A 60,948-nucleotide genomic window follows, 5' to 3' on the forward strand; every position below is an offset into this window, starting at 1 on the left:
GGTGGATAATCATGCATAGGAGCTTTCGACTGTTAACTATGTTACATGTGGCTTCTAAGTTTTGAAGTCACTATCCAAAATTAATAACCATGATGAACAGTCTCTTAAGAGAACAAATACATGGAATATCTGGGAAGATGATATGGCTCACTGACCAGCTAAAAATGGACAGCAGTCATCCAATCCTTCCTCCTGTCTTCTTTTCTGCTGTCCTTTAAAATCTTTACTCTACTTCAAATCATAAATCAAAGTAAATATTCTGTGGCTTATAATTACAGGACAGAATTCAGCAATATAAATTAAAATTCATCAGTCTTGTTGACACATTTAAGAACTAAAATTATAATAACCAACCATCGATCTAATTTGTCTACAGGCAGCAGATCTAAAATCCACATTTAAGCATAACACCAACATAGTCTCTCACCAATTGCTAAAGCGCTGCATCTTCTTCTATTCTAACTGAGAAGATGGACCTAGGGTACCCCTCAAAATTTCTGCTTCATTTATTTTTTTAAAGCAGCAAACATGCCAAACAAGGTCGTGGTTAACTAGAGTAATAAAACTTAAAACTGTTCATGTAAAGAGAGATGCACAATAAGAATAATCTCTCAGCAATCAAAAGCTATACTAAAAAAATATCCTATAATATAAATATTAATACATCCCAGGAAATAAGGAAGGCCAAGAGGGTCAAACCTTTTGTTTGTCAGGAATCTTGTCGTCAAATAATTGGGCTGTTGGGTCATCATGTGGACTATTTTGCCCATGTTTCTCAGTTTTGGACCTTTCTAGATTTGGTCCTTCTGAGGAAGTCTCTGATTTTTCAGCATATTTTGTCCCTTTAGGCATTGTGCTTGCCCTAGGAAGATTTCTCTCGACTGAAACAACAGAAAGAGAATTTAGATGCTACATCACAGTATTAAAAATATATTTTCCACTTCTCAAGCTGTACAAAAGGAGCTACTATGCATTAGCAAATGTGGTGGTCTACATACTGCAGTATCATTCAACGGTAGCTCAGCATTTTTTAACAAATCAAAAGAGGAATAATCAAGATGTTGCAATTTGGCACCAAGAAGTAAGAAATTTACAAAGTGGCATTTCCATTTCTTCATCAGAAAATGAGTCCCCCTTGAACACAGAACCACTTTTTCTTGATATCGAACATAGTGCATGAAAGGAAACTTGCTATAGGACATTTATTTTCAACTTGGCATGGCAGTATTCAAAAAAACTTTCGACATACTTCACTTTAATTATAATTATGAAAATCAATCCTACCTCTTCTAGTCCTGTGTTTCCCAAATCTTGTTATTCGCTACAATAGGGTCGTTCTCGGACAATTCCCAGTTAGTTACGAGCCCTCTAATCGATACGGGAGACACCACCGCCGTAAATTACCTATCTATCCGGAACCGCTAGATTTCATTCCTCTTCCTAAATCACTCGTGACGCCTCAAAACCCATCAGAGTAACTGATACCAAACTCCGAAATCAGACCCTCGAACTAATTAGAACCTCCCGTTGTCACATCGGTTACATCAGAAACACCCGAGTATCAAAGAACGCAGCGACATAAACACGCCGGTGGAACTCCATGAAGAAATCAATCATTCAAACACCCCATCGGCATAGACAACAGTACGAAATCACGGGGCACCACAACCCGCGAATACGAACCCAACCAAGAAGAAGAAAGGGTCGCGAAAATTACCCGCGGGAGAGGAGGCGGATCCATCTTTGTCGCTCTCCCCCATGCTGTTGCTGTTCTCCGCCATTATTAAACGGCTCAAAATTGAGAAGCACCGGTGAGAGGAACGAAGAGGGAGTGGGGCATCGGGAATACGGTGCTCGCCAAGAAATAGTGAGAGCGAGTGGGAATCGGCGCTATGTAATGATGCCTTTAGCCTCCGAGTATAGCAATCACCAACCGCCACTTACGAATATGAAATATGGATTATCTAAATGGGAAAGCATCTCTTCAAGATTGGTGCACCCATTTCAAAAACGGACTTGGGTTTCTTAAACCGACGTGTCTATTTGCTGGGCCAGTCTATATCCTTCGATCGTTTCTTTTGATCTCAATCATCCGTCTGATGAAACAATGGACGGTTCTGATGGGCCTCTGAGAATTCGTGCTGTCTGAGGCACTCTTACTTGGAATTTGAGTTCGTCATTTAAAAAATAAAAAATAAAAAAACAATTCTATTAAAAGAAAACACATATTCAGATACTACAAAATTAAAGGACGGTATTCCTGAATCGAAAATTCCCTCAAACACAAGATCCTTCTATGAGTTCCAGACAAATGCAACATCAACAAAAAGGAAGACAAATGAATTATCAATAAAAAGGAAGACAAATGCAGTATTGTGCTTTATAGCAGAAGGTCAAATAATAATAATATTATTAAAACTATTCGATTCGGAAATTTTACCTTTCCCCGGAAGTGAGGATTTTATCATAATTAAATGATTTGACAAGAACATCAGTCATCATTTGGTTAGGTTGGGGACATTGACTCCAATCAATGATTGTTCTAAATCAAGGTTCGTCTTATCGTATCGTACCGACGTTTCGACTCAGGCTCGATACGATACAGTACCGGTGTACCAAACGGTACATCAGGGTATACCAAGCGGTACACCATAATGTACCGAGTAATTTTATATTTTTTCATACTGTAACACTGTTACAGTATATCATTGTTGCACTGTAGTTGCGCTACAGTATAATACTGTAGCACTGTAGTGGTACCGGGCGATCCGCGTACCGGTAATCTATTGGACCGATAAGTACCGCCCGTATCGAGCGGTACATTTCGGTATGACAGATCTTGTTCTAAACACATATTGATTTTAAATATTATCATATTATTTGACAAAACAAGCTGATATGTCATTATGATTGGAGACTTGTTGACGATCAGTATCAATAATGTAATGGATAAATATGTTTTGTATCTCCTATTCCTAATCAGTCAGTAAAAGTATTTGGTATTTCTATATCCTCTTTCAATCCAAGATATCTTGGCTTTATTCTACCAAAGGAAAAGAGGTATTGTTGGTGGTTGAAAGCTTCCACCCTATTGTCTTGGATTTGAGTTTGTGGTTAGGTGCATGTTTCTTACTTACCTTGTGCTTGATAAAGTGATTGCAATAGGTCCGAGTCAGTCAAGTCAACCAACTGTAAACTACCTTAAGCCGGGAATTGAGCTTTTCGCTTGGCCACCTAAAACGAAAAATACATGGCCTTCCTCTCTACTATAAAAGCCCAGAGGTCACCTCCTCGACAATCACTTTGCCAACGCTATTTACTAGTAAGCCAACCTCCATTATACCATTTATCAAACTCATACATCAAATTGAGAATTTTCAGCAACCATTTTCCATGCTAAACTGGCAAATATGCACTGAAATAAAAGATGGCGAGCAAACTCATCGCAATAAAAGATTGTCAGCAACTCGAGTTCGGGTTTCGAGGAGGTAAGATCTATGAGACGACCTTTCTTTATCATTCTCAAGAGATGATTATAGCTTTGGATTCATCGTCTCTTCTGAAAACGGTATAAAATTTGTATGAATTGAAGGTTCTTCTCTCCATCAGAACAATAGGGCCGATTGCTTGTCTGGGCTCTGCTGGTTGGTATCGTAATCCTACTTGATGATCCCTTTCTGCATGTATTCCTTTTGTCCACGACATTTATAATAATAAACTTTGCAGGGAAAGATGATACGTGGGGATTTTGTCTCGGGTTGATGAAACTGATGGATACTGATGCGGTCTGCACCTGTTTAGGCCGTGACCTCGGGGCGGTACGGCTCGGTTCAGGGGTCCGAATGCTGAGGATCACAGGTAGAGCTTCTTGACATCTTTGGGGAAGCGCTCGCAGCAACCCGATCGGGGCGTGGTCTTCGGAGATGACTAGTTCCAGCGTCCCGGTAACGCGGTCGCCGTGTACCTGCACAAAGGTCGGATCGTATCTTCGGCCCGACCCCTCCGACGGTCTAATTAGCGGACGAGAAGAGGATTTCTGTGTGTAGAACTTGTGCTGTTGTCCCCCCCCCCCCTATTACCTTTAGGGCTCTGGACTATTTATAGTTTGGGTCTGATACTACCTGATGTTCCTGCCTGTCAGAGCAGGGTCGTGCCTCTGGCTGGATTTGACATCGCCATTAGGGTCGCGTGGCGGACCATCCTGTCGCCTTCTGCGTTTGGGTGAACGTGCAGGGTATGGGCGATGGAGCCGCTGGCTGAGAGGGGGTGACGTTGGCGACGTCGGGTCAGCGTTAATGGCCGTTCACTCGGGCAGGGTGTGGGCCACGCGCGGATGGCATCGTGGCATGTCTCCCTGAGGGGGGTCACTTCGATTGTCCAACCATGGGATGGCTGGCATCACAGTCCGTGTCCCCGTTGACTCTATGGTGACCCCCCTATCACTTCCCCCCCCCCAGGCGGAGGCGTGTTGCATCGATTTTTTAGAGTTCAGTGGATGGATGGCGTCCTTGTGTAATGTTTGACTCAAACGAGCGACTCGTAATGACTGGATCGTCGAGTCGCAAGTCGGGGACTGAACTGGAGCAACTTGTAATGACTGGATCGACGAGTTGCGAGTCGGGGACTGAACTGGAGCGACTCGTAATGACTGGATCGACGAGTTGCAAGTCGGAAACTGAACTGGAGCGACTCGTAATGACTGGATCGCCGAGCCGCAAGTCGGGAAATGAACTGGAGCGGCTCAGGATATGCTTTGAACCGACGAGTCGCAAGTCGGAGGCCGAACTAGAGCGACTCGTAATATGACTGGATCGACGAGTCGCAAGTCGGGAACTGAACTAGAGCGACTCGCCATGACTGGATCGCCGAGCCGCAAGTCGGGAAATGAACTGGAGCGGCTCGGGATATGCTTTGAACAGACGAGTCGCAAGTCGGAGGCCGAACTGGAGTGACTCGTAATATGACTGGATCGACGAGTCGCAAGTCGGGAACTGAACTGAAGCGACTCGCCATGACTGGATCGCCGAGCCGCAAGTCGGGAAATGAACTGGAGTGGCTCGGGATATGCTTTGAACCGACGAGTCGCAAGTCGGAGGCCGAACTGGAGCGACTCGTAATATGACTGGATCGACGAGTCGCAAGTCAGGAACCGAACTGGAGCGAATCGTAATATGACTGGATCGACGAGTCGCAAGTCGGGAACTGAACTGGAGCGACTCGCCATGACTGGGTCGCCGAGCCGCAAGTCGGGAAATGAACTGGAGCGGCTCGGGATATGCTTTGAACCGACGAGTCGCAAGTCGGAGGCCGAACTGGAGCGACTCGTAATATGACTGGATCGACGAGTCGCAAGTCGGGAACTGAACTGGAGCGACTCGTAATATGACTGGATCGACGAGTCGCAAGTCGGGAACTGAACTGAAGCAACTCGCCATGACTGGATCGCCGAGCCGCAAGTCGGGAAATGAACTGGAGCGGCTCGGGATATGCTTTGAACCGACGAGTCGCAAGTCGGAGGCCAAACTGGAGCGACTCGTAATATGACTGGATCAACGAGTCGCAAGTCGGGAACTGAATTGGAGCGACTCGCCATGACTGGATCGCCGAGCCGCAAGTCGGGAAATGAACTGGAGCGGCTCGGGATATGCTTTGAACCGACGAGTCGCAAGTTGCCTCGCGTTGGCGCTGTGCCTTGGACGCAGGCCTTTCTTGTACCTGGGAGTCACTGCTTTGCTATCTTCCAAAGGCAAGAATGCAGGCGCCGTAAGTTGTGGCGGTGGGGTGTGCGACGCTGCACGCCACGTTGTCACGACCTTAGCTGGTTTTGCCTAAGGCGTGCGGCACCCTCGCGCGTCCGTCCGCAAAGGTCAGCCTCCCCGAAGCCTCCCATTGTCCCTTAGGACCAACAAAAGAGAGAACGGGTTAAAAGAACGCCTCAATCGGGATCCACAAGCAAACATGTCCGAAAAACACTTCATAGACAATGCAAATTACAAACAGACTTTACAAGCTCTGAATAGTTGCACAACAAAGGGTAAAATGGTCCATTACAGACCGAAAAGCTCTCGAACGTGTCCACATGACACAACCTTTATTTACAAGCCTAAAGAGGCCACCAACCCAACTAAAATGGGACTTATAAGCCTTCGGCCGCCCCTCTACCTGCTATACAAGGCATGAACATGCCAAAAGACAACGGACAGACATAAGCATTACATCCAACATCTTGTTTAGAAGTTTGTCCGTTACATTCTCCCCCACTTATCCCTTCGACGTCCTCGTCGAAGCCTTTGTGAACACTGCAACTCTTCGCCTTTGCTGAGTCTTCAATCTTCCGCTCCAGCTGCAATGCGCCTCCTGGCTCCCAGCTGCTCTACGCTGCTGTTTTTGAGTAGTCGACCCTTTTATCCGCCATGCTGCTACAACTCACCAATGACTCTGACTCTGTTGGGGGGTTTGGCTGAGTTGTGTTGATCCTTGTCGATTCTTGCGGATCCACCAAATGAAGGAAAAGACCATCTTTTCTGCGCCAGTCTCTCAAAATTTCCACATGCTGCTTGAACTGGGTGGATGCTTGTTGGAGCTTTAACGAGCATCGCCTCGCAACCTTCTGAAGTTTTGGGTCCTTCCTCCACAAAATTTGCTCATTGACTCTTCTTTCAGTTAGTTGTCACATCCAAGTAGGTTCGCATCACTTCCGCTTTCGATTGGCATTTCGTTGGGAAATGAAGCGGACGATCTACTCTCAGTAGCACTGATCACCGTTGGTGAGGATTTGACAACTATTGTCTTCCATTATCTTCGAAGGGTCTTTGAACTTGTGCAGAGCTCCTCTGCTGGATAGATAAGAGAACTGGGGTACTCGGTTTCGCCCATTCTCTTAAGGATTGAGAAGGCAAAGGTTACTTGATTTCGCCCGCCTCCTCGAGGTCGTACTTCACGCATCGAGCTGGTTACTGGCCTTCGCCTGCTCTTTGCTCACACTTCTGAAGCACTTGAAGTGTTTGCACTCCTTGCGTTGAGTTGGCTACTGTGATTCACCTTCTCAATGCCATTGAACTTCTGGAATGCAAGAAGTTTTCACCCCAACTTGGAGTAATTCTCTGATAGATGAGGTCGCCTCTGGGATTGTACCGTCTTCTCCATCAACCCTGCCGCCTACTCCACTGAGTAGCAAAGGTACAGCACCACGTACTGCCTGCTTCGTTCCTTGGTCGTGCACTCTTGCATGACCCGAAGTCCTTCACTTACGGCTATCTTGATGAGAAACTTGTTGACACCGGTCTTACGAAGTTTCTTGGCCTCTGCCCTTCAGCCTTGTCTCGGTACTTGGAGATTGCCTCTGCATGCTCCACCTCCTCGGCCCCTTTCACGACCAAGCGCTCTCCCTCCATGAGAGCAAGGGATCAATGACTTGCACGGAAGTCCCGCCTCTGCGGTACCATGGCGCTGGCATGCCCATGGCCCTACTATCCGTCGCCTCGCCTCTGTATCCCTTTTCTTCACAATCAGTAGAGATGTCTCCGTGGCACTCCTCTGAGTCCACCTCCATTCTAACTGATGCTTGATTTTTGGGTAGCTAAGTCCCTCTGGACTCGTCGTCGCTTCCTCGCCCCTTTCGACCCCCTGCTTCAACACCTCTGTGTTCTCCAAGCAGTCTGTTTGGTCGATGGAAAGACAGACTGCAACTCCCATGCATGGCCTCTGCCATCACGTTGTAGAGTTTGCACTGATTCTGTTCTCCTTAGCTTCCTTGGTAGCAACGTTCGCTTAATCGACCTTGTCCTCTGACTTGTCGGGCTCCCTTAAGCGAATATGAGCTCTGGAGCAGTCCAACTCTCCAGCTGCTTCGATCATAACTCTGTATGATCAAGTCCCTCCCATGGAACTCACTGGTACTTGCATTCGAACTTTTCCCTTGGTGGAACACAGCCCCCATATGCTGATGACCAAGGCTTTCATCCGATGCAAAATTCGATGCACGCCCGGAAGACCCGCCTCTGCGGTACCATGGCCTTCACTCCTTGAATCCATAGCCCTTCTTGCCGTCGTGTTGTTCACCGAAGTGGAGCTTCCAGTAGCTCCCGATCATACCTCCATATGATCTCATCCCTCACGGGACAATGTCGTGTGCGTCGCATTGCCACAAACTGTTCCACCACGATCCGCTGCACCATGTCGCCTCCTGGTGACATCTCTATTGCATTCTGATCCTTGTGGAATAAACTCGAATTGTGAACCCTCCATGTGTGGCCTCTACCAATACATCGCAGGGTCCCTTCCACCTTCGAATTTGTTCGCTCCTTTGGCAATCGACCTTCATCCACCCACTCTTGGGTCACACCTAGATGAAGCACCGCTCTAGGACAGTCCGTCGCCTAGTAGCTCCCGAAGTCCACCGACTCCACTGTAGTTTGTGCACCATTGTCTGGATCCTGGGCCTCTGCCCCTACCAGCACAATCCCCGCTGCGCACTGCTTCCTTCATAGCAACTCAAATGGCAACACTGTGGCATATTCTTCAAGAGTACCCGCCTCTGCGTCCTCTTGCCCCGTGCTAAGGCCTTCTGAACCCAACTTCGCCTCCGCAAGTTGAGTCGCCTTAGTTCCTCCATCAAATGCTCTTCCGAGTTAAGGTGCATGTGCCGCGAAGCTCCCTTCGTCTTTGGCACCATGCAAGATGAGTCCGCTCCGTCAGGATGAAGGACCCATGGAACAACATGATCCTACCCTTGCCTCTGCAAGAGTTCATGTCTTTGACCTCTGTCTAAGGAAAGCACTGTGCTTCTGCTCCATGTTCCAACTTCTCTGTTGGCTCCCTTCATGCGGCTTGGGTACTTCGCCAAGTTACACCCAAGTTGCTCCGCTCCTCGTTTTTGCATTAAGTCGATGGTGGCCCTCGCGCCCTCCATTCCACGGGTCAGCCCTCCCTTGAGTCCGATCTCCATATCGACTCTAAGTGTGCCTTCATTTAAGTTGCTTCAGGTTGCTCCCCCACTTGATCTCGCAATGCATCCACCAATGCATTCTCTCGAGCGAGATCAAGCGACAACTCCTCGCCGCTTGCTCGGTCCATCGAGCTTCGTGAAGTTGTTGTTTGTGAGGTACTCCTCCTCAACATGTGAAGTCCGTCTCACATGAGTCTCCCTCTGGAGTGCCGAGACTTATCCCTCCTGGATAACTGTCCCGTTGGAGCAACATCTCTCTTCGTTTCGGAGACCACCATCCCCTTGGACTACTCCGATCTGCTGAACAAACTGTGCATTGTTCTGCCTCCTGCAGACGCACTTGCTAGATTGCGCCTCCACGTCAATACAACCACCGCTGCACCCCTCAAGGCCTAGCAACATGCTGAACTCGTTGCACATTTCAGCCTCCTCCGGACGTATCCTTCGCCTGCCGAAGAGAAAGTTTCAATGCTCCATGGCGCCGAGTCTCGTTCGCCTTGGGATGGCCACGAACATTCCATCGTCCGCATACAAGCCCATGCATGAGTACCAAATTCTTCGAGTTAGCAATTCCCCTCACCTCTGTGAGCTTTGCATAACTCTTTTGGTCGTTGAGCAACTCATTCCACCTTGGATGGTCTCATTCTTGCCAAGCGCCTCGCTTGCCTAGAGCACCATCAAGTATGGTTGTCAACGTTGAGCCGTCGCTCAAACTCAGCCATCCCAACCTTTGTGCGCTCCAAATTCTTCCAAGCTTGCCTGTTCTCGTGGTGCCTCTTGCGCGAAGGGTTGGCCATTCCTCAAAATGCCAATGTTAGATGCCCGCTCCTCTGAGCGACTCTTTTCCCTACATCTCCATGCCCGTTTTCCCTCAAACGGTCGCGCGTGTGCTGACTGCCCTCAACGCAGCCCCGCTAGGTCCCCCACGTTTGCATGTCAAGTGTTTCTACGAGTGCTTGTCCCGCTCTGATACCATATGTCACGACCTTAGCTGGTTTTGCCTAAGGCGTGCGGCACCCTCGCGCGTCCGTCCGCAAAGGTCAGCCTCCCCGAAGCCTCCCATTGTCCCTTAGGACCAACAAAAGAGAGAACGGGTTAAAAGAACGCCTCAATCGGGATCCACAAGCAAACATGTCCGAAAAACACTTCATAGACAATGCAAATTACAAACAGACTTTACAAGCTCTGAATAGTTGCACAACAAAGGGTAAAATGGTCCATTACAGACCGAAAAGCTCTCGAACGTGTCCACATGACACAACCTTTATTTACAAGCCTAAAGAGGCCACCAACCCAACTAAAATGGGACTTATAAGCCTTCGGCCGCCCCTCTACCTGCTATACAAGGCATGAACATGCCAAAAGACAACGGACAGACATAAGCATTACATCCAACATCTTGTTTAGAAGTTTGTCCGTTACAACGTGGCGCTCCGAGGGGAGGTGGCGCGGCTCTCGGGGATCAGGTTCCCCTGGGCGGGATCTCCGAAATCGGTGAATGTGGGATTCTGAGGCGCCCTGCTGGCCTCGAGGGCCGCGATCTGCTCTTTCCTTCCTCGGGAAGCTCGACCGTCGTCCACGACTTATTATACATAAGCCTTCCCCAGAGGGGTTCCCCTGCCACTACTTGGTTGCCGTTATTCTGTCCAGCCGCTGCTGCTCCCTGTTCGCTCTGTCTCTCGACTCAGGCCTTTTCCCATCGTCTTGAGGTTATGATGTCTTCGTCTTCCTCCTCCTCCTCTCCTTCAACTTCTACCTCCTCTTCCGAGCGCCCCGGGGTTAGGCATTTGTCTCCGAGGAGCGTATCCCTAGAAGTGGGAGGGAGTTCTGCCCTGCTTGAGAAGTTCAAGCAATGGCATGACGTAGACTCGGTGGTGACGGAGGAGCTTCTGGGGGAGCTTCAGGCTCGCTACTAGATCCCGGAGGGTTATACCCTGTCCGCCCCCCGTCCGGGTCAGCGCCCGTATGACCAGTTTCCTCAGGGGTTTGGTTTGACGGCGGGCGCCCTTGAGGCGGGGTTACGGTTTTCACTCCATCCCATGATTGAGGACTGCCTCCGTAAGTGGGGTATATCGCCATCTCAGATGGCGCCAAATTTGTGGCGCTATTTAGTCGTCTTCCTTGGAGAGTGTCGGGCGGCCGAGATAGAATCGTCCAGGGATCTATTTCTGGTTTGCTTTCGACTGTGTCAGGGTCGGGGCGGCTATTACCTGGCCGCGCATAGCGGGTTCAAGATCGGCGGCGCTCCTTCCAACAATAAAGGTTGGAAGAGCCGCTTCTTCTTTGTCAGTTGCAGTCGGGGATGGGGCTTTAGCACTAGGTGGACCTCCCGCTCTATCGACAATGTCCTCCCGCTGCTTTCTGGCAGGGAGTCGGCGGATGTGGATCGTCTGAGGGGCATTCTGTCTTCTTCTCGGGCAATCGGGGAGATGACCGAGGAGTGGCTGGCCACTGCAGGGCTGAGCCCGGCTGCCGGGGGTATGGTTGTTCTTTATGCCGCGTATAGCTTTTTGTCTCGAGCCGCCTGACCAACCGGGCTTTCTTTTGCAGAAATGGTGGATCTTCAATCTGTGAAGAAAGCGTCTCAGGGCCGATCCAGGGTGGCCGTGCCTCGGGGTGGCGACGATTCGGGAGCCGTCTCGAAAAGGGGGGCGTCGGAGGGTGGCCCGGGCTCTCCGGACGTGAGGCGCCCGTCCAAGAAACTGAAGACCGTGTTCAGGAAGGTGTTCGCGAGGTTGGCTGCTCGTGAACGAAATCTTGCGGGAGGCGTTCCGCTGGGCGAGGCCTCGGGGGCTGCCAAAGGTAAGGAGGCGGCCGGGTCAACCGGAGGGGATCCTGCGCCAGGGGCTTCTTTGCGCCCGAAGTCGATGCGGGACTTGTGCTGCGTCGGTGGGTCGGCCAACGAGGAGTACCGGACTCCGGGCATGACATGCCTTCCTACTGGAGCGGCAGGAACTCCCTATGTTCCTCGGTGGTCCGCCCTTAAAGCGGACAGCCGTGTATGGGCCGATGGATCGATGGCCCAGGAGTTCATCCGGGGCGCGCTGCACCCGCTGTTGGCCAAGGAGCTTTACAGCCTGACCTCGGAGGCCTTGGCAGATCGGGCGGCCAAGTCTCTGGTCTGGGTAAGTACCGGCATCTCGCTCCCATTCAACGGCTATTTCCTGTGGATCTTGACGTTACATCTCGGTGCAGGGCCAACATTACGCCATGGCTCTGCTCGACCGGGCCCTTGACGCTAGGAAGATGATTGAGCGCCAATCGAGCGCCTTCACCGCGCTGCGCCTCGAGAAAGAAGAGCTGAGGCGGTCGTCCGGCCCGGAGGTTGTAGCAGCCGCCGAGCAGCGCGCCTCGGCTTTGGAGGAGGAGGTGAGGCACCTGAAGGCCAAGCTGGAGGAGAGTCAGGCTCGGGCCCGAACGCTGGATGATGAACTGCAGACGCTCTCGAACGACATCGAGTCCGCCCGATCTTCGGCCTGGGTGGCTGAGGAAGCCCTGAAGGAAGAGCAGCGAGCGCTGCCAGAGCGGCTGGAGAGAGCAGTCGTTGAGTACAAGGCCTCGGCGAGTTTTGAGCGTGGCCTGGTAAGGTCGGGGTGGGTGACGTATGAATTCGGATACCGGGTGGCCTGTGCTCGCGCCCGATCGACCCATCCGGAGTGGGAGCTGGAGCCGGACCCTTTTGCCGATCACCCTGCGGATGATGGCGTGGATATGCCGGGGAGCGTTCCCTTTGATGATGGGCCCGAGATGCCTCCTCCGAGTTGATTTGTATTTTACTTTTTGTTTTTGGCTGGGTCGGCCTTTGATCTCTGTATCGCCTACCCATTGCATGTACATATCTTTTATATTGGAGGTAGTTCGTTCTGACTATTGTCGCGTGAGTCCCTTATAATGCATGCCCTTGTTTGATCTTTCTTTATGGATAGAACTTCTTCAGGTTTGTTGCGTTCCAGGTTCTTGGTAAGTGGTTTTCTTCCATAGTTTCGAGTCGGTAGGTCCCTTCTCGGACCATGTCGTAGACCCTGTATGGGCCCTACCAGTTGGGTGCGAGCTTGCCTCCCGCCCGGGTCGGGTCGGTTACCTCTGCCTTGCGGAGGACGAGATCAATGATCTTGATTGGGCGGGGACGGACTCTTCGGTTGTACATTCGTGCCACGGCCTTTTTATAGGCCAGGGAGCGCAGGTGGGCCTCGATCCTCCTTTCCTCAAGGAGGTCTAAGTGCGCTCTCAGGCCTTCCTCAGAACCATCTTGTTTGTAACCCGAGGTGCGAAAAATTGGGAATACCATTTCGGGCGGGAGGACCGCTTCGGTCCCGAATGTAAGGCTGAACGGGGATTCGCCTGAAGCCGTCTTCGGGGTTGTCCGCATCGCCCATAGAACGCTCGGCAGCTCGTCTACCCAGGTTCCGTGCGTGCCCGAGACTCTCCTCCTGAGGCCCTATAGAATCGCCTGATTCATTACCTCGGCTTGCCCGTTGGTCTGGGGGCGCGCCACCGAGCTAAACTTCAGTTGTATTCCATACGACGAGCAGTATGCTTTAAACTTGGCGTTGTTGAACTGGACCCCATTGTCGGTGATAATGGCCCTCGAGATCCAGAACCGAGTGATGATGTTCTTCCACGTGAAGCTTTGAACTTGCTTCTCGGTGATGGAGGCCAAGGGTTCGGCTTCAACCCATTTTGTGAAATAATCAACCCCGACAATGAGGAAACGTCATTGCCCTGAAGCCGGAGGAAAGGGGCCGAGGAGATCGAGTCCCCACTGGGCGAAGGGCCAAGCGATTTCCATCGGGTTGAGAGGGACCGCCGGTTGATGCTGCAGTCTGGCGTGCTGTTGGCACGGTTGGCATTGTTGCACGTATGATGCGGCGTCTCGGCGCATCGTTGGCCAGTAGTATCCTTGTCGGAGGGCCTTGAAGGCCAAGGTCCGACCCCCGATATGCTCCCCGCAAATTCCCTCGTGAAGCTCGGCGAGGACAGTGTTGGCCTCGGGTGGTGCGAGGCAGAGCAAGAGGGGCTGTGAGAAACCTCTGCGGTACAGCTTCCCACCGACTACGCTATACCAGGCCTGTGTTCGCCTTAGTCGTCTTCCTGTCGTTGGGTTGTCCGGCTCTGTCCCATCTGTCTTGAAGCGGAGTATCTCCTCCATCCAGTTGGGCGGGGTTCGAGTCTCGACGACGCCGCAGGATGGTATGGTTGGCGCTGCTATGGGCTCGGTCATGGAGGTTTCTTCTAAACCCCGTGCGGAGGCTGCTTTCGCTAGGGCGTCGGCTGATGCGTTCTGGGCCTGGGGCACTTGCGTGATTGAGAACCGGCTGAAGAGGCGGGCGAGCCGCTGCGTTTCCGCCAGGTATGATGCCATTGTGGGGTCCCGGGTCTCGTAGCTCCCATTCACGTGTCCTGTCACCAGCTGAGAGTCGTTGAATACCTCGAGGTTGTCTACCTGCATCTCTAAGGCGAGGCGTAGGCCATGTAGTAGCGCCTCATACTCGGCTTCGTTGTTAGTGGCTGGGAATTGCAGTCGGATGGACCTCTCGTAGGTTTCTCCAATAGGGCTTCTAAGGACGAGGTCGATTCCGGCTGCGCCGGTGATGGCGGAGCCGTCGACGTGCAGGGTCCACGCGCGGTCGGTGTCCCTCCGTCCATCTGCACAATCCTCGGGCGTTAGTTCAGAGATGAAGTCGGCCAGTACCTGGGCTTTGATGGCGTTCCGAGGAGAGTATTGGATGTCGAACTCGCTGAGCTCGACCGACCACCGTAACATTCGGCCTGACACGTCGAACTTGGATAGGATTTTCTGCAGCGGCTGGTCAGTGATGACTTTGATTGTGTGGGACTGGAAGTATGGGCGCAGCTTTCGCGCTGTCTTTACCAACGCCAGAGCCAGCCTTTCGATAGGGGGGTATCGCGCCTCGGCTCCGGCGAGGACGTGGCTGACGTAATAGATAGGCTACTGCTTCGGCGGTGCTTCTTGGACCAATACCGAGCTGACTACTCGTGCTGACGCCGCTAGGTAAAGGCCCAGGGTTTCCCCTGGCTCAGGGGAAGCGAGTCGGGGCAGGCGGGTAAGGTACGTCTTTAGGTCTTCAAAAGCTTCCTCGCACTCGGGGGTCCAGGTGAAGTTGTTGACTTGTTGCAGGGCCTGGAAGAAGGGCAGGCATCTGTCGCCTGACCGGGATATGAATCTACTGAGCGTCGCCAGCTTCCCCATGAGGCACTGTACCTCTTTGACGGAGCGGGGTGAGTGCATCCGGGTTATGGCCCGTACCTTTTCCGGGTTGGCGTCTATTCCCCTCTGGTGGATGACGAAGCCGAGGAATCTTCCCGAGCTAACCCCGAAGATGCACTTTGCGGGGTTCAAACGCATATTGAATCGTCTGAGGGTCTGAAAGGTTTCCGCCAAGTCGGCCAAGTGCGCCTCCGCGGTTCTGCTCTTTACGATCATGTCGTCCACATATATTTCCATGTTCCTTCCAATTTGGCGTTTGAACAGCTTGTCGACCATCCTCTGCTGGTAGGTTGCCCCAGCGTTCTTTAGGACGAACGACATCACCTTGTAGCAATATATTCCTCTGTCGGTGATGAAGGCGGTATTCTCTTGGTCTTTTGGTGCCATGTGGATTTGGTTGTAGCTCGAGTATGCGTCCAAGAAGGTAAGGAGTTCGCAACCCGAGGTGGCGTCGACTAACTGATCTATCCTCGGGAGCGGGTAGTAGTCTTTGGGACACGCCTGGTTGAGATTGGTGTAGTCAACGCACATCCGCCAGCTTCCATTAGGCTTTTTAACAAGGACTACATTTGACAGCCACTGGGGGAACTTCACTTCGGAAATGAATCTGGCCTCTGTCAATCGGTCGACTTCTTCGCTGATCGCCTTCTGCCGGTCGGGGGTGAACCTCCGTGGCCTTTGCTTCACAGGCTTGGCCTCGGGATTGATGTTAAGCTGGTGTTCGGCTACCGTGCGATCGATCCCTGGCATTTCCTTGGGCGACCATGCGAATACATCAGTGTTTTCCTTCAGGAACTCGACGAGCTAGAGCTAGTTTTCTCTGGGTTGGGCCGCGCCGATTTTCACAGTCTGACCGGGCCGGTCTCCCTTTATCGGCTCCTCGGTAAGCTGCTCAGGGGGTTCAAGGTGCGTTGGTGTGGCAGCCTCTTCTCGAGGGTCTGGGATATGGAGGCATGCCCTCTTCGGGAGGGAGACCGCGGTGAGGTAGCACCTTCTCGACTCTCCTGGGTTGATTCGTGACTCTCCGACCCCTGCCGAGGTGGGAAACTTGATGGCTCGGTGGTAGGTTGAGACTACCGCTTTCAGCTTGTTGAGCGTTGGGCGTCCGAGGATGACGTTGTAGGCCGAGGGCAGGCTGACCACCATGAACGTAGTCATTATTGTCCTGGTCCTTGGTTCCTCCCCAATGGTGACAGGGAGTGTGGTGGTGCCAAGCGGGGAGATTGAGTCTCCGGTGAATCCCGCGAGGGCCGAGCTTATGGGAATGAGGTCCTCAGTGGGCAAGCCGAGCCTTTTGAAGGCGTCGAGGTACAAGACGTCGGCGGAGCTCCCAATGTCGACCATTACCCTCTTTACCCGAGCGTTGGCGATCTGGATGGAGATCACCAGAGCGTCGTCATGATGGGACCGTTCCCCCTCCTCGGCCCCAAAAGAGATTTCGGGTTCTAGCTCGGGTCGGGGGCGTTTCTCGACCGAGCTCCGGGCGTAGGATTTCCTTGAGCTTGAGCTGCTGTCGCCTGCCGCCGGTCCCCCGATGATGACATCGACCTGCCTTTCGACGGGCATCCGGGGACGCAGGGTTGCTTCTCGAGGTTCCTTGAGATAGCGGCCGAGGTACCCCCTTCTGATCAGCTCCTCAATCTGGTTCTGGAGGTCGTGGCAGTCCTCTGTGTCATGGCCATGGTCTCGGTGGAACCTGCAGTATTTCGACCGATTTTTGTAAGTAGCTCTCATGGGATTGGGGGGCCGCAAAAGACCTTTCTCCCTGATCTGGAGGAAGATCTCGGTACGAGGCGTGTTGAGTGGGAGGGGCGGAGGCCTCGGGAGCCGCTGCTCGGGATGGTCAACCCTCCGACGGGGTTGCGGGTCGACCGACGAGGTGGCGGCTCGGGATTGCTCGATCCACGGTTTCTTCCCGATCGCGTGTCTTCCTGCTGCCAATGCTTCGCTGGCAACGTATTGGTTGGCACGGTGGAGCATCTCAGGGACAGTGGCCGGCAGCTTCTCAATTAGTGACCAGAAGAACCTCGAGGGTTTCAGCCCCGTCAGGAACGCCTGCATGATCAAAGAAGGGTGAGTATCCGGATACCCGTGGATCTCCGCGGCGAAGCGTGTTACAAACTGTGTGAGCGTCTCCTCTTCGTGCTGCGTTATCGCCAGCAGGGCCGCTATGGGAGGCTGAGGTCGCGCGCTGGTAAGGAAGCTTTGTTCGAACTCCTTGGCGAACTGGTCGAAAGATGTGATTGAGGATTGGCGCAGCCGGCTAAACCATGCGCGTGCTGGTCCTCTGAAGGTGGTCGGGAATGTACGGCACATTAGTGCGTCAGACCTGCCGTAGAGGGCCATCTGAGTCCTGAACGCGGCGACATGCTCCGCTGGGTCGGAGCCGCCGTCGTACGTTTCTAGGGCCGACACCTTGAAGTTGAGGGGAACAGGTTTCTCTTGTATTTCCTGAACAAAAGGGGATCCACCCGAGGTGCCCTCATTTGATTCGTCCCGTGACTTCTGGAGCTCACGTCGGAATTCGTCCAGGCGGCGGTTGACTTGGGAGAATTGTACCTTAATGAAGTTGTCCGCCGAGTCGGATGATACGGAGTCAGGCTTAGGGCGACGTCACGCAACTCGGGAGGGTGCGGGAGAAACGCATGCGGGCGAACTCTCGTGGTGAACGGCCCCGTCTCGGGTTTCACCGGTTGCATCCTGTCCCGTGCTCGGCCTTTGTTGGGTTGGGTCGGTGGAGGCGTCTGTCAGTCGCCTGATTTCAGAAATAAGTGGGACAACGGTCTGCATTATCTCCGCTATTCCCTGTACTTGCTTAGCGAGGGCGAAAAACGCCTCGGGCGGTACGGCCGGGGGGCCAACCGCGGGTAATGGGGGTGGCATCCCTAAGTCGTTGAAAAGGCGCCAATAACGATCCGGCGTTGACGTCGGCATTTCTCTTTCTCCGTGGGCGACGGGTCCGACGGAGTCGGCATGAGGATCGCTCGACATTCGGGCCCTTCCTCTAGCGCCAATCTGATGCGGTCTGCACCTGTTTATGCCGTGACCTCGGGGCGGTACGACTCGGTTCAGGGGTCCGGATGTCGAGGATCACAGGTAGAGCTTCTTGACGTCTTTGGGGAAGCGCTCGCAGCAACCCGATCGGGGCGTGGTCTTCGGAGATGGTTAGTTGCAGCGTCCCGGTAACGCGGTCGTCGTGTACCTGCACAAAGGTCGGACCGTATCTTCGGCCCGACCCCTCCGACGATCTAATTAGCGGACGAGAAGAGGATTTCTGTGTGTAGAACTCGTGCTGTTGTCCCCCCCCCCCCCCCCCCCCCCCCCCTAATTACCTTTAGGGCTCTGGACTATTTATAGTTTGGGTTTGATACTACCTGATGTTCCTGCCTGTCAGAGCAGGGTCATGCCTCTGGCTGGATTTGACATCGCCATTAGGCTCGCGTGGCGGACCATCCTGTCGCAGGGTATGGGCGGCCTCGGTCGTCGCCTTCTGCGTTTGGGTGAACGTGCAGGGTATGGGCGACGGAGCCGCTGGCTGAGAGGGGGTGACGTTGGCGACGTCGGGTCAGCGTTAATGGTCGTTCACTCGGGCAGGGTGTGGGCCACGCGCGGATGGCATCGTGGCATGTCGCGTCGCCATTACTCCCTAAGGGGGGTCACTTCGATTGTCCAACCATGGGATGGCTGGCATCACAGTCCGTGTCCCCGTTGACTATATGGTGACCCCCCTATCAGATACGGTTTCAGAGAAAATGCCACATATCTCGAAGCTGTATACGCTGAAACTTCAAATTTACGTGGACGCTTTTGATTTTGATTTTGATTTCGAATTTGATGATCAGACAAGAAATAGCACGTACTATTGAATCCTATCGTAAGTATGCTATGTCTTTGAATCCTATCGTAAGAAATTCCTGTGAAATGCTTTGAAGAACCAATGCATTTTAATTTACTAGGAAAAGTGTAGATCTAAAGTCGTCATATTTCTAAGTTGAAATGAGCATCAATGACATTTTATGTAGTGCCAATCCGGATGAGGTGTCTCGTGTGTACTACGCTGACGGCCGCATTCATATAAGAAAGAATCGGATTGGCTTGTGCTTCGACGAGGGTTGCCGCCTACAGGCAACCGACATGGACCACCTCCACCGCTTGCATCCGCCTCTCGCCAGCTTCGCTGCCTCATGGTCTTTGCCTTGGCAACCTCAGGTATCTTCCCTCTTCTTCTCCTCCTCCTCCGACCTCTCGAAACTAGAGCTTGTAGCCATGATAGGTTGGAATGCATGGCAGGAAGCGGACGGAGTCGCGACGGCGGAGGAGCTGAAGCAAGCGCTCCTCCGGACGACCCTGGAGCTCGAGTCCACTCGCGCCACGGCCAAGGAGGAGCTCCGGAGGATGGAGTCCCGGGGCCTCCACCTCTCCCGCCTGCTCGAGGCCGCCACCCGAGAGCGCGACGAGGCCCGCCACGCCCTCCTCCTCCTCCTCCTTCACCACACCGACCGCGGTCAACCACTCCAGGAACCCAAGCCCATCCTCGGCCCCAACTTGGCTTTGGACGAGGGGACTGACGTCGCGGAGGCGGCGGCAGCGGCGGCGGCTGCTACTGCTGCCGCGGAGGACGTGGTTGAGAGAAGCAACCGGGCATCTTCGGCGGTGGCGGAGGTGGAGTTGGCGGCAGTGAGGAGGGCGCTGCCGGAAAAGGGGCGACTGGTGGAGGCGGGGCCGTTGCTGTTGTTGAGTCCCGTCCATATATGGCCTTGGACAATTTGGCCGATTGAGTCCAAATCAGCAAATGAAAGAAATAAAAAAGAGGAGAGAGAAGGTGAGGAAAATAGATCAGAATGCGCGTGTAGCGTGCGGCGGTGGCCAAACATTGTCAGTTTCGATCCAAATTTTATGTGGAGAATCCTTGCAACAAACTCTACAATCCTAACGGTGTTGATCTACAGTTTACCCTTTCTAAGGTACTTTCCTGCGATATCCACTTTGTAAGACCTAGAATTCTTTTTGAAGGAGATCCATCTATGTTTTGAAGATATGTTATTATTGAGCCAAGATCTATGTTCTTGATGTTATTATGATCCTCTTGTTATTCTAGAGAAGACCTACTGTAAACCTGTTATCAGTATTATTGATAGTGAAAGTTTGAGGTGGACTACGATCCCGTAGTTTTTTCCACATTGGGTTTTCCACGTTAAAAGATTTGGTCTCACTGTATGATTGATTTTTGCTCTGCTATTTATACTGTGCTGGTTAATATTTTCATTTGGATACCAAGTTAGTATTTGGATGAGGAACCCATTTTGATACACAAAGAGGGAAAAGAATATTCCGCTTTAACAGGTTTCTTCCCAATAAGTGGTATTAGAGCGTCAGGTTGTTTGGTGCTAGTTTTCTTGTGTGATTGAAATGGAACAATCAGATGGTATGATTAAATTGAACTCATCAAATTATTCCACTTAGAGGCGTCTGATGGAAGATTCGCTCTATTGCAAAGATTTATATAAGTCTATCAAGGTTAAAGATAAACCTTCTACTATGGACGATGAAGAATGAGAAGTTCAACATAGAAAAGCTATTGCCTATATTAGAAGATGGATGGATATAAACTTGCATGAGCATATTTCAGATGAAACCAGAGCTGATGTTGTTTGGCAAATGTTAGAAAACCTCTTTGCGAAAAAGATAGTGGGAAATAGAATTTATCTCCTCAGAAGGCTTGTAAATTTGAAGTATAAAGATTATAGTAACATTGTTGAGCACATAAGCCTATTTCAGAGTCTTGCAAACAAGTTGATTGCTATGAAAATGAATATAGATGATGAGATGCAGGGATTATTATTTCTTAGCTCTTTACCAGAAAGTTGGGAAACGTATGTGGTGACTATTTGTAACTCCACGCCAGAGGGGACTCTAACCATAGATATGGTTAAAGACAGTTTGTTAAATGAAGATGCCAGAAGGAAAGAACAGGGTGAATCTTCTTCTGGTGCATTTGTTATTGAAAAACAAGAAAGACGTGAAAGAAATCATAGCAGAAATCCATATTATTATAGAGGAAGATCCAAGTCTAGAAGAGATATCAAATGTTTTCATTGTAACAGGTCAGGTCACATGAAGAAAGAGTGTAGGTTTTGGAAGCGAGAACAGAATGAAATGAAGAAAAATGAGAAAGAGACCAATACAGTTGCTGCTGAAGGTAATATCACTATTGTTTGTGATGAAGGTTGTGTTAGCCTTGTAGCTCAGGACAGTAGCTGGGTAATTGACTCTGGTGCTTCATTTCATGTCACTTCTCATGGTGATTTCGTTAGATCTTACACTATTGGTGATTTTGGTAATGTTAGAATGGGAAACAATGGTACATCTAAGATTATGGGTATTGGAGATATTTGCTTGGAGACCAGTATTGGGAGCAAATTAATACTCAAAGATGTAAGACATGTTCCAGATATTTGTCTTAACTTGATATCTACAAGTAGACTTGATAAGAAGGGACTTCAAACTCTTGTTAGAAAGCAGTTCTTACCAGCGTTACAAGGTACATCTCTTAAATCTTGTGATCATTGCTTAGTTAGAAAAACACATAGAGTTGCATTTCATACATATCCATCATCTAGAAGATCTGATGTTATTGATTTAGTTTATACTGATGTTTGTACTATGCAAACTAGAACTCTTAGAGGTGCTCTTTATTTTGTTACTTTTATTGATGCCAATTCTAGAAAAGTGTGGGCTTTTGTTTTGAAATCTAAAGACCAGGTACTCGATGCTTTCAAGGAGTTTCATGTCAGTGTTGAAAGAGAAACTGACAGAAAACTAAAGTGTATTCGATCAGATAATGGTGGCAACTACAGGGGTCCTTTTGAGAATTATTGCAGGTTTCATGGTATCAGGCTTGAGAAAATAGTTCCTAAAACTCCTCAGCAGAACGGTGTGGCAGAAAGGATGAACAGAACCATTGAAGAAAGGATTAGGTGTATGCTTTCTCACGCTAAGTTACCGAAGTCATTTTGGGGGGAGGCTATGAGAACTACAGTTGACCTGATAAATCTTTCTCCATCAGTTCCTCTACAAGGTGATGTTCCAAAGAGAGTATGGAGAGGAAAAGATATATCTTATAATCATTTGAGAGTCTTTGGGTATAAAGCATTTGTTCATATTCCCAAAGATGAGAGGTCCAAGTTTGATAGTAAAGCAAAAGCATGTATCTTCTTAGGATATGGTCATGAAGAGTTTGTGTACAGATTATGGGATCCAGTGAACAAGAAGATTATTAGAAGTAGAGATGTTGTGTTTCTTGAAGACCAATTGTTTGATGATGGTGATAATGTTGAGAAGCCAGAAACCTCTGTTTATATTCCTTGGAGTTTGGGTCCAGTTCCTTCACTTGTAGTTCATGATGATCATGGGGGAGATGAACAAGAAGATTGTGGTGAGAATACTAGTGATGATACACCTACAGTTGATGATGCTGAACCAACTGAACAGGCACCTCCACCACCAATTGAGATTCCATTGAGAAGATCCACTAGAGAGCGACAACCCTCTACCAGATATCCTCCACATGAGTATGTTATACTTACTGACGAGAGAGAGCCAGAAACTTACCAAGAAGCTATTCTACATGAGAATAAGAGTGAGTGGGTTAAAGTCATGCAAGAAGAGATGAGATCCTTGCTTGAGAACCATACCTATGACTTGGTAAGATTGCCTAAAGAGAAGAAAACTCTTAAGAATAAGTGGGTTTACAAATTGAAGACTGAAAGCAATAGCTCACAACAGAGATACAAGGCACGACTAGTTGTGAAAGGATTCAGTCAGAAGAAAGGTATTGACTTTGAAGAAATATTTTCTCCGGTTGTAAAAATGTCTTCTATCCGAGTTGTTCTTGGTTTGGCTGTCCGCTTGAATTTAGAAGTTGAGCAACTTGATGTAAAAACAGCATTTCTTCATGGTGACTTAGAAGAAGAAATTTACATGGAGCAACCAGAAGGTTTCAAAGTCAAGGGAAAAGAAAATCTGGTATGTAAGCTTAGGAAAAGCTTATATGGACTCAAACAGGCACCTAGACAGTGATATAAGAAGTTTGATTCCTTTATGATGAGCCAAGGGTATGATAGAACCACATATGATCATTGTGTGTTTATGAAGAAATTTTCAGATGATGATTTTATTATTTTACTACTATATGTTGATGATATGTTGCTTGTTGACCATGATGTTGGAAAAATTGAAAAGCTTAAAAGAGAGCTAAGTAAGTCTTTTGCCATGAAAGACTTGTGATCGGTGAGACAAATACTTGGCATGAAGATTCTTCGTGATAGGAAGAAAAGGAAGATTTGGCTATCTCAGGAGACTTACATTGAAAAGGTTCTTGAAAGATTCAACATGAGTAAAGCCAAAGCAGTTTGTTCTCCACTTGCATGTCATTTCAAGCTTAGTTCGAAACAATATCCTACAAGTGAGAAAGAAAAAGAAGAAATGTCCAGAGTGCCTTACTCATCTGCAATAGGCAGTTTGATGTATGATATGGTTTGTACTAGGCCAGACATAGCTCATGTAGTTGGAGTTGTCAGCCGATTTCTCTCTAATCCTGGAAAGGAACATTAGGCAGTAGTGAAATGGATATTAAGATATCTAAGAGGTACTTCCAGGTTATGTTTATGTTTTGGTAATGATGAACCTGTGTTAGAAGGGTATACAGATGTAGACATGGCAGGTGATACTGATTCCAGGAAGTCCACTTCGGGATTCTTAATGACGTTTGCAGGGGGAGCAGTCTCTTAGCAGTCTAAGTTACAGAAGTGTGTTGCTCTATCAACCACAGAAGTAGAATACATAGCAGTTACTGAAGCTTGTAAGGAAACTTTATGGATAAAAAAGTTTCTGCAGGAATTGGGCTTGAAACAGGAAGGATATACTGTTTACTGTGACAGTCAGAGCGACATTCACCTCTCCAAGAATTCAACATACCATTCTAGATTCAAGCATATTGATGTGAGATATTACTGGATTCGTAATGTGCTTGAGATGAAAGAATTACAATTGGAAAAAGTGCATACCAATGAGAATGGTTCAGATATATTGACAAAGTCTTTACCTAAGGAGAAGCTTGAAGCATGTAGGCGAAGAGCGGACTTGGTACAGCCCACCATATGAGCTTGAGGGAGAGAATTGTTGGGTACAGTCTATATGTGGGCTTGGACAATTGGGCCTATTGAGCTCAAATCAGCAAATGAAAAAAATTAAAAAGAGGAGAGAGAAGGTGAGGAAAATAGATCAGAGTGCGCGTGCAGCGTGCGACGACGTGCAGAGAAAAGAGGAGAGAGAAATAGAGAGAGAAAGTAAGGTTTCTGAGTTTTCTGTTTGACGATCGGTGGCCAAACATTATCAATTTCGGTCCAAATTTTATGTGGAGAATCTTTGCAGCAAACTCTACAATCCTAACAGTGTTGATCTACAATTTACCCTCTCTAAGGTACTTTCCTGCGATATCTACTTTGTGAGACCTAGAATTTTCTTTGGAGGAGATCCATCTATGTGATGAAGATATGTTATTCTTGAACCAAGATCTATGTTCTTGATGTTATTTTGATCATCTTGTTATTCTAGAGAAGATCTACTGTAAACCTGTTATCAGTATTATTGATAGTGGAAGTTTGAGGTGGACTACGGTTCCGTGGTTTTTCTCACATTGGGTTTTCCACGTTAAAAGATTTGGTCTCACCGTGTGATTGATTTTTACTCTGCTATTTATGCTGTGCTGATTAATATTTTCATTTGGATACCAAGTTAGTATTTTGATATACAAAAGAGGAAAAAAAATATTCCGCTTTAACAAATTTCTTCCCAACAGCTATTGGCGGGGCCGTTGCCATAGTGGTGCCACCGGCCGCCGGACCTGCGCAGCTCCGAGATCCCGCCTGTGGCCATCAGTCTGAACTCGATACCGAAGAGGGAGAAGGACGGGGCCGGGTCTCCGTCGCCGTCCTCCTTTTGGAATTCCTCATCATCCTCTTCCCCAGAAAGTGGCAGTCACCGTAGTGTCGGCGGGGAGGTCCAAAACGTCACGTTCTCTTAGAAAAAATGTGACGTCTCTCTCTCTCTCTCTCTCTCTCTCTCTCTCTCTCCAGATGAGTGTCACGTTCTTCTCTTTCCCAATCTGCATGTACGTAGCAAATGGGCAAAGAGACATAGAAAACACTGCCAAAGTTTGTTTTCTGTGAACAAATAAAACAAAAACAGTAGGAATCCTCCCAATTCTCAATGCAGCAGTTTTGGTTTGCCTCGTGCTTTTGTTTTCGTTTCATGTTTTTCGCCTTTTGTTTCTTGTTTTCCTGCAGATCAAATGTGATGAAAGCAATTAACTGGGCACATTCTACCGTAACAAGGATTCTGTAAGACACATATCTTTCCAGGATATATTATTGTAGCGGTAGCACTTGCCGAAATATATTGTTCTCGAGATAAATCCAACTCACCGGTTAACAGCTGTTGTCAGAGTTGTAAATATTTGTGTATGATATAAAGAAAGATGAACTTAGAAGACGGTTTCATATGGAAAGAATCATATTATATATATTAGATTTGATCCTGGCAAACGATTGAACGAATCGAATTATGTATATTGAGTTCGATTCATAGTTTAAGATCGAATATAATCTAATCAAATATAAGCTTACTGACAAATTTGACTCAAATTCATTGTTATTTCATGTGGACAAAATACGATCTTTTAAATAAAAATTTAAAGACAGGATTAAATTTTGGATATAATTAATATCTGACATGATATATGTTAATATTGATTAATTAGATTCGATGATCTTCAAATAATAAAAATATGATTAAGGAGATTGATGTTGGATTATGCCCAAGAGTTAGTTACCAAATCTGTCTTTTGAACCTACCAGCGTTAATTATGGACATGGGTCAATTTGTTGGCAGAATCCAATGATGAGCTTGGGTTAGAGCATGACTAAATCTGTGACCAAAAGGGAGAAGAAGAGTGTGTCACGGGAATCATTAGCTTTTCTTCGTCTTGAAATGGGAAACAATGAAACGAATGGCTATACTATAACTAATGTAAGGAATGATCATACTGTCATGGATAAAATTATAACCGAGATATTTGATATAATACTTGAGGGTTGATCGTTGGTTTGACAACCTCATTTTGTTTGTTATGTGATGGTGGATCACTTTAGACCTTTTGTCATGTAATCATCTAGAGCTTACGAAGTTTATATTTATAATTTATATTGACTATGCTTTCTTAAATGGTTCTTGTGAATCTTGTGAATTTCGAGTAAAATATTTTTTCTTTTGTAAGTTGTTAAGGGATCATAAACTTTTTTTGAAAAGATTGACCTTTTAAGAATGAGCAAAATCTTTTTTTGGTATTGTGATATCAGGAGAAAGCAATTAACTTGGAGATCTCGGAGTTCTACTGCTGGAGAGATTTGGTCTCATGTGAATGCTGAATAGGATGCAGACCAGAATGCAGTACGATCTCAAGTTGTGATCTTTGTAAGTACTGTGAGGCAAGTGAGGATAGTCTCTCCAATCTTGTCTTGGAGTCGGAAGTCGTAGCTCTCATGCTGACCTACCCATGCATAATTGTCAAACTAACCCTAATCTTTTCATCAATCCTCCAACATTACAAGAAGAAAGCCAATATGCTGGTTGGTGGCACACAGCTGCAATCATTCTGCTAGGTTCTATTAGTTCCCTTCTTTTCTCTCTGTGCATGAAGAAGATAATACTGAAAAGTTTTGTACTCTCAGGATCTGATCTTTGAATGTCGAAGAAGATAATGCACATGTCGAGTATAGAAAAACAACAAAAAAAATGTTACGTGGGGGAACACCATGAGGTTTCTGACACAAGAATTTTCACAAGAATCCAAGACTTGTTGGCCATAATTGACTTGGATATGAATCAGTAGGATCCAGCATTTACATCTTCATCCTGCAGAGAAGGGAGCTCTGAGGTCCTTCTTTCTTGCTTCGAGTCTGAACATGACCCAGCCCTACATCTTCCTACAGCCATTGGGCTTGACCTCCTTGCGGACCTTGAACCATTTGGAACAAGTCTCATCCTCCACTCTTCTGGAGGCTGATGACAGAAAGCTAACCTACATGTCCTCCATCTACATCTACCTGTCATCAGAACGAACATGACATAAGAGAAAAGTAAAGGGAACAGCCATTGGATTGCTCTGAAAAACCTTCTCAAGATGAATCAAGCTAAATGCTTGGTCCAAATGATGCCAAAATGTATTGACATGCTCTAAATGATGCTACAACTCATCTTGATGACTTTATCGTTCTCAGCAGAATCATGCAACATCCATAAAAAAGAGAAGAATATGTACAGATCTCCAAGTGGCTCATGCAGATTCTTGCCAATGTGGATATTTGTCGACAGGATTGTTCTCAGGGAAGACCCACAACATTTGATGAACAGTTGTCAGGTACTTTGAGCATGAAAGATACCTGTGTGGGAATTGGCTGTCATGTTGATGCCAAACTACAAAAGGTGATGTCTATTCAACCTGCACATGATGATGAACAAAAGTTGAAGGAGACAGCCAATAATAGAATAGATTGGATAGGTCGTCTGATGATGATGTTGATGATGATGAGCATATTTCTCACTGCATTTTAGATTATCAAATCTGAACTGATGTACAAATGCTGGAGAAAAAAACTAATAGAACCATGTGAACCTGAAGTGCAAATTATATGGACACAGAGTAATGTTTCATGCAAAGATTTGTATAGATAGATAAATTTTTAGATGATATTGCATTTATTTGTTTACATGACTATCTTGGTCAACAATTAACACCCTGATACTTAACAATTAACTCCTTTGCAAACCATGAGTTCATGGGGACAAGAACAGTAACAGTGCATGTGAATCCGTTTAATTAAATTACCTTGTCATATATCTTTGGGTATTTTAAGTCACTGTGAAAAATAGATCATTGTCTTCTTTAATGGCAAGAGAAACATTAAAAAAATATTTTTTTTCTTTTTTATTCCAATAGATCCCTTTCTTACCTTGTCATTTCTTGTCATATATCCCTTTTTTCCTTTTATTGTGTTTTTTTAAATAGATCTTGACTTCCGAATGTGCCTTTTTGGACTGATACCACAGAGTTTGACCTGGATTTCCATAGAACATTAGTTGCTCCAGTTGACACTGAAAACTAATTACATTCAGTAGGCCAAAAACAATAAAGAAAGAAAACAAATATTATGTGGTAAATGCCTAAGTATATGATCATGGACTGATCCCTCGGCCTGTTTGGACCTTCTCGGGTCTCAACGGATTTGACCTATTCAAGTATATGGCCCGTTTAAGGTCCACCATAATCCCAATTTTATGATCGACAAAAAGAAAAAGACAAACCAATAACTACAAGATGGTTGCAAGATGCCGTAAAAATAGATTCCTGCCTTCATCACTTCACCACTATATGCACACATACACATGCAAAATGGACGAACTGTAACGATGCAATGTGAATTGATTGCAAAACAAGAGTTGATTAAAGCAAACCTTACCAAAAAATCAGGACACCTGTTCCAAGCGTTCACCATCAACTGAGCACCTTGAACTGGGGGTGAAGTCTCAAACTGCACTAAGCAAATCAAGGACTACTCATAAAGACATGCTCTGGTTCATAGTGACTTCATGATCTGCACCAAGAAACAAACAAGTCTTCTTGGAGGTTTAGCCTATTTTATACAGTATAGGAATTTACTGGGACCAGTTGTTTCATAGTGGTTTAGCATGGTTACCTGATGTGAGAGAACAGAAGAAACAGAGTGTCTTGCCCCTTAGAATGGACAGATACGAAGGGAAAACCCACTCTTCACTGTTAATTCCAAGAATAGACCATTGCATTTCAAGGAAATGAAGAATCATCCTTTTGCTACTTATAAATTCATATTATATTTGATAAAACATGCAGGGTATCCTGGAAAGTCACCTTAATCTCTTAAGGTATTTCACTGAAGACAATTTTAAGTAAATCCCATGTGGCTGTAGATTCAAGTCAGCTATTGAAATAAGAGAGAGTAAGCTATGATACTATTTCCCACTAATCTTGTGAAATGTTTGTGCAACTGCACAATGGCATGTGGCTTTCAGGACGTTCATAGTCTATGGAGTAAAAGTTTGCTCAATCAGAAGAAAAAGTAATGGAACAAAAGGAAGATCATAGACATGATCTACGACTTTTGGCAGTCTAATTTTCCACAAACAGTTTGGGTCTTTAACAAGAACAAGCTACGAGAAAATAGAACTTATCGAAGTCACAAACTACGAGTCTGATACGAACAAACAGATATTGGAAATACCTAGAAATAGTACAAAATGTATCAGGACTTAAACAGTACAAGAAACAGATATGAAACGAAACAGAAGGAGAATTTTATAACATGTATCAGGACCTAAACAGTACAAAATGCCAAAATTCACAGAAATAGGCTAAGAGAATCAAGCTTGCCTAATTGCTTGATAACATTCCATCGCAACGTAAACATCGTGACTATGTTAAATCAATATTGGAAATACCAAGAAAATGGGGAAAAAGGTTCTTCTTAAAGTTCCATGTACATAACAACACCACCAGTGCATGTCACATTCTATTCTCCCGAGCATGAATATCAATCAAGGAGAAGAAGGAATAGCGTGTTTGTCATCTAGTAGCCATTAAATACATTGCCATAATTTAGAAGATGGATTTTCACGCAATACAAATTAGAACATGCACTAGGATATCACTGTTATTAGAAATAAATGAAAAGGATTCATTCATGTAGCTCACCCCAAATAGTTGGGATTATAACCCTCTGTACTTGTTAATGATGCTTTTGTATGGCCTAATTGCTTATATACCATGAAAGACCCACTGACATCATCTCCATTTCATGCACTCTACAAAAAAATAGACTCCAAGTTATAGCAACATAACAGAAGTATGGCTCAAATATGAATAGATAGATGTAAGCAACATAAAAGCAAAGATCTTACAGATTGGTTCCACAGGTGCAACAATACTAAATCTTTCCTGCAGTCTTGACTATGGACTTCCAATCACCATAAGTGTTTCTACTCAGTAAAGTGAGATACTAATCAGAGAAATTGGGAGCAAGTTCTTTAGCAGCTAACAAGAGGAGGTCCAATGAAAAACGACAAAGAATAGGACAGACATAATTTCTGCTTCGTAAGTCATATTAACTTTAATCAAATGCTTGCTTAATGCAATTCTTACCATATAGCCCAAAGCTAAAGCAATATCACTTCTCAAGCATGAATGCTGAATTTGCACCAGTACAGGAAGATCCATCAATAGGAGCATTAAGTAGCACAAGAATGAAAACAAATAATTTATCATTATAACCTATCTAGCATACAAAGCTGAAAGTTCATGCAACTTTATTTTCCTCATCATATCTGAATCACCAAAATAGATAAGAATATTGAGGTTAACCATAAATGAACACACAAAAGGATAACCACAAAATCATCACCTTGGATTATTTGTTTGCTCTCCATGAGGACAATTAAGATGAAGATAACATCACCACTAAATCAATGATCCACTCACAATCAGGTAGGAGATTACAGCAATAAGCAGGATCTATAGAGACAATCCTATCTGAATCACAAAAAATTGCTTCTATTCTGAACAACACAGTAGAATTGAGTAGAAATCTAGTACAACACAACAGTTCTGTGGACATGGAGGAAGAACAAGTTCTTAAGGACATAAAGGAAAAAAAGGCTTAGTATACTGCCTGATGTCAAAGCAAGCATTGCATAAACTCCTCAAAATGCTGGCATACCAAGTATCTCTATTGTAGGATCAAGAAGAGGTAGGACATGTATGAACACCATCCTTGCAATCATTGGTGAGATCGTTGAAGGTCTCGAGTTGTTTCTTACCCCTCAAGAACACTTCTGTGTCCACCTCAACCCTCATATACCCATCAAATTCCACTGGTACCCCGTTGTTAAGCTCCTTAGTCTCCAAGTACCATTCACTGTTCTCACCCCATAGATCCTTAAAATCGTCAAGGAAATATGTAGTGTATGCTTCTTTCAAAGGTTCAAAGAACGAAGTATCAGGCTCGTTAGTTGCAATATATAGGTGCCTCCCCTCCTCGATCTTATCTTTGAGAGTCACGAGAAGTGACTCTGGCGAAGTATCGACAGCAAGGTGTGGCCAGAGCTCAGCATTCTTCGCCTTCTCACCTCTCACAATGTGAACCGAGTCGAAGTCCCAATTCATCCTGGAGGCTATCGCAGAGACAATCTCCATCAACCGTCGTGACTTCCATAAGAGTTGCCATGGCCGCTGGATCACAGACTCGGTTTCACCCTCGCAGACCCTGTACCAGTGATTATCCGGCTTGACGTCGTCAAACTTCCTCATGATTAATGCGTCCTTGACATCGGCGAGCTTCATGGGGGTGACCTTGAAGTCATCAACATAGAAGAGGCTCAGTCCGTCCTTCTCGTTCCATTTCCCCCAGTCGGTCCAGAACTGGCCTTGGTCGATCACCGGAGCAGAGTGCTTCAAATGCTCGAAATCGAAGTATAACCTGAAGTCCTTGTCCTCCTCGTTCTGGCCCGTCAGCGTGTACATCGAGGACAGGCAAATCTTCATATCCATGACGAGCGTCCGGTTCAAGTACTGAGCTTCGCCTAGCGCGCAAAGAAAGCTCCACAAGTAGTGATTCATGCTCTTGCAGCGGTCACCGCCGCCCATGTAGATGAGATAACGTCCGGAGGCGAACGCGGATTCTGAATCGATCACTGGGAGGGTGTCGTTGACCGGCTCGCCAACGACCGGCACCGCCGCTGTCGTCTCATCGGCCTTCTTGGCCCCGAAGGCGGAGTCTTCGCCGGCATGATCGGGCTTGGAGCCGCGGCGCTTGCGTGCGTTGACACCGGAGTGGAAGTCATCGACCTTGGAGACAGAGAGGACGCAATTGGCGGACTGCGTCAGCTGGAACCGGCGGTAGTCTCTGTAAAACATGGGCCGAGTGGCGTCCTTGGGGCGGAAACGCCAGGCCATATCGCAGGAACCCGGCCCACTGGGGACGGCGACTGGCTTGCCGAAGCGGTAGAAGTGGATGTCCGGTAAGGCCTCGATGGCAGCGCGCATCAGCAGGTGGAAGAGTTCCGGATCGGCGCAGTCCACGGGCGCGGCGGGGTCGCACACAGGGACGACGGCGGCAGAGGCCGCGGTGGAGTTGATGTCGGAGAGCTCGATGAAGGGGGCGGCCTCAGTTCCCGCGGCGGCGGAGGTAGAATTGGAGGAGGAGTTGAGAAAGTCCTCGCCAGTGCGAAGGACGGAGGGATCGGAAAGAAAGGTAGCGTTCGAGGTGGAGGTGAGGAAGGAGGCAAGCCTGGAGGCGGCGGCAGGGGACCGGAGGAGGGGGTCATCGGGCTGGTAGATAGCGGCGATGATAGTAAAGACGAGGACGGCGACGACGAAGAGAGCGAAGCAGAGGTTGCCACCGCCGCTGCCAACTCCCCCGACGCGGAGTGCGCCCGAGCTCAGGTGGCTCAGTGTCCGCCCTCCTGCCATTTCTTTCTTGGATCCCTTCCTTCGCTACGGCTTGCTTGATCTAAGAGAGAGAGAGAGAGAGAGAGAAGTTGGAGTGTTGGATCTGGACCGGCGAGTCGAAAGAAGAAGAAGAAGAAGAAGGTTCTGGAGCTGCACTTGACGCTGAGATCTCGCTTGGTTTTGTCTAAAGAAAACGACCGACAGTGGAAGATTAAAGTTCGATTAGAAACCAAAAGAGAAGCAGCAGCAGAATGGAAGAAATTGCATGCTTGTCCGTATCAGTCGAAGAACATAATATGAAATGGATGGATTCATCACGATCATGGCATTGACTTATTATACCTTGCAACTTTCTCCCATTGTTTATGCCTTTCTCTTGTTTTTTATAAATATTTTATCTTTAAAATATTTCAGTATTACACTTCTATTCTATGGGAGCCCTTCTTTCATCGATTTAATGAAAATGCTCCTTACCTCCGTCAGCAACCCTCAATCATCGTCGTTGCCACCACCATCGACCGTCCCACTATTAATGGTGCCTCCCTCTCCTCTCTCTCTTTCCATCTTTTTCTTCTCCTCATCCTGGCCCCCTCCTCCCTCGTCACCATCGTTACTAGCGCCCCTCGCCACTTGCCTCCCAAAGGGCTCTTGTCTTTGATTGTGATGCAGGGGGAGTGACAGCGGGCAACGTGGGTAGCGAACTCCCCATCTTTAATCGTGAGGAAGGGAGAGTTGCAACCGCAGTAGCTATAGTCTTATCGAGGGAGGTGGGCGATGACCGTCAAAGCCAGGAAATGAGGGCACCAATAGTTAACGGGGGAGGAAGGGGAAAGGAGGATAGGGTGACACCACTTGTGGTGAGAGAAGGGGGTAGCAGAGGCAATGGCGATTAGGGGCTACAAAAGTGGAGACAACGGCGATCGGGGCCGGCAACGGAGAAAGTAACGATCGAGGGTGGCGATGGAGTTTGATATGCAGAGTAGAGCAATACCACCATTCCAAAATTGCTCAAATACTATGTCATAATAAATACCATTCCATATTCAACACAAATAATATTTACTAGGTTAAACCGGATGGTACGCGCATACTGAAGTCATATGCCATACCGATCTCGATCTCATAGCGAGTAACCTTTTTATTATTTATATTTTTTTTTTTTTTTTTCGAAACTCAATATAATCCGAATCCAAACCCCGATCGGCACAATGCCGATGAACAAATTTCAAACCTTGGTTTCAATCATTTCATCTACATTAATGATGCACAGTTTTATGTCACATTCCTTGAAATATGAATCTATCAGGCAACACATCCATGGTAGAAATCTGCAACATATATATGACAGTCCAAACACCACTAAAACCAGAGAGCAACAGAAACAGGATATATGCGGGTGTAGAGAACAAAAACTTGCCAAAGTTCAAGTTCTTGATTTCAGAACCACTTACACTGAAAAACTCTATAAACGTATCATCCCAGCTATTAATTGCTACAAAGTACAAGTAACATCTACACAAATGTTCATACTTTGTGAAGCATTCAAAGAGAAGAGACACCAAAAAAGCTGCCCAAAAACGATGATGATACATCCAAAGTTGATACCTCAAAAGAGACAGGGTGTATCTACCTAACATTCAAATACCGATTAGAGACTAAAACAAATCAACAGCAGTTCAAGAAAATATACGAATAAAACACCACTAGGAAAACAATTGCATATGGCATGACATACAACGGTGGCAGGTATGCAATTCCAAGTCCTTTAGATCTCGGAATAATCTGGTTAAACAAAGTCCAATAGCCATAGATAACTTGATGATTTGGTATGCTTATTTACAGTGGCACATAAAACAAAGAATTTAATCTTCTTTCTAGTAGCTGAAACAAAGATGTACAGGAAACAGAGAAACCCCATTAAGGATCGGGTTTTCCCACCACTTGTTCATCGCTGGAATCATATTCATCTTCACTCAGCTCTTCGTCACTCAACTTGTCTTCTGGAGAAGCGCCAATATCTTCAGGCTTTGCATATTTCTGACAGTATTCTGGATAATGAGGGTAAACGGAGCAGTAAGAAATTAAATACAAAAAATATAGAAAATTTAAAAATAAATGTCAAATCAACAAAATAAATTAGTTTACGTAGAAAGACAAAATGGGTCCAACACAAGATTCACACAACAGAAAAAGCCTCTTATCATCCTTCAGAAGTTAGCAGTAGGGAAATGGCATCCTCTTGTCAACACAAACCAACAAGATTATTGTTTTAATTTCACTAACCTCTAAAATCCCCAAATGCTTGGGTGCAACATTTAGTCAATACACTTTGTCAGAAAATTTCATGTCAACTGTGCTATAAGCACAGAATTATTCATGACAAGAACTAAATTAGTTGAACAAGCACAAACAGCTGTAATGGTATGCCAATTCTGGTAAGAACTTCACTTGTAATTTTATATGATGCAAATTTTAAGAGCTTCAAACTAAGGTATCTCACAAGCAGTGCCAATCAGGGACTCTGCATTATCAAACAACCAAAGAGTCTAACATAATAGCTCAAAATTTGTCACTTCTTAACAAGGCTCTCGAGTAGGAAACAGAGAACTATATGGATGATTTCATGTGATTGGTCCAGTTTTATTGCAAATAACTGTTATAGAAGTTATATGTATAACTGTTATATTTCAATCAAACCAGAATCGTTTGCCACAAATTTGCTAATGTTTCACATTTCTCCAAATAAGACGGACAGAGTAGGTTATTCAACAATGTTTATGTTTATTAGAAGATCAATAGATAAATATGCCATAGAAACTCATAATTCTTTGAGTCATTGGCATGGTAAATTACTCAAATCTGTTTTCAGTAAGAATCTGAACAAACTTCATGAAGAATATGGACGCGAATGATATAGGCACACCCAATCATTCTTTGTGTGTCCAAATGTTAGGATGTAATAACCTGATGATTTTTAGATGGACTACTGAAGGTGATAAAATGCATCAAGGAAACTTGCTCAAAATTTATGGAATAATATAAGATTGATCTTGGATAGTTAGATTAGGATAGGACATTAGCTAACCATGTTGTGTAGCCTTAAAATAAACCATGAAGCCAACCCCAAAAAGTTAAAATATAAATGTGTAAAACCATATTTTTTTTCTAGAAAATATCAGAGAGGAGCTAATTCATACCAAAGATTACAGGAGACAAAAACTAAAGAAATCAAAGCTAACCAATTCTGACAAATGTCTAACTATAAAATTAATATGGATTGAGCATATCATATCAGAATTGATTAAGAATGAGATTAACATCTGAACAGCAATGATTAAGGAATAAAACAGCATTCACAAACAATGCCAAATGACAAAAAATTTAGATGTCAGATGTCAATCTTGATCTTCTTTAGTAATTACCATGGGATGAATAGAGATAGCAAGAATAGGCAAACCCAATTTGCAACTAGAGGAAGTGCAAACTTAATCTCGCTTAAGATGATCTGTTGATTTACTGAGTAGCTTCGTGGGGAAAACAAAATGGCACTCTATATATATATATATATATATATATATATATATATATATATATATATATATATATATATATATATATATATATATCGCAGGATGCAAGAAATATTAAACAAACTTATTGACATGTCAGATCAATAAAATCTTTTGTAGCATACAACTAAAACAATCACCTTGCAAAGGCAAGACCTTTTGATTTGTTAGTGAATCAGTGACATACACTCCTTAAAAGGATTTTCCAAAAATATGCAACTGAAAGATAATAGTCCACTCCAATTTTGATTTTAACAGGTTGAAAAACAAGTGAAACTTGCTCTGATTTCTTTATTGGTGATAACAAATTGTACTCAATCAACTTTAGGCAGTCCAAGTAATAAGCTAACCAAGGTTAAATTTATAACCAGACTATTCAGTATTTATAATACCAAAAGAGAACACATAAGCAAAAAATTTCAGGAATTACAACCATATGATGATCACTTAATTTTGATTGATGTCAAAACTTAATATATTTCCCTCTCATATTTCCAATCTAAGTAACTTCTTTTGAGAATGTGTTCCACAGAGTGCCCAAGCCCTCCAACTGATACAAAAGCAAAAGACAACAAGAGAACAACCTGGTAGAAGTTGTTCAAGAAAAGATTCAAGTACTATCAAAAGTACAAAATATAGCAATATGACTAGAAAATGAACCTTCTTCAAAGATTTGATCCATTAACCCAGAAGCTTCATCCACAGTCACTACATAAACTAGAAGTCCTTAAAGTATGTCTGCCAGAGACAATTAAATCCTCAATTGCCCTGCACTATCTTTTCCAATTGTCAAAGAAAAAGCAACAACCAATGACCCTTTTTAGCTGTATCTTGCCCTATCTTAACATCCAACAAAATGAGCTTAAACTGAAAATCTCTGTGTCACTTGGCTTCCCACTATTCCATGCAAGTTTCAGGTGTACCATCATCATAATCAGGTTTTAGCCAAGATAGAAGCTCAGCACAAGAAACAAATACTTGATGCAAGGATCTCAAATGAGAATGCACATACAAAGGAGAAGTATAATATGCTAATATAACTAGTTCTTGTGGATCTTGACCCTTTCTCTTCATTTATCCTTTTAACCGCATGCGCCACCTGATTTTTTTGGACATTACAACTTGTTCATTGTAAGCACAAATGTAAACTTAGCTTATATGACAAATATACTCCATTAAAAACACACCTATTTGAAACTCATGCTAGAGGATTTATCTCCATATCAGCATTTAAGTCCCTAATTCATTTGCAGATATCGATTAAACAGGACTTTGGTAGTAAGCCAATACAGACCAATATCATTGTACCAGTAATTTGGTTAATCCAAGAAACTGCATAAATGTCGGATAGACCAAGCATGGGATGTCTTAAATCTAAAAAAACGCATTACCTTTAACCTTTTCTTCATAAGCAGGCCGATCGCGCATCATCAATGCTGCAGCTTCCCCATTCAATGGATCTGAAGGGTTTGGGTACAGAAGAAGTTGCGGGAGGAAAACTTCAAATACATTGACAAGATCTGACAGGAAATTTGCACAAAATTAACTTCCAATTAATTAAATCATCAAATTATTAGGTGTAGCACATCACTTTATATGTCAATCAAGGAATTACTGAGGACAATGATAAGGGCAGTTTCTATTACCAAACATAGGACTCCAAGTTTGGTTGATAACATCCAAACAAACTGAACCAGACCTGAAATGTTGGAATGCCAAACAATGAGCAAAATGCAGAAATTCTAATCTTCGGAATTTGTTTATATCATTGTGGATTATTGAAAAAAGGCTACAGGAGGAGGAAAAGTATTGTCCCAAAATAATGAACTAACAGAAGGAAGGCACCCAGAGACTCACATTTCATCTACATTAGGATGATACATCTTATTAACAAATCCAATTGAAGGAGATTTGTAAGGATAAGCATCTGGTAGTTCAACCCTTACTCTCCACACTCCTCCTTGATAGAGGCCTGCCATGATCAACAAGTAAGCTTTGAACTTATCACCAGGGAGTCCATCAAAAGCTAACGTCACGATCAGATACTGACTGATCAAAGATTTTCATAATAAATCAAGACAAGCAAACCATTAGCAGTAGGATAAAAGGATGAATAGCCAAACTAATCAATTTCAATAGATAGTCCAATAATCACCAAGCATGCACCTCAGTGCTATAACTTCACAAAACCTATCCGAATAGTCACAAAGAAGTTATTTTGACCGTGTAGCTGAGTTGAAACAACTAAATCAATATTTCCAACATCTCAAATCTAACTTTCTTAACTTTATATTAAAGAAAACAAAAGTAAATAGCTTTAAGTTCCTCTTTCGCATTAACTATTTCTTTATTCCGACACCTCGAATACACGAATCTTTGGGTTAAAAAGATAGAAAAAAGATTAAAGAAGAAACGGAAACACGAGTGCCGATAGATTGAAGTCCCTCTTTTACACCAACCACCACCTTTTCCCGTCAAATCAGATTAGCAAGAATACCCGAAGCGGGAAACGAAATCCAAGAAACCCCGGATCTTGGACGAAATGAAACAAGCATTAAAGATTCATGAGTAGTAAATGATGTACTCTCGTTGGGGCCGTGGAAATCCACAAAGAATTCTTGCATCCCGTCGTTCATCATTTCCACCTTATAGTCACTCATCATCCTGCGCGCCACAACAAGAAACGAAGGCACGAATCAACGAAAAGAAAAAAAGCAAAAAAGAGAGAAACAAGAACACCGGATCAAAGTCGGAGTTTTCTCCAGCGATCTACAGTTTCATGAGGTCCATCTCGCGGCGCTTGCTCGGAGACGACATCCCGCCCCTGCTTCCTTGACCGGCTCCGGAGGTATCGAGGACGAACGCCGATGATGTTGGGGCTGGAGGCCTAAAGATTCTTCCTTTCTCTGCTTTCTCGGCCTTTGAAGAGAGAGAGAGAGAGAGAGGGGGGCGGGGGGAGACGGGATGGAGAAAGGATTGGAAAAGGACAAAGGAAACGAGACGGCAAGGAAGTGTTTATGGGAGACGCTTCCAGTCTTTAACGCAGTATTTGTAGAGTTGTGGGGTCCTTTTTAGGTTTTATTCCACTCCTTGTGGCGTATATCTGCAAAAGTCCCGTAACAAATATTATTTTACTTGCATCGTTGTGGGTTATTTTTGAGGTTTTATTCCATTTCTTCCAGCATATATCTGCAAAATTATTGAAACAAATATTGCGTATATATTCCTTCGAATATTTAGATTTTCTGTATATATTATCATCTATATTAATATTCACTCAATTACATGTATCCAATTCCATTCATATAGATCGAAGATTATAACCATATGATAATTAATTGATGGAGACGGACTATAATTACATATTTATAAATTTAGGTTTTGTAGGATTGTATATGCAAATGTATTTTATCTTCTTATATGCCCGTTTTAGAAGTAGCTTATTGTTTGTCCTAAGTTTCAAGTCACATAACTAATTTTGGTTGGAGTCCGAGCATATCCAAGTCTCCTATTTTGGTTGGGATGGGAGTCTTTCTAAATTTGATGGTGGGAGATAATTAAATTTAATAAGGGATTATGGGAGTATGTCCTATAAATACTTATTTAAATAAATTATTATATTAAATGATGCACATGAATATACTCTTGAGTCTAAGGCTTATTATTTGTAATAATATATTGATCAATTCAAATATCTTAACAAATATTTATTTAATTTTTAAGTCAAAATAAAAAAAATAAAAATAATATTAATGGAGTCGATGAATTCAAAGAATTAAATAAATAGCATATTTGAAACTTTTATAGTGGATTCTTGCAACCGCTGAAATTAAGTTGATATTTTATTGGAGTTACTCGAATATGAAAGATGTTTGGATACTTACGTATTCAGATTATTTTATCAATTGTATGTTATATTAAAAAACTTAAATTTGCACATAATTTCTGTAAACAATCATACTTGTAATGTAATAGTCTTTTAAGTTAATAATAAAAAAAGGTACAATTAATTTTATGGACTATGAAAATATCATTTGTAGAGTTAATTACGTATTATTATTATTTGTAGTTAGCTATATTTAATATTTCGATTCTTGTATATTTAATATTTAAAAGTTACAAAATAAAATATCTAAATCGATTTACAGTTCGATTTTAATGATGAAACATAAAAGTAAAATGTAAAAATATAATTTTAACATTTCAGTCGGTGGAGACGGATATAGAGCAACGATGGAGTGCTCTACGATTCCCATCATAGAGCAACATTTGTGGTGTTTGCGGTACGGAGTCATTGGTGTCAATCTTTTGGAATCATCAAGACTCTATAACTAGCTCCCCTGCCTGCTCTCCATAACCTTCAACGATGCCTTCGTCTTGCTCTTCCCCCTCGTGTTCGTTCTACTATCGTTGTCAACCAAAGCCCTCATGGTTGCGTCCACCACGTCCATCTCCTTGACATCTCCCATTGTATTGTCTCTATTGTTCTTTAACAGATTCTGTAGTACAGTTGTAGCATTTTCCCTCACTCTCCTTCTCTCCCCAACCACCAGATCTATTAGGACATTGATGTCGTCCACCATTTGGAATGCTTTCGCACTCTCGTTGCATCCAACCACTTGGGCGATTGTCATCATCGCATCCTCCACCAGCCCCCTCCACCCGTCTTTCACCACCAGTGAGAAGAGGGGTGGCACAACGCCTAATTCAATTAGGGCAGTGCAGTTAAGCATGTAGAGGGCTAAGACAAAGAAAGCCTTGAGCATGTCCTTGATGGACCTAGTCGACACATCGAGGGCATCGAGAAGGTCCATGATGGAGATAATGAGGAGCTTCTTTGATCAAATGATGGAGCGGGATGTTTCGACGGAGAGGAGGTTGTAAAGGGTAGTGGCAACATGAGAGAAGAGGTAGAGGGCGATGGTGAGGATACCCAAGGTGTGCACATGAGTGTCTCACGAGCGGAGATGGAGAGGTTGAGGAGGATAGTGGTAGCATTCTCCTAGGTTTCAACCGCGGACGAGTGGTAGTGGTGGTGGTGATTGAGGAGGCAAGTGACATGGAGGGGCACGATATTAGCATCACCGACGGGGGTGCACATCTCTAGGTCTTGCTTCGATAGGCGATAGATTTTCACGATGACTTCAACAGTGGACTTTGATTCAGTGATGACGAAATGCTGATGCACATACAGAGCAGTGAAATGGTCACTCGATAATTATGTCGGCATCGATGCCAACGATATCGTCATTCGTCACTACCGACGTCGTTTATCATCATTAACTGAAATACTAAAATTATATATTTTTATCTTTTATTTTTATATTTTTATTAATAAAAATAATATCATTAGAATAAATGGATCTAGATATTTTACTTTCCTAATTATAAGAATACTTATGTAACTTTTTAAGGTGTTAGGATCGAAATACTAAATATAACTAATTACGAATGATAATTTATAATTAGCTTTTATTTTTTATTTGAATGTACGAAAATACATTTAATATAATTTTTCGAGGGTATTTATGTGAAACTGACACATTCCGTGTGCACCCGTTAACCATAAGGTAGTCAGTCATATGCGACTGGTTTTTGCTGCCGGTTTCTTCCCGATGGTTGCGTGACAGTGAGGCGTTCTTTTTAAGATTGGAATGATGCCCGCCTTCTTAGACTCCACCGTTGACACGTGACAGTTCAACCAACGTACTGGTTTCATAGAGATGGACGCATATCCTCATGAGATCAAAGATACGTGTTCTTGGCATATTTTAAGTAGCATGATTAGATAACTTAGACTAAGGAATGAACTCCGTGGTTTTGGTTCGAGAGTTTGAAAAGCCGTGACTTCCTCTAACGTGCAAGGGAGGTGCATCTGAATCCGCACGCTCCAAAACGTCTCTCCCCCTGCAATCGCACGTGTCGTGAGTTAGTGTACGGTGACTGCAGAGGATAAGGTGGTGGCATGTCCACGCCACCCTCCACGCTCCAGCTGTCACGTGTCTGATATAAAAGGGGTCTCTTGATTAGCGAGAATCTCTGATCTGTACGTGACAGGCCAAAAGTGAGGCACGTGAACTGTACCTATTATGAATGATCAGAATTGGATTTAATAATAATAATAATAATAATTATTATTATAATCATTTTTAATATAACTTTTCTTTTAAAATTATTATTCGATAACTATGATCCACATGATGGAATGTGATCTAATGATGACCATTCGTGACGTCATTTCTAATTAATATAAGACAGGGATCCGAGTCAGCAGTTATTCCGGTCCAATAATGTTGTGTGCTTTGGACGCTGTTGCAATTGGCTATTGATGTTATAATATGCCACTTGATTCGATATGATAGCTACCCTGCAATGATTGTTGCTGAAGTTAACCGACATGGTCTAAATATGATGGTAGGTACAAAAATATTCAAATTGGCTTTAAGGTTAAAAGCATCAAGCTCTCATTCGAAGCTTAAGGTTTTCGACTCCATGTAGAGATCCGTCATCTTCTTTTTTATCTTAATGCTCGTATGTGTGTTTTTTACTCTAATTTCGCTGATAAGGTCTGACTCAAAGCTCTTATTTGGATGTGTCTTGAAAATTATGTTAAATGGTATGATAGTTTTCGAATGCTTGATTGAATGACGATTTTTTCGAATCGGTCTTGGATGTTGTTTGAGAGGCTCATGGGTTGCTTAATAACTTATCCACTCATGTACCTTTTGCTTTAACAATCCTCTTTTGCAATCCATCGAGAATGACTTGATTGGTAACCTCGACGAGACCATTAGTTCGAGGATGAGTCACTGAGTTGAATCTTAGCTGAATTCTGTAATATTGATAGAATTTTTTAAACTTTATACTGTTGAATTGTGTCTCATTATCAATGATGAAGGCCCTCAGGATTTTGAATTGGATGATGATGCTCCTCCACATAAACCTCTCTACTTGTTTCTCAGTGATCGATGCTAGAGACTTGGTCTCAACTTACTTTGTGAAATAGTCCAATCACATGATGAGGAATCTTCGTTGTCCCAAGATTGGAGGAAAGGGTCTAAGGAGGTTCATGTCCCACTGGGTGAAGAGTCATGCGCAGTAGATCAAGCTTACAGGGACCGATGGTTAATGTTGTATCCGAGCAAATCCTAACACCTATGACACCTCTGGGTATAGGTCATTGCATCCTTTCACAAAGTTGGCTAGCAGAACCCTTGCCATAGCACTTTGAATGCAAAAGTTTGCCCGCCTTTGTGCTTCTTGTAAATGCCTTTATGAATCTCGACGAGCATCCTCTCGACCTCTTGGGGCATCATGCATCAAAGGAATAGTTAGCTAAAGAACCTTCCATACATACGATTATTAATTATGTAATACTATACTTAGTGATGCTTGACTCTCTAGACCATGACAAAGTCACTCGGGAGCATCAACGCAGGATCTCGTCCATCCAGTTTAGTTCCTTCTCGATCATAGACACATCATGCTCTTCAATGATTTGGATCGACAACATCTTGACCAACAACCAGCTCTCCCTTAGAACTAGGATGAAGGCTAATCTGATAAGTGCATCAACCTTGATATTTTCTGCTTAAGGACCGATTACATATCGAGTCGAAAGACACTTAAACTAACTTGTGCAGGACGATATACTTGACAATGGTCATCTCAGCCTCATAACTTCCCGTTCACAACCAGCTGGGAGTCACCAAGACCCACCAACCTCCTTCGATGGACCAAATTTGCAATCAAAACACAGTTTATTCTGGCATGGGGCCCATTGCGTCACTGGGTTTTTCTCCTTTTATTTTTTTTCCCCTTGTTTTCTGGACCCCAAAAGGCAATAGTGGGCCGAGATGGGCCGCCGTTTCTAACGAGATCGGCCCGAAAAGATTGATCTGCTTCGGGCGCTTAAATTGGGTCGGCTCTTTTAGCCACGGAAGAAGCGGAGCGGCGGTGACGCGTGCGGAGAGCGGGGGCGGGGATGATGGAGGGGACCGCGGCGGAGTACCACTCCAAGGACTTCGAATGGGAGGAGCTCCGGGACGAGGTGGAGAACGACGCCTCTTTACGCTACCATCTCGTGCCTTTCGTTGCTTCCTCTTCCTCTTCCTCCCCTTCCTCTGATCCTCCTCCCGACGACGCGGACGCCTGGCGGAGCTTTCATCGCCGCCATTCCGCCGGAAAGTTCTTCAAGGTTCTTGCCGACATCTTCGATTCCGCTCTTTCTTCTCTTCATTTCTATCGTTGCTTAGTTACATCGGCTCCCAACTTTGTCCTTTTGATTATCGCTTCTGGCCGTCTTATTAATGTAGGGTTTGATTGGATTTTCTTGCTGCTTCGACTTTTTTGTCCGAAGCACAGACAAAGAAATCTTGATAGGTTGAGAAACAAGGAAATATAGTTCTGTCGATCCTTGTTGGAATAATCTTTGGAGTTATAGTAGCATCTTGGTCGGTTGAGAAACAAGGAAACCTAGTGCTGTAGATCCTAATTTGGTAAAAGGCTTTATGTCATACTAGTTTCATACTGTCGTCTTTCATATAACTTAGATTCATAGGGTGGGCCTTGGTGTCATGGTAATATCTAGGTGATCAGATTCAAGTTGCTGAAACAACCTCTTTGCTTGCAGGGGTAAGAATGCATGCATTAGTCTTCCCTAGATTCTTCATTGGCAGGAGCCTTATGCACTAGACTTCTTTTTTTCCATAATAGACTCAAAAGTTGGATGGATTCACTGCTAGCTTAAAGGTCCGATTTTCGATTGAAACTATGCATTCATTGGGTACAGCCACAATTTTTTTTGTATTTGTTTGTGTCTGTTCTCTATGCAGTACCAAATCATAGAATTTTTTGCTGTATGACATTTTCACCATTGAAATTACAATTTTTTTTTTGTGTGTGTGGACACATAGTTGAGTTTCTTTAAATGGGAATGCATTTATATCTATTGGATTGAGTAAGTGAAAATTATATATCTTTGGTATAACTTAATTGTAAACAACGAAAAATGTCAAATAAAAATGACTGAAGACTTCATTATCTGTTAAATGTTAAATTGCTTTGAAAGACAAATATAACATTGATAGACTAATTATGAGAGACATGTATGGTTTTTAGCATTCACATTTATTTTGTTTTATTGTAGGAAAGAAGGTACTTGTTGAAGGAATTTCCAGAGCTCCTTTGCTCTGGTAATTCCATCCAGGTTCTCGAGTTGGGATGTGGAAATGGGAGCACAATCCTTCCTATTTTACGGTGATTTCTTTGTTGTCATATTTTGAACTTCATCAGTCTTGGTTTTCCTTTGTTGAAGTTTAGCTAATATATATAGACAACACAACCAAAAAGATGTGTAAGGCTTTTCCCCTAAGCAAAATCATATTTGTGCCAATTCCACCTTGAGCCGAGAATAGGTAAATCAACTTGGAATACCACATGACATATATTCATTTTTTTTCTCTTTACTAATAGTAATATTCTTGTTTAGTGCAAAGGAGAGTATTGTTGTCTATGCTTGTGACTGTAGTGAAGAGGTCCTTCAAATGGCAAAGGAGATTGTAGCCACTACCAGTGATGTATCTTTAGATCATCGGTTGTACACTTTCTTACTCGATTTCACTGTACATAAATTTCCTGATTGGTTGTTCTGCTCTTCTTGTCAAAGAGCTTCATTTTCAAAGCCTGTCAACTTATCATCGGGTTAGTCTTAACTTTTCTAGTTGTATTATGAGTGCTTAATCTCATCTTCGCATTCATCACATTCTTTGCTTTTTCATGTAGATTCTAGAGAACAAAAATTGAGAAAATTGAATGCACCATCCTTCCTAAGAGAAGAGCAGTGTTGTATTGGTGGAGTTGATTTTGTTACTTTGGTAAGTGTGCCTTGGGTTATAATCAATGACTTCTGTACTTCTATCATTATTTTGAGACTCTAAGCGAGTGTGCCCTTTCCAACCAATTACTCTCCATCCTTACTGGAAAACAAATTAAGATGCTCAAATTTAGGTTTAAAGTTCCTTTCTACACTGCATAATTCTGGTGCAAACAATATTATAAACTGGACCATCATTTTCAAGATTTAAAAAAATTCTGATGTGATGACCCTATATGATTCTCAATTATGATTGCATCGGACTAAGGGATGTAGGCTTTTTCTATGGATGGTGCAATACATGCAGTTGATGTTTAACTTCATCATTGTATTATCATAATTAATAGGTTTTAATTGGTTGGGAAAATTTCCACCTTTTAGCATAAGTTATTGGCATAATATGCTTCTTAAGACATCATTTTATCTCTCAATCTTTTTAAATTTTTGCAATAATTGATAATGATGCTTGATAGTCTTTTAGCTGAAGTCCAAGATAATAATAAGTAAATACTTTGTAGTTGATAGTAAATTGCATATTTATGCAAAATAAGAAAGTGGTCTCACTGCTGCCAAGACTAAATGGAGGTGGCTGCTACCATATCTAGGTGGTTTATTGGCACCCAAGATGCTTATGATGGTGTCACTTATATTCTTCATGATGTGCTACTTCTTCTTTCTGTGAGCTGCTCTACTACAAAAGAGAAAGTTGTCCAACATCAATTTCTCTTATTTGTACAAATGTTCCTTAAATGTGTTTATTATCAAAAGTTAAAATTGAGCCATTTCCTTTTTCTCACAGAACTGGGTACTGTATGGTGGTGTTATTTTGCAGATATTTACACTGTCAGCAATACCTTTTCAAAGAATGTCTTCTGTTATTGAGAAATGTTTCTCTGTCTTGAAACCCGGGTGCTTGCTTTTATTCAGAGACTATGGTAACCTCTTCTGATTAATTATTTATTCTCTTCAACTTTGGTTTAACTTTGTGATATTTGCTAGAGATATTTTTTATGGAATGCAGGTCTTTATGACATGACTATGCTTCGGTTTCTGCCAGAGCAAAGGATGGGGTTCCGTGAATACATGCGATCAGATGGTACTTTTTCTTATTTCTTCTCACTGGATATTGTAAGAGATCTCTTTCTTGGTGCTGGCTTTACTGAGGTAACATTTTGGACAATGTTAATGCCAAATTTTGCTTCAAATAACAACCACATGTAATCGTACATTAACTTTAGGTCTAGTATATTTGCAGAAGTGTATCACAGTTGAATATCGTAAAAAATGTTTTCTAGGTCCATGTATATTAACAATGATGATTCAATTTGATGGAAATATCATTTGTCATCTTAATTTTGCATCTCTTTTACAGTTCATGGTGTTTCTTCTTTTTTGTTCTCTTTAAAAACCTTTGTTCAAATAGACATTTTCAACAAAGACACATAAAATGAGCTATCATTGACCAAGGAAAGAACGTTGAAAAGAAAATATGCAATGACACTAAAAAAGGAGTTGTATCTCTAGAGGATGACCCTTGGATTACACAGTTTGTATGGAAAATTACCACCAATGTTGAAGGTCTCACTTTGCCTCACGTGTGCACAATATACTTCCTCGCCATATTAATAGAAGGCTTTCTATGGCCAGATTTCATGTGCTCTGATGTTTGCTGTGACTAGCATGATACATCATGCACCAACATGTAGATACACATGACGTGCAGTTATGCCATCATTTCTTTATCATGGTAGAAACCACCATACCTTAAGTTGTTAATTTGAGTGAAAAAGTTTTAGTAACATTTATACCTTTTCTTAATAAATGTAGAAGATATCAGATTAATACTTGCAAAACAAGCATGGGCCAAAATCAGTTCCTTGGGTGGATTATTAAATTAGTAATGCCTTGAAAATCGGTTGGCATATCTTGGGCTCTTATATGCTCAAGTTCTTCCTGAACCACACATATTTTCATATTCTTTTAATAAATCTTTTATATGCTTATTTTTTTGAAGCACGTGATAAAAGAAACCATTTTTTTTTTTTGTTACACAGAGCTTATGATATAAGAAGGCATAGTTAATGACAATGGACATCAGATGTTACTGTGTCACTGGAAACTTACGGTTCATGATTTTCATTCTGCTTTGCAATAGATAATTTCATTATTTCTTTTGAAAACTGGTTAATGTATGGTATCTTCCTGTATGAATTTAGGTAGAAAATTTTTGCTACCTAGCATGCACAAGGTACTGCTGAATAGTATTAATTTATTGTCTAGTGGTAAGTGATGAGAAGTTGTTACTGTACATGCAGTTGGAGCTTGAATATTGTTGTATAACATCAGTAAATCGTCAAAGGGGAAAGAAGATGCAAAGGGTTTGGATTCATGGAAAGTTCCAAAAGCCCATTTGATGCTTCATTTGTTCATTTCTGTTAAGGTAGTTTCCTAGAAAATTTAGCATAATTGTGCCTTTTTTTGTAAATTTTATCTTTTTTGCAGATTGGTTAAACCACTAAATGTGGACAGGACAATTGATTTCAATCATCAATGTATCTGACTGCCTTTGGTAAATAATTTATTTTTAGTTACTTGGAAGAGGAAAATAAACTTCTTGCTTTTAAACTAGTGAAGTTTTAGTGGACCACCCGATAGGATTTGAACCCACATAAAATAGTAGGCTGACATTTCTATTGGAAAAATAGGAGGAAGTGAGAAATTTAGTCATTCAATATCCAATGGTGGCTAGTTGATGGTAGAAAGGTCAGTCGCATTGATTGTAGTCTCAGCTGGTGCACCAACATTCCAAAGATTTACCTTTGAGTTGAGAAGAAACTTGAAGACAGCAATAATGAAAATCATTTCTTATAAACTAGAGATGATAATCTAAGCTATTGAAGATTGTAATTCTCTGTCTTCCCAAATGCAAAAATAAGGTTAAACAGAATCAAGTGTTTGCACTTATTGATAGCATTCTTTTCATCTGGCGTCTGCTTAATTTTAGTAGTGCATTCCAAACTCACAAGGCTTAAATACTAGGCTGCTTGCTGCTTCCATCTGTAACCAGTGTTTCTAATGATTAATCAGGATCCTTATATTCTCTTAAAAGTTACCTAATGTGAAGAATCACTTGTGCACCTCGGTGTTCTTTGGTTTTCTCATTGTGCATGTCATTGGTCTTGCTCCCAAAAACCTTCCTCTTTTGGTTCCATATGTCTCTAGGAGTTGGCTCTGATTCAGAGGAAGCCTCCACAAAGCAAATATGCATGATTGTTAGTTACAGGCTGAACACCAGCAATACCAAGGCCAAGATTCATCAGACAGCAGGACCAGTGGTGGGTTAGGAAAGTTTAGAGGACTTCTCGTCACTATGTTTGTGTCATTACAGCCTGATGTCATAAGGTTGGTTCCAAGTTGGAAAATAGTCAGTTTACATATTTAGTCAACTTAATGCCATAATGTTGAAAGTGAGGTGCGACTTTATCGTGCATCCTAAATCCCTCCACACTGATGGTAGTTTGTTTTAAAGTTAGACACGAGTTAATTTGTTTTCTTGGTGAAATTTAGTGCTAGCATGTTAAAATCTCCCTATTCCTTCTAGACATCTGCATATAGTTGATTTGAAGTTGGAAATATCCAGGTCAGACTAATAGTTGCCAGTCTTGGACATCCAGAAACCATGTGTATGCAATCTGCACTCAGTACACTTTCTTTTTTTGTTCCACTTGGACAATGTACATTATATCACAGCATTTACAAACAATCTAATCTATAAAGCTTTCTGAACTTTACTGGCTAACCTAGTTGGACATGGTTTTCTGCAGAAACTGTTCGTTGGAACTAATTTGGTTCATACATGGCAATTGTTACAGATGGTGGATCACAGACAGTAGCTTCACCATATCAGGTGTTGAGAAAGAGAGCAGTCACTGTCACCAGCATCACTCTTAATCCTCCATGACCAATCCGAAGCTGCCAAAATAATTTAAAGAGAAAATATCCTTTGTTGATAAGAAGACTCTGGCCATAGTATCTTGAATCTTCTTTTTCTTCCTTCTCTTTTTCTTTTTGAACTTTGTGGCAGTGAAAAGGAAGATGGTGGCGTGCTAGTAAGAAATGAGTTCATTTAGCAGACTGTACAGAGCATACATTCAAGCTATTTACCCAACACACAAGGCTCCCATGTTCATCGATTGCAATGTCCGCAATCTTAGGAGGATTTTACTTGATATCTCGGCCATGTTATTATATTTGTCATCTTTTGATAGAATTTAAGCTCATTTCCTGCATTGTAAGCATGTTTTACGCTATTGCACTGTCCTCTTCTGACAAGTCTGCTTCCAACCTTCGGTGTTGTTTAACTTGTTTGAATGTACCACTAAAGATTGTTAGGTAAGTTTGGTGTCAATCCAATAGGAACTTTCATGCTTTCGGGGTGTTAGTCATCAATCTATTGACTTGTTTTACACTTATGTCTGAGGTTGCCCTATCTTTTACTGTTTGTGATTCAGGCAAAGTACAAGCATGACCGGCAGGTGGTGGTAAATGGACCCCCAACTTCAAAACAACGCCTACTTTGGGCCGTCTAAAAGTGCGGCGTTCGGCGGACGACAGGGCGCAACGATGCCAACCACTTAGTTTATCCTAACTAAAATCAGTGTAAGTTTTCTTATATACGTATATATATTGCTCATCATCATATAACCCACCTTCTTCCTCCTCCGCAAAATATTCTCAGGACGCCACCCTTCTCCGACACACCATTACTACTTGTCTCCTCTGAAACCGGCAAACTTCCTTTCCCATGTCTCCCTCTACCCAACTCCTCTTTCTCCGTCTCCTATAAGTAAACCTCGTCCGTCACCGCCGGAACCTCGTGCCAAGTCACAGCGGCGGCTGCCGGGATGGCTTCCGGCGTTGTCTCACCGTGCGGGGCGTGCAAGTTCCTGCGGCGGAAGTGCGCGAGGGACTGCGTCTTCGCGCCCTACTTCAGCTCCGAGCAGGGGGCGGCGCGGTTCGCCGCCATCCACAAGGTGTTCGGCGCCAGCAACGCGTCGAAGTTGCTGCTGCACGTGCCGCAGGCCGCCCGGTGCGAGGCGGTCGTCACCATCGCTTACGAGGCGCAGGCCAGGCTGAGGGACCCTGTCTACGGTTGCGTAGGCCGCATACTCGCGCTGCAACATCAGGTAGCCCCCTCCCTCGCCTTCTGTCGCACGCAAGCGTGCTCGAGCACTCCACAAGACCATATATACACATACACGTCTTTGGAGGGTTCAACAGATGTTGAGGTCCTCTGAGACACCGTTTCTTCTCTCTTGGGAAGGGAATAAAGAAGGAACACTGTTGAAGAATTCAGATGATGTTAGTATGAATGAGTGCTTCACGGTGATAAACTTGCTACCGTGGTGGGCTGTTCTCTTTTACACTGTTCCATTCCATTGCGACCCTTTTTGAATTCTGATGACTACTTTCCATGTCTATCTACCTACTCCCATGCGACTTGTTGAGACGATGACGACTGCTACGGGATTTATCAACCTGATGATACATTTTTCGTATAGGTTGCAGCTGATCATGTGATATGTATGTATAGGTTTCTAGCTTGCAGCTGCAGTTGCTGCAGATGAAGGCTCAGCTAGCTCAGTGCATGCTTTCTCCACAATCCACACGGAACCAATGGCAAGGGAATGATGGGAGCTCTTTGTTCCTACCATGTTCTCCTGCCTGGGAATCCATGTCTTCTCGGGGCTCCTTCACCTTCACCGACCAAGACCGCAATTGTCTCTTGCCACTGCAAGATGTTTTCTCCAAAGAGAGTGGCAAGATCCGGGCAACACAAGCTGAAACGGGGGAGCTTCAAGACTTGGCCTTTAGGATGACAGGCGAGTTGTGACCGATTCGGTGTTTGCTTGATAGAAGAAAATAGAAATCTGTGACCACGTTTTGGATATTTTGTATATAGTTCGCTGAAACTTGTGCTGTTAAGCTCGATAGGTTCCTCCGAATTGTATGATAGAAGAAAAACACCGAAAATAATTATAAAAATAAATAAACAAATAAGCACATCACCCCTTGACGAACTTGGAGGATCTTCTTCTTTTCAAGATCCTAACATTGTCCCTCGTTTGTCTTCCTTGTGGTCTGGCTGAATTAAGTCAAAAATTGTTGATCCAACGAATTGAATCGAAACAAACCAATATCTAAAATAATATAAATATATAAATTAAAACTCCATTAAAAATTCGGAGAATATTCTGGAAGACATAAAAATATATAATGCAGATCTCTAAATTCTAATAATATTTTAAGTATACATGAATATTGAGAATGAATTTAAAATTTGCTAAAAAAATTATAGTAAATAATATTATTTAAAATTACAGATATTTAAAGTGTATGTTGATGTATGTTCTAAAATTTGAATTTTGTTTCATAAGTTTGTTTTTTTTTTTTTTGAATTTATTGAATTAGTAAAACTTGAACCGGTTCGAAATTCACTAAATCAAATACATGGGTCAAATCAAGAAAAGACAAGTGGAGGAAAAAGATTGAGGAGAGTAGAAATGAAAAATTGAATGAGAAAGAGAAAATTGTAAACTTCATTTAGAACATTGACCAAAGTAAAAGCCTTCTCTTATTAGTCGATACGTATTTGCTTTCGGCTAAAGGAGCATTCGCAACAAGCATCAATTAGCCGAACGAATGTGCAGTGAGCGTAGTGGGGTTCACGATATTGTGGCGTGAAATTGAATGCTATCCCATGCTCGGCAAGCAGTACGAGGTGGAGATGACCCTATCAAGGATCAGAGCTCGATTCGTCTACGACTCGTATGTGGGGTCCAATTGTCATGACTTCCCGTCCGTGCATTTTGTCCTCATCGTTCAACGCCTCTTTTTTGTGGGTCCCATCATGTCTCTGGGTCCTATTCGATTTTTTTTAAACAAATATTTTTAATAAAAAAAAGTGATAAAGATAAGATTAATCCTAAAAGTTTTAGGAGGATTTCTCTAAAAATTCTCTTTTATTATTATTATTATTATTTAATCAGATGATGCCTTTGTTTTTATTTTTCTTAGATAGTAATAATATTTTTATACATATATATATTCTTACCTTCCTCTGTCTCGTCATCGCCTTCACTCTCCCTTCTTCCCTTTCGTTTGTCTTTCCTTTTCTTCCTCCTCACAGGTGACAGAGCCTTGTGATAAGTCTTATTATACATCCACAGGTTCCTCCTATGGAATGCTATGATATCATCGGCAGGACCACATCCAGTAAGAGTTAGTCCGAGACGTGTCGGAACACCCAAGCGCCCGGCCTGGAATCATCTGTCGACATCTGTGCCGCTCTCAGTTGGCAATCAATGCCACAATAAATAATAATAATAAAAGGATGGAGAAGGTGGCAACTTGTACCCGAGGCTACCAAAACGAAGAACATGGCAGCTCATAACACTAGCCGTCAGACTGATGTGGTGAAGGGCCGGCAACGATAAAGGCACCATCCACTCCCCAAGACCGCATCCACATCCATCGATATGGCATCCCTGCGAATTCTTGAGAGGTCTCGAGTCTCTCCCCCGACCGGAGCAGTTGCTGAGACCGCTTTGCCCCTCACCGCCTTCGACTTAATCTGGTTAAAGGGTGGAACAGTCGAGCGAGTCTTCTTCTACCGTCTACCCCACTCCACCGCCTATTTCTGCGCCTCCGTCCTCCCCCACCTCAAGTCCTCCCTCTCCCTCGCTCTCCAGCAGTTCTACCCCCTCGCTGGCAAGATCCGGCGGTCCCCCGAGCTGGATGACGATAAGTACGAGATCCGTTACGTCGACGGCGACTCCGTCTCGTTCACTGTGGCCGAGTACGACGCCGACTTCGATGACGTCTCCGGGGATCACGCACGTGGTGTCGGCCCGCTGCTACCGTTGCTTCCCCAGCTACCGAGGTCCGACGACGACAGCGTGTCGGTGCTGGCCTTGCAGGTGACCGTGTTCCCGAACCAAGGCGTGGCCGTCGGAGTGGCGGTGCACCACGCCGGATGCGATGGCTCGAGCTCCATGCGGTTCATGTTCTCGTGGGCTTCCACATGCGCGGGGCCGAGAAGCTCGGCGGCGGTGGTCGCGACGCCGCCCGTCTTCGACAGGAGTTTGGTTTCTGTTCCTCGTGATTTGTACTCCATTTTCTACAGGTACTTTGGCCAGCGTGCTGACTGGATCATCCACGAGGATCCACCGGTGGACATGGTCATCGCTTCGTTCACTCTTAAAGGAGATCACATCCGAAGGCTGAAGGAACTGATTTCCGCCAAAGCCGGAGCCATGGAGGGAGGCGGCGCATCCCTCCGCTGCTCCACCATCATGGCGACCTACGCTTACGTTTGGGTGTGCCTAATCAAAGCACGAGCATACGGAAGCGACCGGACTGCCCACTTCATGTTTGCTGCCGACTGCAGAGGAAGGCTGAGGCCCCCTCTGCCGGCGGCGTACTTCGGGAACTGCGTCGGCGCCTGCTTCGTCGAAGTGAAGGCAGGCGAACTCCTACGAGAAAATGGGGTCGTCTCGGCTGCGAAAGCTATTGGCAAAGCCATAGAAAGATTCGGAGACGATCCTTTACGAGGTGCAGAGACATGGCCGGAGAGAATCATGTATATCGCGCCTCAACAACCATTAAGCGTGGCGGGATCACCCAGGTTTCGGGTGTACGATCTGGATTTTGGATGGGGAAGGCCGAAGAAGGTGGAGGTCACCTCCATCGTGAGGTCAGGAGCCATGTCTCTGGCGGAGAGCAGAGACGAAGATGGTGGGGTGGAGATCGGGATGGGTCTCCTAAAGCATGAGATGGATGAGTTCGCGACCCACTTCATCGATGGCCTCGATCGATTGCAATAATCATTTCTTGGAAGGTTTTCAGCATCAATTATTTCTCTCTTAAAACATATATGAAGCTTTAATTGTCTCTATCTATGAACTCAGTCAGCATTTCAGAATGGGAATATTTCGAAATGTTTGTAAATATGGACAATTAATAATTGCATGGGAATATTTCGATTTGATCCAAAGATAATATTTTAAGGAAAGTAAGCTTAAATCCATTAATTTCCCAACAAAGTGGCCATGGAAATTATGTGTTAAATGAGTTATCTAATGGGTCCTGATATTTATTTTTTTACTAAAAGTAAAAAACTAATATTATGTTAGAAAATCTAGTACAACGTTCTCCTTTGATATTATAGCAGATTAACTTAAAAATAATCTAAGTCATTCTTTTCTCAAAAAAAAAGAAGAAGAGGATTTTGATATTATAAACCTGATTATTTTCTCTATAAACCTATGTAATTTTTTTTATATGAAAAAAATTTACCTGATATTTCAAAGATAAAATGTTTCTTCAAGTAGTAAAGTCCATGATATTTTAAATATATAGTTAATATTTTTAAAAATTTATTAGCTGAAATTTTAGATTCTCAATCTTTACTACATTAAGACTAATATTTTGAGTGTCCAAATTCGTAACATAAGATTTGGAACTTTCATCTTGAGACAATGGAGCCCTCTATTTCCTGTGCACATCAAGAATCATCTAATTATTAGGTGAAGTTTTTGAAATGATGTTGCTGTTCTTAAAATTTTGATTTCTTCTCCTACTATTTTATTATTCTTCAAATTTTTTTATTTCCTCTTTATATTTTATTTCATGATAAAGCCAACTGAACATGATGGATGGATGAATTATGCCTTGTCCTTGTAATATTAAATGGGAAAAACCAACAACAGGTCAGTTCAATCTAAATTATCCTATTGATCATAGTTATCAAGATGCTAAACAACAATTACTATAAAGACAAGACTATTCAAAGCATTTTATTTGACTCTTGATAATAATTTTCAATGTGTCCATATCAAATTAGACTAAAATAATGATTGATGACATTAATATACAATCACCTCCCCTACAGATAATTTAAACATACTTTTCACCTGTTGCCTAATATTATCAAATTCACTCGATATCTAATATAATGCATGCATTCTCAGAGGAAAATCATTTGATATCTACTACTAATATACTTTTGATTATCTTTAATATCTCAATTCTTATATTTTTAAAAATTATATTGATGTCTCTATATTTTAGGAAAGTGAAACATTCCTAAAGTATATTTCTAAATATAAAAATATAATGATGGGATGTTAAAGATAATTAATTAAATAAAAAATATATAATTAATATTAGCAACTCGTACGGAAGATCGAGATATAAACTTCGTCACGGAGGACGCAAACCCTATTCTAGGAAAGTACGTAAGTGCATGCACGCATCGCTTACTTTATGCTGTTGCAAATGCTGACATAGCTCTGGTATTATATATGCGTAGCTAAATGACCAACATCCGCCTCCGTGTAGCACTTCACCAATGTCATCGCCACCGCAACTCCGTCTGCTTCAGACATCTCAAGTCTCTCCCCCGCCCGGGACAGTATCCGAGTCCATTTTGCCCCTCACCTTCTTCGACATACTATGGTTGCGAGGTGGAGCCGTGGAGCGAGTCTTCTTCTACCGTCTCCCCTACTCCACCTCAGATTTCTGCGCCTCCGTCCTCCCCGACCTCAAGTCCTCCCTCTCTCTCGCTCTGCAGCAGTTCTACCCCCTCGCCGGCAAGATCCGAAGGTCCCCCGGGCTCGATGACGACAAGTACGAGATCCGTTACGTCGACGGCGACTCCGTGTCGTTCACTGTGGCCGAGTACGACGCCGACTTCGATGAGGTCTCCGGTGACCACGCACGTGATGTCGGCTCGCTGCTACCGTTGCTTCCCCGGCTATCGATGTCCGACGACGACGTCGTGCCGGTGCTGGCCTTGCAGGTGACCGTGTTCCCGAACCAAGGCGTGGCCGTCGGAGTGGCGGTGCACCACGCCGGATGCGATGGCTCGAGCTCCATGCGGTTCATGTTCTCGTGGGCTTCCACATGCGCGGGGCCGAGAAGCTCGGCGGCGGCGGTCGTGGTGCCGCCCGTCTTCGACAGGAGTTTGGTTTCCGTTCCTCGTGATTTGTACTCCATTTTCTACAGGTGCTTTGGCCAGCGTGCTGACTGTATCATCCACGAGGATCCACCGGTGGACATGGTCATCGCTTCGTTCGCTCTTAAAAAAGATCACATCCGAAGGCTGAAGGAACTGGTTTCCGCCAAAGTCGGAGCCATGGAGGGAGGCGGCGCATCCCTCCGCTGCTCCACCATCATGGCGACCTACGCTTACGTTTGGGTGTGCCTAGTCAAAGCACGAGCATACGAAAGCGACAGGACTGCCCACTTCCTATTTGCTGCCGACTGCAGAGGAAGGCTGAGGCCCCCTCTGCCGGCGGCGTACTTCGGGAACTGCATCGGCGTCTGCTTCGTCGAAGCGAAGGCAGGCGACCTCCTACGAGAAAATGGGGTCGTCTCGGCGGCGAAAGCTATTGGCAAAGCCATAGAAGAATTCGCAGACGATCCTTTACGAGGTGCAGAGACATGGCCGGAGAGAATCAAGTCTATCGTGCCTCGACAACCATTAAGCGTGGCGGGATCACCCAGGTTTCGGGTGTACGATCTGGACTTTGGATGGGGAGGGCCGAAGAAGGTGGTGATCACCTCCATCATGAGGTCAGGAGCCATGTCTATGGCGGAGAGCAGAGAAGAAGAGGGTGGGGTGGAGATTGGTTTGGTGCTACCAAAGCATGAGATTGACCAGTTTGGGACTTGCTTCTCCGATGGCCTTGAGCAATTGCACTAAACCTTGTTCTAAATAGCAGATAAATAACAGCATACAGAGTATAATGAGAGTTCTTGCCAGCCTTTTTGCTGGGAAAAGAAAATTGCAGCTGAGAATAAATTAAAAGGCAAAATCGTGTAGGAATTAATATGAGTCTATGTTATGCTTGTTTGCATCAATGAATTATATCCTGCTTTAATAACAGATGAATTTTACTTTCTTTTTTGTTCTCTACTGACCGAACTTGATATTCTTTTTGGTTTCTTAAGTTAAATATTAGATATTAAGATGAAACATTCTATGCTCGAGGAAGTAGCACTTTGGTCAAATTGCAACTCTCGATCGAATCCAATGACATTCTTACATAAATTCAAACTTGCGACCTATCAACTATTGACTAATCACTAAGTTGACTTAGAAGAAGAAGACAATGATACGATCATTAAAAATAGAAACCTACTAGCGATGCTTGTGGCCACCATACTATTCCCAATGCCTCTTTGATACGTAACTGACCAAGTCAAAGGTGTGCTGGACTTGTAGATATCTCACTGATTTTTTATTGGAGGATTCCATTCCCACTGATATTTCTGAGCTCTAGAACTTTGGACAGTGCCTATCATTTTGATTGGATGCTTGTTGATGAGCATGCCGACTTCTTTGATAAATCCAAGCACTACAACTTTGTCGAGGAGAACGCATGTTTCAGCCAAAGTCACACCCGTCCATGAAGGGAGACATGACAAAAGGAAATTATTTGCCTACAAGTCACAGATTCTCCCAGCTCCGATTGAAGGTTTCAAAGTAGCTTTCAGAAAGATATGGAAACGCAATATTTCTTGATCCTCGCACCTCAAATTATGCATCGTTCCCAACGCATCCTATGATAATACTGGTGCATACCTGCAGGGATGTGGCCGAGGCAAGGATGAGGTTGCAGCGGCGCCCACAGTCAGTAGCAAAGCTGTGGACGGATTCTGAGATGATCCATCGGGCGGGAAGAGATGTCACAGCAACCATATATAGATGGGGGAAAGCTAAACAAAGGGTAGAAAAACGTTGGGTTTGATAGGGGATATAAATCAGGAATAATATTTGTATATGAATAAATACTAGCAGGTTATGCAGTGGAATTAAATGGAACCATAATCAAATAAAATACCAAGATATATGTGAAAAATCATAAAAGGGGATATGAGCCGTGCTCTATCCAAGCCTACTATGGGCTGAATCTATGGACTACCAGCCCAACACACGTGTGATTGTTCCAACTCTTCGGAAGCCGTGCTCTCGATCGTAAGAAATCAACGACCCAAACACACGTGTGAGACTTTGGCTGCCTTTGAAGACGATAATACTTTTAGAAAAGAAACATTCATTTATTTTTGAGGACCAAAGGGTAGTTTGACTTGACAACACAAAGTATGCTGAGAAAAGTAATTACATATTGTCATCTAAACCAAAGAATAATTAAAACAATTTTGATTTTTTTTGTTTTACGAATTCTTTAAAAAAAGCTGTTCTTTTTAGGTTATTTCAATAAACATCATTTGTTTAACGAGTTAAAAGGATCGATCGAAAAGCCGAATGATTGATCTAAGACGTTTGTTAAGTAATTGGGCTATAATTAAGTTACAATTATAGGGTAAACTCTATGCTATTTATATGATCCGATGATAGTACTAGTACTATCCATCAATATCCATATTCTCATATGTTTTTGGTTTGATTTACTTGTTTTAAGGTGAAGGAGGTCTTTTTATCGTTACCTTACGGAGTTGGTGAGTTGAGGACAAAAACACTCAAGTGTCCTTAGCTAAAATGAGATGTCTTCTCTTAAGCTATAACGATTATAGTTTGTAAAGATACAAGTGTTTAAGGTGTATGGTTTAGTTTTAATTATTGAAACAAATAAAAGGTATAAAGGTAAATCTTTACTCATTGAAAATGAGATATTAATAACGAAAGTGAATGAGCTTAAGGAAAGAAGAATCGAGAGAGAGAGAGTAGATATTATTATATTATATGATCCTATTTAATTAGATAAGATATATATTTCAAATTGGATTGTGTGGACATTATTAGATCGGATACGATAATGGTGTATTTATAATATCCTGATTTTAATATATCATTATTTGATTTTAATTTTGGTATTAATTTTTTTTTCTTTTATAACAGTAGCACCATTGTAGTTTTATATTTAGCAATAGCAAATGGATACAATTTTATATTTTTATACATAAATTAATATCATTACACTTATTTCCAAAATAATATTAAAAACATGCCAAATTTGAATAAAAATATTTTTAAAATTCGAAATTCACACAAAAATTAGAAAAATTATTGATGCATTACTTGAATGTTGTTGCCATATTGTAGTGAAAATCTAAGGTAAAATACATGATATTTATATTATTGCACTCATAATTTTACTTTTATAATAATTCTAAAAATATGATAAATCTGAATATAAATATTTCTAAACTCACACAAAAGTAATAGAAAAATAAGGATTCACAATTTGAATGTTGTTGCCCCGAACGACGTAAATATTCTATGATGAAAGTCTAAGGTAAATGGATAATATTCAGGTCATTGCTCATAAAATGAATTTTATTACATGCTTGTATGATCATAATGAAAAATATGGCAAATTTGAATGTGAATATCTCTAAATTCACACAAATATACTATTTCGATGGTGTTGTTAGTTGTTACTATATAGTAAAATTCTAAGGTAAAATGAGTAAATTTGTCCTTAACACTAATATATAAATGTTGTTATACTCATTAAGAATCATATTGAAAATATGACAAATTTGAATATAAATATTCCTAAATTCATTGAAATTTTTTTATAAATTTAAGGATGTTTTTAGCCCTGTTTGCAGAAAGCTTTAAGGAAAATTGACAATGTTTGTATCATTTCACAAACATATGAGTGTCTTTACACTCATTTTCAAGGTCATTTCGGTAATTCA

At 43.6% G+C, this 60,948-nt stretch overlaps 11 protein-coding genes and 1 long non-coding RNA gene across 31 annotated transcripts in view; 5 read left to right on the plus strand and 7 right to left on the minus strand.

Annotated features, from left to right (window-relative positions):
• LOC108951851 (sterol 3-beta-glucosyltransferase UGT80A2-like) overlaps positions 1–1,978 on the minus strand; it is an 18,050-nt gene extending 16,072 nt beyond the window's left edge. For 9 of the 16 annotated variants that reach the window (XM_065182876.1, XM_065182872.1, XM_065182875.1 and 6 more), the window contains exons 1-2: positions 1,718–1,973; positions 700–881 (exon numbers count right to left, since the gene is read on the minus strand). In XM_065182876.1, coding sequence (XP_065038948.1) covers positions 700–881; positions 1,718–1,781 — 246 coding nt within the window. In that variant the 5' untranslated portion in view covers positions 1,782–1,973. Of the gene's footprint in view, positions 1–699; positions 882–1,717 lie in introns of all 16 variants that reach the window. The other 7 variants (XM_065182878.1, XM_065182877.1, XM_065182879.1 and 4 more) reach the window with 3 other exon arrangements.
• An 11,683-nt stretch (positions 1,979–13,661) lies between these two features.
• LOC135675243 (uncharacterized) lies at positions 13,662–14,711 on the minus strand. Its single transcript, XM_065185522.1, has one exon. It carries the CDS (start codon positions 14,709–14,711, stop codon positions 13,662–13,664), a length of 1,050 nt encoding a protein of 349 aa, XP_065041594.1.
• A 1,275-nt stretch (positions 14,712–15,986) lies between these two features.
• LOC135675244 (uncharacterized) lies at positions 15,987–18,167 on the minus strand. The gene is made up of 2 exons (XM_065185523.1): positions 17,834–18,167; positions 15,987–17,719 (listed from the first exon to the last, which is right to left on the minus strand). Exons 1-2 carry the CDS (start codon positions 18,165–18,167, stop codon positions 15,987–15,989), a joined length of 2,067 nt encoding a protein of 688 aa, XP_065041595.1.
• A 412-nt stretch (positions 18,168–18,579) lies between these two features.
• Positions 18,580–25,223, plus strand: LOC135675245 (uncharacterized). Its single transcript, XM_065185524.1, has 4 exons — positions 18,580–18,689; positions 19,199–19,385; positions 19,467–19,998; positions 25,036–25,223. Exons 1-4 carry the CDS (start codon positions 18,580–18,582, stop codon positions 25,221–25,223), a joined length of 1,017 nt encoding a protein of 338 aa, XP_065041596.1.
• A 1,715-nt stretch (positions 25,224–26,938) lies between these two features.
• Positions 26,939–27,639, minus strand: LOC135673685 (uncharacterized). Its single transcript, XR_010513415.1, has 2 exons — positions 27,556–27,639; positions 26,939–27,340 (listed from the first exon to the last, which is right to left on the minus strand). It is a non-coding gene; the product is annotated as an uncharacterized LOC135673685 (long non-coding RNA).
• A 3,217-nt stretch (positions 27,640–30,856) lies between these two features.
• Positions 30,857–33,474, minus strand: LOC103984835 (uncharacterized). The gene is made up of 2 exons (XM_065182884.1): positions 33,247–33,474; positions 30,857–32,956 (listed from the first exon to the last, which is right to left on the minus strand). The coding sequence occupies exon 2, from the start codon at positions 32,791–32,793 to the stop codon at positions 31,063–31,065; it is 1,731 nt and encodes a 576-aa protein (XP_065038956.1). The 5' UTR covers positions 32,794–32,956; positions 33,247–33,474; the 3' UTR covers positions 30,857–31,062.
• A 1,045-nt stretch (positions 33,475–34,519) lies between these two features.
• LOC135673684 (ubiquitin-conjugating enzyme E2 4-like) lies at positions 34,520–39,356 on the minus strand. The gene is made up of 6 exons (XM_065182885.1): positions 39,115–39,356; positions 38,926–39,005; positions 38,199–38,313; positions 37,988–38,040; positions 37,733–37,861; positions 34,520–34,820 (listed from the first exon to the last, which is right to left on the minus strand). The coding sequence occupies exons 1-6, from the start codon at positions 39,156–39,158 to the stop codon at positions 34,690–34,692; spliced, it is 552 nt and encodes a 183-aa protein (XP_065038957.1). The 5' UTR covers positions 39,159–39,356; the 3' UTR covers positions 34,520–34,689.
• A 1,316-nt stretch (positions 39,357–40,672) lies between these two features.
• LOC135675246 (uncharacterized) lies at positions 40,673–41,155 on the minus strand. The gene has a single exon (XM_065185525.1). The coding sequence runs from the start codon at positions 41,153–41,155 to the stop codon at positions 40,673–40,675; it is 483 nt and encodes a 160-aa protein (XP_065041597.1).
• A 3,134-nt stretch (positions 41,156–44,289) lies between these two features.
• On the plus strand, positions 44,290–50,504 carry LOC135673686 (uncharacterized). 4 transcript variants are annotated; one of them, XR_010513417.1, is made up of 8 exons: positions 44,290–44,538; positions 45,490–45,599; positions 45,832–46,043; positions 46,125–46,216; positions 47,015–47,150; positions 47,237–47,311; positions 48,531–48,655; positions 50,088–50,504. XR_010513417.1 is itself a non-coding variant. In XM_065182887.1 (8 exons), the coding sequence occupies exons 1-7, from the start codon at positions 44,326–44,328 to the stop codon at positions 48,627–48,629; spliced, it is 1,005 nt and encodes a 334-aa protein (XP_065038959.1). In that variant the 5' UTR covers positions 44,290–44,325; the 3' UTR covers positions 48,630–48,655; positions 50,040–50,504. The 4 variants fall into 4 exon arrangements, 3 of the variants coding, with proteins under 3 accessions (XP_065038959.1, XP_065038958.1, XP_065038960.1); XM_065182887.1 differs by having other exon boundaries at positions 47,237–47,379; positions 50,040–50,504; XM_065182886.1 differs by having other exon boundaries at positions 47,237–47,379.
• A 230-nt stretch (positions 50,505–50,734) lies between these two features.
• Positions 50,735–52,298, plus strand: LOC103984837 (LOB domain-containing protein 16). 2 transcript variants are annotated; one of them, XM_009402396.3, is made up of 3 exons: positions 50,735–50,874; positions 50,954–51,401; positions 51,809–52,297. In XM_009402396.3, the coding sequence occupies exons 2-3, from the start codon at positions 51,120–51,122 to the stop codon at positions 52,106–52,108; spliced, it is 582 nt and encodes a 193-aa protein (XP_009400671.2). In that variant the 5' UTR covers positions 50,735–50,874; positions 50,954–51,119; the 3' UTR covers positions 52,109–52,297. The 2 variants fall into 2 exon arrangements, with proteins under 2 accessions (XP_009400671.2, XP_065038961.1); XM_065182889.1 differs by lacking the exon at positions 50,735–50,874 and having other exon boundaries at positions 51,081–51,401; positions 51,809–52,298.
• Positions 52,299–53,632: 1,334 nt separating this feature from the next.
• Positions 53,633–55,224, plus strand: LOC135673687 (phenolic glucoside malonyltransferase 1-like). Its single transcript, XM_065182890.1, has one exon. The coding sequence runs from the start codon at positions 53,754–53,756 to the stop codon at positions 55,098–55,100; it is 1,347 nt and encodes a 448-aa protein (XP_065038962.1). The 5' UTR covers positions 53,633–53,753; the 3' UTR covers positions 55,101–55,224.
• A 1,402-nt stretch (positions 55,225–56,626) lies between these two features.
• LOC135675247 (malonyl-coenzyme A:anthocyanin 3-O-glucoside-6''-O-malonyltransferase-like) lies at positions 56,627–57,982 on the plus strand. Its single transcript, XM_065185526.1, has one exon. It carries the CDS (start codon positions 56,627–56,629, stop codon positions 57,980–57,982), a length of 1,356 nt encoding a protein of 451 aa, XP_065041598.1.
• The last annotated feature ends 2,966 nt before the right edge of the window (positions 57,983–60,948 follow it).

The sequence above is a fragment of the Musa acuminata genome, chromosome BXJ1-5 (assembly GCF_036884655.1).
Source record: "Musa acuminata AAA Group cultivar baxijiao chromosome BXJ1-5, Cavendish_Baxijiao_AAA, whole genome shotgun sequence".
In the NCBI taxonomy this organism is placed as follows: Eukaryota; Viridiplantae; Streptophyta; class Magnoliopsida; order Zingiberales; family Musaceae; genus Musa; species Musa acuminata.

Excerpts from the sequence above, each read along its gene's own strand:
- LOC135675243 (XM_065185522.1), bottom strand. The coding sequence starts at position 14,711 with ATGTTACGGTGGTCGGTCGAGCTCAGCGAGTTCGACATCCAATACTCT.
- LOC135675244 (XM_065185523.1), bottom strand. The coding sequence starts at position 18,167 with ATGTCGAGCGATCCTCATGCCGACTCCGTCGGACCCGTCGCCCACGGA. Across the intron at positions 17,720-17,833 it reads CGGGGCCGTTCACCACGAGA|TCAACCGCCGCCTGGACGAA; the intron begins GTTCGCCCGCAT and ends AATTCTCCCAAG.
- LOC135675245 (XM_065185524.1), top strand. The coding sequence starts at position 18,580 with ATGCCTCTGGCTGGATTTGACATCGCCATTAGGCTCGCGTGGCGGACC. Across the intron at positions 18,690-19,198 it reads CGTTTGGGTGAACGTGCAGG|TGCCAATCCGGATGAGGTGT; the intron begins GTATGGGCGACG and ends CATTTTATGTAG. Across the intron at positions 19,386-19,466 it reads CTTTGCCTTGGCAACCTCAG|GAAGCGGACGGAGTCGCGAC; the intron begins GTATCTTCCCTC and ends AATGCATGGCAG.
- LOC103984835 (XM_065182884.1), bottom strand. The coding sequence starts at position 32,793 with ATGGCAGGAGGGCGGACACTGAGCCACCTGAGCTCGGGCGCACTCCGC.
- LOC135673684 (XM_065182885.1), bottom strand. The coding sequence starts at position 39,158 with ATGTCGTCTCCGAGCAAGCGCCGCGAGATGGACCTCATGAAACT. Across the intron at positions 39,006-39,114 it reads GAGATGGACCTCATGAAACT|GATGATGAGTGACTATAAGG; the intron begins GTAGATCGCTGG and ends TGTGGCGCGCAG. Across the intron at positions 38,041-38,198 it reads CATCCTAATGTAGATGAAAT|GTCTGGTTCAGTTTGTTTGG; the intron begins GTGAGTCTCTGG and ends CCAACATTTCAG.
- LOC135675246 (XM_065185525.1), bottom strand. The coding sequence starts at position 41,155 with ATGGACCTTCTCGATGCCCTCGATGTGTCGACTAGGTCCATCAAGGAC.
- LOC135673686 (XM_065182887.1), top strand. The coding sequence starts at position 44,326 with ATGATGGAGGGGACCGCGGCGGAGTACCACTCCAAGGACTTCGAATGG. Across the intron at positions 44,539-45,489 it reads CCGCCGGAAAGTTCTTCAAG|GAAAGAAGGTACTTGTTGAA; the intron begins GTTCTTGCCGAC and ends GTTTTATTGTAG. Across the intron at positions 47,380-48,530 it reads TTGGTGCTGGCTTTACTGAG|TTGGAGCTTGAATATTGTTG; the intron begins GTAACATTTTGG and ends CTGTACATGCAG.
- LOC103984837 (XM_009402396.3), top strand. The coding sequence starts at position 51,120 with ATGGCTTCCGGCGTTGTCTCACCGTGCGGGGCGTGCAAGTTCCTGCGG. Across the intron at positions 51,402-51,808 it reads TACTCGCGCTGCAACATCAG|GTTTCTAGCTTGCAGCTGCA; the intron begins GTAGCCCCCTCC and ends ATGTATGTATAG.
- LOC135673687 (XM_065182890.1), top strand. The coding sequence starts at position 53,754 with ATGGCATCCCTGCGAATTCTTGAGAGGTCTCGAGTCTCTCCCCCGACC.
- LOC135675247 (XM_065185526.1), top strand. The coding sequence starts at position 56,627 with ATGTCATCGCCACCGCAACTCCGTCTGCTTCAGACATCTCAAGTCTCT.